General features: G+C 59.8%; 2 protein-coding genes across 3 annotated transcripts; one reads left to right on the top strand and one right to left on the bottom strand.

The window, feature by feature from the left end:
* Positions 1-1,683: 1,683 nt before the first annotated feature.
* Positions 1,684-9,022, top strand: SLC19A1 (solute carrier family 19 member 1). Its single transcript, XM_056119582.1, has 4 exons — positions 1,684-2,425; positions 2,540-2,729; positions 3,983-4,124; positions 7,364-9,022. Exons 1-4 carry the CDS (start codon positions 1,849-1,851, stop codon positions 7,736-7,738), a joined length of 1,284 nt encoding a protein of 427 aa, XP_055975557.1. The 5' UTR covers positions 1,684-1,848; the 3' UTR covers positions 7,739-9,022.
* Positions 9,017-50,215, bottom strand: COL18A1 (collagen type XVIII alpha 1 chain). Of its 2 annotated transcripts, XM_056119577.1 has the most exons (42): positions 50,112-50,215; positions 49,939-50,033; positions 28,455-28,999; positions 26,644-26,739; positions 25,369-25,428; positions 24,685-24,820; positions 24,284-24,372; positions 23,930-24,097; positions 23,645-23,671; positions 23,069-23,131; positions 22,913-22,999; positions 22,705-22,758; positions 22,452-22,610; positions 22,189-22,251; positions 21,603-21,629; positions 20,492-20,623; positions 20,194-20,256; positions 19,525-19,551; positions 19,266-19,301; positions 18,691-18,762; positions 18,493-18,528; positions 18,290-18,379; positions 17,955-17,984; positions 17,745-17,771; positions 17,579-17,641; positions 17,424-17,498; positions 17,214-17,240; positions 17,019-17,072; positions 16,793-16,867; positions 15,949-16,017; positions 15,619-15,661; positions 15,418-15,480; positions 13,649-13,692; positions 13,363-13,488; positions 12,971-13,124; positions 12,787-12,860; positions 12,005-12,133; positions 10,843-10,875; positions 10,151-10,387; positions 9,866-10,063; positions 9,673-9,788; positions 9,017-9,389 (listed from the first exon to the last, which is right to left on the bottom strand). In XM_056119577.1, the coding sequence occupies exons 1-42, from the start codon at positions 50,120-50,122 to the stop codon at positions 9,176-9,178; spliced, it is 3,987 nt and encodes a 1,328-aa protein (XP_055975552.1). In that variant the 5' UTR covers positions 50,123-50,215; the 3' UTR covers positions 9,017-9,175. The 2 variants fall into 2 exon arrangements, with proteins under 2 accessions (XP_055975552.1, XP_055975551.1); XM_056119576.1 differs by lacking the exons at positions 49,939-50,033; positions 50,112-50,215 and adding an exon at positions 34,864-35,353.
* Positions 50,216-59,861: the final 9,646 nt, after the last annotated feature.

The raw sequence follows: 59,861 nt of genomic DNA, 5'->3' as shown, positions 1-59,861 counted from the left end.
GCAGGGACCCCCATGGCCTACAGGGTCACGTTCTCCGGGCACTGTGACGTGGGCATCTCTGATGTGGCTCTTCCTTCCAGGCGCCGAGCCCCACCCGTCCTCCCTGCCCCCAGGCAGCCCGACCAACATGTCGACGTCCGAGGAGCAGAAGCAGGTGCCCACAGAGCCCGGGCCGGCCGGGGACCAGTGGGCGTGGCGCTGCCTGGTGGGCTACTTGTGCCTGTACGGCTTCATGGCACAGCTGCGGCCCGGAGAGAGCTTCATCACGCCCTACCTGCTGTCCCCAAACAAGAACTTCACCAAGAGACAGGCAAGTGGCGCGGGGGAGTTGGGACGAGGCTCTGCTGACCCCGGGCTGGATCCCCGAGGCAGTGTCCTGGGTTGGACCCCTGGGAGGCACCTGCAAGCAAGACCCAAGCCCGAGGCTGTGTCTGTTTCCTGCATGTGTGCTGTGTGTGCCTGCGTGTGTGCACCTGCAGAATGTGTGATGCTCTTGCTATGCATGTGCACATGGGTGTGCAATGCCTGTGTATGTGTACGTGTGCGTGCATGTGTGCATGTGTGTGCACATGTGCAGAATGTGTGGTGTTCTTCCTCTGCATGTGCACGCTGGTTTGCAATGCCCGGGTGGGTGTGCCCACATGCTGAGTGTATATGGTGCAGAGTGCACGTCTCAGAGCCTGGGAGTCTGTGTGCCTGCATGTGCATGTGTGCATGCATACATGTCTGGGGGCCGGGCCTGGCTGTCGCAGGGAGGTACTTTGAGGCTGGCTCCTGGCTCCGGGAACCTGGGCCCCTTCCCTGCAGCCGGCCAGCGGCTTCTTCCCACAGACAAGCCTGTGCTCCTGTTCAGTCCTGGCAACATGTTGGGAGACCTGCCTGCCGGGCATCCCTCGGCTCCTGCTGGCTGGCTCCCCCACACCACACAGCCCCTGGACACCTGCCCATCTGATAGCATGGCACGTGGCCAGAGTATCTCCTCCTTCCTGCCGCCTGGGGACTTGGGTGCCAGCACCTAGCACCTGCCAAGTGTGGCATCAGCCAAGCTGGGGCTGGAGCGGAGTGGAGGGGCAGCAGAAATGCAGAGGCCAGCCAGGCCTGAGGTGGGGGACAGAGGGGCCAGCCAGGCCTGTGGGCTAGTAGTGTGGACAGAAGGGCCAGCCATAGCCAGGCCTGGGGGGGAGGGGGGCAGAGGGACTGTCCAGGCTGGAAGGGGAGGGGGAGCCAGCCAGGCCTGGCTGGAGACAGAGGGGCCAGCTGACCCAGGCCCTGACAGGCTCCGCACCTGCTGCATGCAGGGCTGTTTGCCAAGTAGCCTGAAAACTGCTTTGATGTTTCCGGAATTTTCCATAAACAGGATCTGGACCCCTGTGGCTGGGCCCCCGTGGCTCTTGGTGACCAAATGCCGGTCATTCAGCTTCCCCACCAGGCCCGTGACCTACTCTGGAATGTCCCAAGTACCCTGGGACTCAGTGCTCACACTCAGGGTCCAGAGACCTGGGGGTTCAGTGGAAGGTCCTGGGGATCAGGTCAGGGCTGCGGTGTCCAGCTCTGCACAACCTCTCCGTGTCCACATGGGCTGGCAGCACCGCCCAGTCACAGACAGGGCCAGGGCTCGTCTGTGAAGCCAACCAGGGGTGGCCTCACAGGCTGGGTCCCCTGAGCTCACGGCGCCTTCCGCAGGTCACCAATGAGATCACGCCAGTGCTGTCCTACTCATACCTGGTGGTGCTGGTGCCCGTGTTCCTGGTGACGGACCTGGTGCGCTACACGCCGGTGCTGGTGCTGCAGGCGCTGAGCTTCGTGTGCGTGTGGCTGCTGCTGCTGTTCGGCCACTCGGTGCTGCACATGCAGCTCATGGAGTTCTTCTACGGCCTCACCATGGCCTCGCGCATCGCCTACTCCTCCTACATCTTCTCGCTGGTGCCACCCGCCCGCTACCAGCGCATGGCCGGCTACTCGCGGGCCGCCGTGCTGCTGGGTGTGTTCACCAGCTCCATGCTGGGCCAGGTGCTGGTCACGGCCGCCAAGCTGCCCTTCTCCACGCTCAACCAGCTCTCACTGGGCCTCCTGCTCTTCAGCCTGGTCCTCTCCCTCTTCCTCAGGCGGCCCAAGCGCAGTCTCTTCTTCCACCGCAGGGCGGCCCCAGCCGAGGGGGCCACACCTGCCGAGCTGTGCCGCATGAAACCAGGGCAGGGGCGGCCAGGAGGGCGGCGGGCGGCCTGGCGGGACTGGACGCTGGTATGCATGATGCGGGAGCTGGCGGTCAGCGCGCGGCGGCCGCAGCTGCGGCTCTGGTCCTTCTGGTGGGTGTTCAGCTCAGCTGGCTACTACCTGGTCGTCTACTACGTGCACATCCTCTGGAACGAGGTGGACGCCAATGTCAACTACAACGGCGGGGCCGATGCAGCCTCCACCCTGCTGGGTGAGCCGCCCATTCCACCTCCCCACACAGCGCAGCTGCACCCCTGCCCTGCACTGCTCCCCCCCCCCACTGCCCTCCCCACCTCTGCAGCCCCGGCCTGTCCTGCCCCTGCAGGTGCCATCACATCCTTTGCCGCGGGCTTCCTGAAGCTGCGCTGGGCGCTGTGGGGGAAGCTGGTCATCGCGTGTGTGACGGCCGCGCAAGCCGGGCTGGTCTTCCTCATGTACAACTCGACCATCTGGCCTTGCTACACGGCCTTCGTCCTCTTCCGCGGCGCCTACCAGTTCCTCGTGCCCATTGCCACGTGAGTCCACAAGAGTCCCCATCTGGAGCGTCCTGTGGGGGGCGTGGCCCCTTTGACACCTGTAGTTCCGGCCACAGCAGGGACCCTGAGCTTAGCCAAGCTCCTGCCTGATGTCCTCAGGGCTGCTGTCCTGCCTGTAGCCAGGCGCCCTCCCGGCCCTGACTGTGAGCGCAGAGATACAGGTCCCCTTTGCAAGGCCAGGTGTGGTGCTCAGCCAGCCCGGGCGACCTTTGGCGTCCAGTGGGACAGACGGACAGACACTGCCCTCCTGTGTCGTGACTCAGCCTCAGGCAGCATGTGGGTCACTGGGCCTCAGTCCTGGGCCTCTACAGCCTTGGCCTAACACATATGTCCTATGTCTTGTTCTGTTTCTGGGTGTATTTTTAGTATTTATTTTCCTCTGTGTCTGGGGCCACACCCAGCAGGGCTCAGGGCTCACTCCCGGCTCTGTGCTTGGGGCTGACTCCAGCTCTGGGATCACTCCCAGCTCTGTGCTTGGGGCTCACTCCCAGCTTTGTGCTCGGGGCTCACTCCCTGATCTGTGATCAGGGCTCACTCCCAGCTGTGCTCAGGGCTCACTCCCAGCTCTGTGCTCATGAGTCATTCCTGGCTCTGTGCTCAGGGCTCACTCCCTACTCTGTGATCATAGGTCACTCCCAGCTCTGTGCTCATGGGTCACTCTCAGCTCTGTGCTCGGGGCTCACTCACTGCTCTTTGCTATCATGGGTCATTCCTGGCTCTGTGCTCTGGGCTCACTCCCTGCTCTGTGCTCATGAGTCACTCCTGGCTCTGTGCTCCAGGCTCACTCCCTGCTCTGTGCTCATGGGTCACTCCCGGCTCTGTGCTCTGGACTCACTCCTGGTTCTGGGAACAGGGTGACTGAGGCACAGTCTTGCAGAAGGGGCCAGCTCAGTGAGGAGGATGTCTGGAGCACTCACCTGGGTGCTGCCCTATGCACGGTGGACAGGCTATTCAGTGCCCTGCCTGTCCACTCCTCTGCCCAGCTCAGTACCCATCCAGATGCTTGGGGTCAAGTTCAAGTTGGCACTGTGCGATCTCCAGCTCCCTACTCACACTGCATTCATCACTCTGAGCCAGGACAGACTCAGGTTCCAGAGCCTTTCTTCTGGTGTCCATCCTGGTCCCAGGGTCCCCAGGGTGTGTGCGGTGAGCCGGAGGCCCGTCTGTCCCCCATTCTGTCTTCAGGGCCCCAGGCCTCCATTCCTGCACAGTCTGACCCTGCTGTCCCCCAGGTTTCAGATTGCGTCCTCCCTCTCCAAGGAGCTCTGTGCCCTGGTCTTCGGTATCAACACCTTCCTGGCCACCATCCTCAAGACTGTCATCACCCTGATTGTGTCTGACAAGAGCAGCCTGGGGCTCCCCGTGAAGAAACAGGTGGGGGCCCGGCCAGCACAGACCCTGACCACAGAAGCCCGCTTGGCCCAATTCCCTGCCCTGGGGCTCCTGGGGTCAGTCTGGGTTAGAGGGTCAGGGCTCAAGATGTCCACACATGCCAAGCCCCTCCCCCACCCATCCCCCGAAGGCCGCACCAGGACTGTTTTCAGAGTGTGAGAGACCACCCTGGCTTGCAGGCAGGGGACCCCACCATCCTCCCCCAAGCCTTGGGGTGTGCGGTGCCCTGGACCTCCCGGTGCCCACGTCCTGACTGGTGAGGCTGCTCGTGCTCAGGCTTCCTGCGGGCAGCTGCATAACTCCCAGGAATGCCCAGTCCAGGGCCCCAGACCTCAGGGTGGGCACCCACCCTGCATGGCCTCGTGTTCCACAGTCTGGAGCCAAACTCAGAGGCTCCCGCACTCACCCCAGGCTCATGGGCGGGACCCAGGGCCGTGCTGTCTCCTGAGGCCATGAGGGTCATTCCGTATGGCTTCCCACCTGCGTGAGACCTGCTTGGTTCTCTGCTTTCTGCTGCGTGTGCATCTCTGAGTCTTGGGCCCAGTTCAGCACCGTCCCTCGAGTTAGCCAAGTGGGGTTTCCCAGCGCCTTCGCCCTGTTCTGGCCCTGGCTTTGATGATGAAGCGCTCACAGGTTTCCGTTGGTTTCTGATGTTTGGGGGCCCACACCTGAGGTGCTCAGGGATCACTCCTCATTCCTATGGAGTATCAGGGATCAAGCCCAGGCAGCTGAGTTTTGCCCACTGTTCTGTCCTCCGATCAGTTTCCACTGTTCTGTGCTGAGATCGGGAGATTCACCTCACCTGTGCCTTGGGCTGTCCCCACCCTGCAGGCCCCAGGCCTCTTGTGAAATTTGGGTGGACCCTCCTTCCAGTCCCAGGTAGTTGGTTTCCTTGTTTTGTTTTTTGATTTCCTTGTTTTGTACTTCGGCAGGGCTCTGAGACCCTTTTTGGGAGCCCAAGCACCCCTGTACCAAGGGTCTGGGGGAGATGGTGGGTGGGTGGGTCGGTGGAACCTGGGCTGGCAGCGTGTCAGCATCTCACTCCTGCACCAACTTCCCAGGCTAGAGTGTTTTCATATTTAAACTGTGTTCAGCCGAGGCTGTACCTGGTGGTGGGGACCCAGTCCTCTCCCCAGCCCCACCATCAACTTTATTTGTGCTTGTCTCTTCGACTTGCCCTGGGTCTGTCCCCGCAGACCTGGAGGGCTTCCTGCTGGAAGGGCTCCAGGCAGCAGGGGCGCCTTGCCGCCAGAATGAGGCCCTGGCTTCAGCCCCCGGCAGCGCAGAGCAAACAGTCTCACTGGACTTTGCTCTGTTCCAAAGGGCAAAGGCCTTGCAGGGAGCTGACCCTTCATGGTGTGGGTCCTGCCGCCTGCATGAGACCTGCCTGGTTCTCCGCTTTCTGCAGCCCCACGCCTGCCTTCGTTCTCCAAGCACCTACGTGCTCTATCCCATGTAGTCCAGAACAGCGCCAGCATCTCACGGGACAGCCCTCACGGAAGTTTAGTCTTAGTTCTGGTGGCCACGGGCTCAGGTGAGGTGCAGGGGCTGTTTGCCTTTAAGCCTCACTTCTCAGCGTACAGGTGCTGTCCACCCTTCTGCCCTGGTGCCCATATGCAGGGGGAACGTGCATGCACGCACATGCCCAAGTGTCTGGTGCCTCTGCCACGGCCCTATCGGTCCCGTTTAGCAGGGCTGCGGGCCCCCCGTGGGGCTGCATGTCTGAGCTGCTTTTCACCGCCCGCTGCAACAGCAGCAGTTCTGCGTGACCCTCATTATCGCCTGATCTGCCTCGTTCCTGCCGGCACACAGGCTCCTTCCTTCTGCACGGCCTTGAACTCATTTTGCTCTTGTACATTTAGGGTTTTGAGATGGGCACGCAGGTCCCTGATGCCGACTGCCCTGGTGGGGACCCCTAATGCCATCTGCTCAGGGCTGGGGGCCCTCCCAGTGCTCTGCAGCTCCATCATTAGCTCATCTCCCTATTCTTTACCTTTCGGGTTTTCATCAGGGGCTGCCTGTGGACCCGGCCGTGCTCTCAGGCTCCATGTTCACCTGTCCTGCTGCTGTCTATGCAGAACCTTCACGTGCGCCACAGGCCAGTCCGTGCCTGTTTCCCTCACCCCTGAGGGCCCCTTTCTCTGAGGACATTTCTCGACAGACTCCTGGGCCGGTGATCCTGTGACATGGGAAGCACCCCGCCCCTCCACTCCCCGTCCCGCATCTCTGGTCTCCAGTGAGAACCACAGTCATTGCTGATCTATCTCATCACTTTGCTGTGGAGCTCAGGCCCTTCTGTGGCTTTGAGAGACCACACCTACACCCATGCCTGTCCCTGTGGTCTTGTCTGAGTTCTCAGGGCTGATATGGACAGTGGCCTTCCTGGGTCTGCCTGTCTGTCACCCTCAGCCCACAGTCTAGTTCAGTTCTTGCCGCATCTGGAGGCTCCCAGTTCAGGACCAGCAGCTCTGTCAGCCTGCACCCCCCTTCCTGTGGGACCCCTGGTCTGGAAAACCCCCAAGTCTGCAGGGAGGGGGAGCACTGAGCTGGGCCATATATCTGCAGGTGAGTGGGAGTCTCACATGTGGTCTGTGCGTGTGGCTCTCGAATGTTGGTTTCTCTGGGTGTGGATCTCACATGTGGTCTGTATGTATGGATCTTGAGTGTGGCCTCTGGGTGTGGATCTCGTGTGTGGTCTCTGGATATGGATCTTGCGTGTGGTCTGTGAGGTGTGGATCTACATGTGGTCTCTGGGTGTGGATCTCGCGTGTGGTCTCTGGTGTGGATCTCACATATGGTGTCAGGTGTGGATCTCGTGTGCTGGTTTCCATGGGTGTTGGTCCCCCGTGACCGACACCCCGTCCTCCAGTCACTGCACCTGAGCTAGGAGAGCGGGTCTCTGATTCTCTGGTACTAGAGCTTCAGCAGAGAAAGTCCCAGGACATGTCCCCGCCTGGAGCCGAGTCACTGAGGTGTCCCTAGTGCATGGGCCTGCAGGGAATGCAGGGAGGACAGCAGAAACAGCAGGGACCGTGGAGACAGCAGTGGGGGTCAGGGGGAGGGTGGTGGAGCTGACTAGGGCAGCAGGGAGCACCACAGGAACCAGCGCCCAACCCTCAGCCATCTGTGCCCTGCGTCTGGAAGCCCTCAGGGTGGGCAGTGCCCCCAGATGTCTAGGGGAGAAGTCCCTGCCCACTCACCCCCCCCACCCTCTCTTCCAGTTCCAGGTCTACTTCGCCTACTTCCTGGTACTGTCGGCCACCTACCTCTTGGCGGCGCTGGTGGGGGGCCTGAGTCTGTGCACATGGAGACATCACCTGCCACTGCCCCAAGCCCAAGAGATGCAGAGCCCAGTTGAGAAGGCCGCCACAGGCACCTGGGGGTCCAGCAGCAGGACGGATTGTGGGAGCAGAGCCAGCCACCCCCCAGGGCCTGACCAGCCTCCTGACGTGTGCTGTACCACTGTTTCCTGTCCTGAGCCCAGGCTGGACACACAGCCAGGCCCGCAGTGCGGGAGGACCAGAGCACTGGCATGGCTCCGGCCCAGTCTAAATTCCCACGTGCAGACGAGGAGCGTGACGTGGCGGCCACAATGACCCTTACCCCACTGAGGGCAGGCGGATGCCAGCCTGGCGCTGATGAGGAGAGCCACTGCCCATACGGATGCCTGTTCTGGATCCACACGACCGGGCTGGTGGGCTCAGGAGCCCCAGGCCCCCTACCTCCCCTGCACATGTCCTGGCCCAAGGCTGGGTGGTGCCCAGGTGCTTTTGTTGCGGTACGGCCCACCTCTGCTAAACCCCGCGGTCTCCACAGCTGTTTCCAGGGCGTAGCAGGGCAATGCTCCACGACCGTCCTTGCTCGGCCCTCATGGCCCAGTGCCATGGGCAAAGCATGCCCTATCCTACCTGGAGTGAGGTCAGGCAGGAAGTCTGCCCCCCAGCCACGGGCTGAGCCCTTCTGGGACCCTCACAGTCCAGGGCTGCATGCTGAGCAGTACCCATAACCAGGCCCCAGTAGAGGCCCCAAGCTCAGCGGGGCTGTCCAGGTGGGCTGGACACAGTCCCCAACCCCTCGTAGAGCTGGCTCTTCCCACATGGTTGCAGGGAGACGGTTCCACTGGCAGAGAGTGGCCTGGAACCCCCCACCCCATAAGCATCAGGCCCCGCATGCCTCTGTGAGACCTCAGCTCCACTCCATCAGGCCTCCACGAGCCTCTTGGCCAGATACTTCCAAGAGGCGGCAGCTGGGCAGGAGTCAGGGGACACCGGCTGCCCCTGGAAGAAAGCTCCCGAGTATGGCCAGGTGCCAGAAGAGTGAGGCCTGCGCACCTGTCTCCACTGCCCACACATCTCCACCCCTCCACACCTGTGTGCACCTGTATCCACGTACACCTGTGGCCCCATCTGCCCATACCCACTTCTGTCTGCATACCTGTGTGTGCAGGCACACTTGTGTACCCCACACCTAGTACGCTGGCTACAACAGGAGTGCTGAGAGGAGCTCGTGGGGCTTTCACTGCAGCCTGTGTGGAAACATCCCGGATCAAGGATCTCCTCCCTTACAGCTGGGGCAAGTGGCTGGTTGCCCACTGCCTGACCAGCTCCAAGTATCCCCTTCAACATGGACAACGCCACAATGTGTCCTTCCTGGGCATGGAGCACAGTTGGGGCCCCACACTCATGCTCTGGGCCACCCCCCAGGCCTGTTGCCATTGCTGGGCTACCACCCAGGGGGTAGCGGGGTGTCCAGGGGGACCCGCTCTCCTGGGGTGGGCCTGGACAGGCCCATTCCCTGCTACTGGCCAGTGCAGGCCCACCGCTGTGGGGGGTGGAAGGGTGCCTTGGGAATGGGGGAGAAACTTTTAACATCAGGGTGTTTTAAACTTTTTGAAAAATACTCTTTGGCTTTTATTCTTGAGGGTATGTGAAGTGTGACCTCCAGGGAGGTGGGCCCAGCCAGGTCCCTGCCCTGCGGGTGCAGCCACACCACACCTGGCTCTGAGAGCTCTTGGGCTGTCTTGTCTGTCTGTCCTACTGGGAGGCAGCACTTGTGACACTGTTCTCGATGCAGAGGATGACCAGGGCGCTGTGGCAGCTCACTGCCTTCTGTCCCAGCAGCTTGCCTGCCTGTAGCGGGGATGCCTGGCCCACTGTGCCTGCTGCCTCCGTCCGCCATGTCTCACAGTAGCTCTCGGTCAGCCGGCGGCCGCTGGGGTCGGAGCCATGCCACACGCTCTTATGCGGCCTGCGGGACACACCGTGTCACGCGGTGGGAAAGGTGCCTGACCAAGCTGCGCTGAGTGTCCTTGACCGGGCCATGCTGTGCCCCACAGTGAGCCGGCCCGCACACAGCACGTGGGCTCATAGCAAAGTGGGGTCCCATCAGCCCCCCCACCCCCGCACTGTCAGGCCCCAGGGCATGCATCCCCGCGGCTGGATCACGCTAGCTTTGAACCCTGGCCGGTGGGAGCCCCAACATTCCAGGAGAGTACAGGCCGGCGGCCGGTCACGCGCGCGCGGGCACCTACCAGGCGGGGTGGCGCAGGACGTCTTTGCCGTCGAAGGAGAAGAGGCGCGCGCCAGGCTTCAGCTGGGCCTCGGAGCCGGAGAACAGGGCCTCCCAGCTGGAGAAGAGCATTTCGTCCTGTGGGGAGGAGCGCGCGGGGTCACGGGCTGCAACTCGGGCCACCCCACAGGCGCGCGCCCCGGTCCCGGGCGCACCTTAAGATTGACGATGGGCACGGCGTCACGATCGGCGCGCCGCACGATGCTGTGCAGGTCCTGCAGCCGCGACGACAGGAAGGCGCGGAAGGTGCCGCTCAGCCCCGCGGCGCGCGCCTGCTGGAAGCACTGGAAGTCCGCGCCGCGGATGCCGCGCAGGCCGCCCGACTGCGGGCTGTTGAGCGCCGCCAGGTGCAGCTAAGGGATGCACGGGTCAGCGCCAGGCCCCGCACCTCCGCGCCCCAGCCCGCAGCCCCGCCCGGGGGGCCGCCCGCGCCCACTCACCACGGGCCGGAAGTCCAGGTGCACGTGGGCAGGTGGACCGGTGGGGCGCGCGGGCCGCGGGTGCACGTACGCACCGTGGTGCGGGGCACCGGGGTAGGGCTGCGGGCGCGGCGGGCTGGCCAGGATGTCGTCGGCGCGCCAAGGTCGCACGGTGGAGGGCGCGGACTCACGCCGCGGGTAAGGGTTCCCCTCCTGCATCTGCACCAGCGGGGGCTGCAGCGCGGCCACCTCGTTGTCCTGCAGAACCCACAAGGTGGCACCGCGAGCACGCCCCCCACCCAGCTGACCTTGGCTCCCGCGGGTGCACCCCACGCCCAGTCAGGCACGGAAGCCCCCGGTAACCCGGGAAATGACTCGGGGGCAGGGACAGGAGCCCCCCCAGAGCAACAGCCGAGGTGAGGCCGAGGTCCCCGGCCCCATGCCAGGTGCTGGGAGGGCAGCATGGCCGTTGGGTACACAGGCCAGCACAAGTGGACACTGGGCAGCCCTGTCCAGGGAGACCACACCCCGCAGGTTCTTTCCCTCCTCGTGCATGCACCAGTCCCCAGCGGGGAGCAGGCCCAATGGCGAGGCACGCCCCAGGTCTTTGGAGTCTCCAGAGTATGGCAAGTACCACCAGGTGAGTCAAGGAAACGCGAAGGTAAGGCCCCAGCCTGCCCGGCCTGGAGGGGGCATCAGGAAAGGAAACTTACCGTCCCTCGGGGCAGTGGCGTTCGCGCCTCCAGCTGGAAAAGAAGCTAGAGTCACCCCAGAGTCACCCCAGGCACCTCAGACCTAAAGGCTCCGCTGCTGTCCCACCCCAGGGACCTGTGCACCACAACCCAAGCCCCACCCCTTCCCAGAGCCCCGCCCTATGCTGAAACCCACCCCTTCCAAGTCCTGACCAAACCACGCCCCCTCCTGAAGCCCCGCCCAATGCTAAAACTCGCCCCTTTAGCCCCACCCCAACCACGCTCCTTCCAAAACCCCGCCCACACTAAAACCCGCCCCTTCCTAGCTCCACCACCACAAACCACGCCCCTTCCAGGCCCTGGGCCCGCCCACACAAGACCCGCTCACCCAGTGCACGGGCTGAGCTAGCACCCCCCTTTATTTTTGTTCAGACAGAGCTGACTCCTGGTTCCGCACTTAGGGATCATCACTTCAGGCGGGGACCATATGAGATGCCCAGGGATGGAACCCAGGTCAGCCGCAAACAAGGTAAGCGCCCTCCCCACTGCGCTATGGCCCCAGCCAGCACCTCTCTTGACCTTCATCCGTTTACTTTAAACTGAGTGTCGCCATACCCTTAAACCTCTCAAGGCCCACAGGAATGCTGATGAATAGCACAGGGCTAGGCCTGTGCCCCTGTGCTCTCACACACCCACCCCTGCAACCACACACCCCAACCCTACACTCAAACCAACCTTATCCCCCACATTCCTGCACTCCACACCTCACCCCACACCAGCTCTACATCCTATATACCTCATCCCACATACACCCCTGCACCTCACCCTACACGTACCCCTGCACTCACACCAGCTCCACATCCTACACCTCACCCCACATGCATTCACCCCACATGCACCCCAGCACCCCACACTCACCCCACGCACCCCTGCACCCCACACCTGCACCCCACACCTCCACAGGTCCACATCCTATACTTCACCCCACATGCACCCGTCCCTTACCCAACAAGCACCCGTGTCCCGCATCTCCACACGCACCCCTGCATGAGTACATACATCAGCCTTACATCCTACACCACACCCCACATGCACACTCAGCCCTGCATCCTGCACCTCACCCCACATGCACTCACATCCCAGCCCCCTACCCCTTCCCCCACCAGCCCGGCAGGCAGCTCACCAGAACCTTCCGGAAGCCACGCCGCACACGCACATATAGCTCCTCCCGATCAGCCACATAGAGCAGCCAGCCCTCAGGCATTTCAGGCGCAGTGTCCAGCATGGCCTGGTACGTGGGCCAGATGCGCACCTGCAGGCAGACCCAGGGGCGGGCTGGGCTGGTGCTGACAGCGGGGCACGGCTTGCACTGGGGCCAGTGAGGTGCTGGGTATGGACAGTGAGTGCGGGCAGTTTCTGGGGTCTGCACATGTGGGAGGCACCCTGCTCACCCCCTGGACCCCCCACGTCTCTCTCTGGGATCCCCAACACTCCACTTGTTTTAAAAGTTGTTCACGATAATTTATTGCATTTAACATCCAGTTCTCCCATCATCACGCCTTCCCACCACCACTATTTCCCCACCCAAGCCTGCCCCAATAGGAGGCCCTAAATAATTTATTATATATTTGTTATGAATAATTTGCTAAAAATGATCAAAAAACATTTCCTTAGAAGTATGTGAAGATTGCTGTATCTCACCCTGTAGCAATAAACCCTTGCATAAAAGATTAATAACCTGCTATTACAGGTTAAGCCTTGTGTGTTAATATTTTCTTAATCGAGATTGGTTGTCTTCTATGTTACATCCCATACAATGTGGAGTGCTACTCCTGGTGTATCAGTCAACACCCCACTTTGGAAGCTGCCCTCCACTGGCTGTCTCCTCAGCAACGCTGGCTTGGGTGCTGGTTCAGTTGCCCCTCCACTAGCCCCCAAAGGGCAGAGTGATGAATCTTTGCTTACCCCCGAGGAGGTGCCCATGTTTCCAGGGGGCCCAGGGGGCCCGGGGGGTCCAGGGGGCCCTGGGACACTGATGGCTGTGGAGAGAGAAGGAGCAGATGGGCAACTGCCCCCACTCGAGACCCCTGCAGCGGGCACCCACTTACTGTGGATTGCCCCCAGGCCCCTGCAGCAAGCACCCACTTACTCTGTCTGTAGGGCCCAGGAAATGATGGTGGGCCGGGGGGCCCAGGAGGGCCAGGGGGGCCAGGTGGGCCCTGGCGTCCCTCATAGCCAATGCCAGGGGGGCCCTGAGGTCCAGGTGGGCCAGGCTGGCCCCGAATGCTTTCTCCCTTAGGACCCTAGAGATGAATAAGGAAGTCAGAGGTTGTCCCCTGGTGCCCTGGGGTAGGTGGGGGCTGGGGAAGGGGCCAGGGTCTGAACTGCAGGACTGGGTGCTGCGTCCACCTGTCAGAGGTGCCAGAAAAGCATGCCACGCAGGCGCCTCCAGAGCTGTGTGTGCCCCAGAGGGCACAACCTGGCCCTGTGGGGTCCAGGACCCCATGACAGGCTCTGACACAGGGCTGGGCCCAGACTCACCGGGATGCCAGGATAGCCCGGGGGCCCGGGAGGGCCTGGCACGCTGGAGCCGAAGAATCCGCCACCCACGCCGGGCTCGCCTCGCTCCCCCTTCTGCCCCACGTCCCCTCGGTCCCCCTTCTCGCCCTGTAGGTGGAGAGAGATGGGGGGCAGCAGTCACGGGCAGGGAGGGTGCTGGGAGTGTCCACAGCCCCGTAGGAGAGGGTTCAGCTCCCACCCTCCCTGTCTCCATCCCCCACAAAACCCAGTGGGGGGCAGAGGGCACTTGGGACCAGGGGCCACACACCTTCATCTCGGCCCCCAGCTGGAAAAAATCGAGCGGGAACTGGCCTGCGAGGAGAACCGGGGGTCAGCTTAGGAGCGGTCTCCTACCCTTTCCCCTGCACAGTCTCCAGGGTGGGCAGGTCGGGCTCTCGGGGACGTTTCCGGGCTTCAGGGGTCTGGGCAACCCGTGAAACTGCTTCCCAGCCCACACTGCACCTCGCCCTTCCCCTCCCAGCCCACCCGGCCCAGCCCAGCCCAGCCCAGCCTGAGCCCCACAGGGCAGCAAACACCGGGTGACCCCTCGGCCACACTGCAGCCATCTGCCTTCTAATGACACTGGCTGCCAGAAGCCCCTCCATCTGCCTCCCTCATGCCAGCGGGTCTCAGGGATCCTGGTGGGAGGGTGAGTATGAGATGCACCATGGTGGATGGCATTGAGTGAGCTGACCTAGGGGCTCTGGGTGACAGGCACTGGGGCCTTACAAGTTGGGACAACACTCTCTCCAGTGATGTCTGCCACAGCCTACCAACTCACGCAGGCACACAGTTACTCTGCACCAACCAACACGCATGCACACACTTGAACACATGTGCACACACCTAGATGCATGTACACATGAATTTATGCCACACAGACCCCACCCCTACACGTGTGCACATACAGATCCTGCTCACACACATGTACAGAGACCCCACTTCCGCTCATGCATGCACATATAGACCCTACGCCTGCACACATGTGCACATACAGATCCCACTCCTGTACATATGTACACACACAGACCCCATGTATACATGCACATACAGACCTCACTCCCACACAAGTGTGCTGACCCCACTCCTGCACACGTGTGTACATAGACCCCACTCCCACATACATGCACACACAGACCTTACTCCCGCACACGTGTGCACATAGGGACCCCAATCCTGCACATATATACACACGCAGCCCCCACTCTAGTATATGCATGCACATATAGACCCACTCCCACATGCGTGTCTACATATACCCCAGTCCTGAACATGTATACACGCACAACCCCAGTTTCACATATGCATGCACATATAGACCCACTCCCACACATGCATGCACATACAGACTGAACTCTCACACACGTGCACATACTGACCCCACTCCCACACGTGCACATACTGACTCCACTCCCGTACACGTGCACATATACACATACCCACTCTCTCATACATACACAGACCCACTCCCGCACATGCACACACATGCGCTCACACATGCACATGCATGCAGACATGCAGACTCACTTGCGCATTCGTGTGTGCGGGGCCTTGGTCGCCACCACCCTCCCGCGCTCTGCTCTCCTGTGCTGATGTGAGCAGCTCCGCCACTCCTGGTACAGTAGGCGCAGGCTGAGCCCGCCAAGCCATCCTCCAGGCAGCCCTGAGCAGCCTTTGCCATGCGCCCCTCCCCGGGTGCCCAGGGAAGCTGTGCTTCGAGGCGCTGGCTTCCCCGTTTCCTGCTCGCCGGGGCTTGCTCGCCTGGCTGGGCTGGTCCCTCCGAGGCCCCCGCTCACCTCCCCTCAGTCAGCCTATCTGCAAGCCGGGGGCACCAGCTCTGTTTCCGGCCCCCAGCACGCTGGGCCCTGTGCGACCGAAGGGCCTCTAAGGGCCTTTGAGGCAACCCCCGCAGACCCTACCAGCAACACTCTTGGAACTCTCCGAGCAGAGCCTGAGCTCAGCAGGGGTGGTGTCAGAGCTCAGTCCTGCCCAGCAGCTGGGCTGCCCACCCAGGGTCCCCCGCACCTGGGCTCTCACCTGGGGCTCCAGGTGGGCCCACCTCTCCTTTGTCGCCCTTCGGTCCTGAAGGGCCCCGGAAACCTGCAGGACAGAGACCTCAGTGGTCACAGGCGTGAGGGGATCAGGGCACAGGTCAGGTCAAGGAGGAAACCCAAGCCCTCAGCAGATGTGCTGGGCAGTGTCCCCCGCCCTCAGGCACAGCCTGTGCCCACTCCTCACCTGGCAATCCTGGAGGTCCTGGACGACTTGAGTCCACAAATGCCTGCAAATGGGGCACAGGTGGACGTGAGAGAATGCCCAGGGTCCCCCTTGGGGCTGGATAAGATCAGTGGGGAGACCTGCCCATCACGGGCTGTTTCAGGGTGATGACCCACAAAGCACCCAGGTAGAGGGTGACAGAGAGAGGGTCCGGATAAGAGCACCTTATAAGGACATACTCCCCTTCCCACCCAGGCCTCTCCTAACCACGCCTGGGGGTCTGCAGCCCACCTCAGTCTCCCCAGGGCACCCCGACCGGCGGGTTGGGGGAGGCAGAGCAGGGACACTCACGTTACTGTCGTACACAGGCTTCCCAGGGAGTCCTGGGGGCCCTGGAGGTCCTGGGGGGCCAGGGGGGCCCTGTGGGGGAAGAGTCCCGGGGAGTCTGCTCAGCCAGACTGGCACCACACACATGGTCTCGCACCTGCATTCCCAGTCAGGACCCATGCAGGAGACCCAAACTCGAGGTGCACACAGAGGTGTGTGAGGGTGCGTATATGTGAGGGTGCGTATATGTGTGGGTGGGGTATGAATATGTGAGTGCATGTAAATGAGTATACATGTGTGTATATGTGTCAGTATTGCACGGTTGGTGTGAATCTGAGTGCATGTGGATGTCTGTGCATGTACAGTTTATGTGAGTGCGTGTGGTGTAGGAGTATATATGTGTTATGAGATGTACAAGGGTGCAGGTCTGGGTGTATGTGTGGGTGTGTGTGGATGTATAAGAGCATGTGTGGGTGTGAATATGTGTGTGGTTGTATGAATGTGTGTTTGAGGTGTATGTGATGTGTGGGTGTGAGTACACATGTGGGTGTATGTGTGCGGTTTACGTGTATGTGAGGGGACATGTGTGTGGTCATGCATGTGTATGCGGTGTGGGGTATATGTGAGAGTATGAACACATGTGGGTGTGTTAGCACATGTGTCCTCATGCGTGCTGTGCATGGGTGTGCACACATTTATTTGTTGTGGAGGCACATAGGATTGCATGCGCACACTGTGTGCATATGCATGCGTACTGTCACATGTGTGAGCGCTGCTTTGCTGAGATGCTGCCTTGCACACAGGCTCTGGCTGTGGCCATGCAGCTCCCCACCAGGTGTCACCGCGTGGCAGCCTGGGGGATGCTCACCTGCACACCGAAGCCGATGCTGGCATCTCCAGGCTCCCCTTTCTCGCCCTTCAGTCCGTTAACCCCTGGGCGTCCCTGCGCAGAGCATAGTAGGAGGGGTACAGCCGCACTCCTGCCCACCCAGGCCTCGGAGACACCCCATGAGGACATGGGGTTCTCCTCGCTCTTCCCAGCTCCTCACCCCTGCACCCAAGCCCAAGACACCAGCCCGAGGTCCCTTCCTTACCGGCCGTCCTGGAAAGCCAATGTCCCCCTTGTACCCTGGTCGTCCATAGGGACCCTGTGGGGAACTCTGGGTAAGAGCAGCCCCTGCTGTGTCCCCTGGGCAGAGCCCCCCTGCTGGGTCACAGCCACCCCCCCCCCAAATCGGGCATGTCTGTCACCAAGATCTGTGATCTCGCTTTTCGGGAGGGTCACTCACCGGGGGTCCACGGAAGCCGGGCTCTCCCTAAACAGAGAAGCACATGTCAGCCCTCCCTGGGCCTGGGGTCTGCTCTGTCCTCACCCCAAACACCCCAGGCCAATCGGGGTCACCCACGGTGGAGAGATTCTGGGCTCACCTGCCTTCTGCACACCCCTCCTGCCTAAGAACCCCAGTTTGGCCTCAGAGGCGGGGCAACGGGACACTCACCTTGGCGCCTTTTTGGGCGGGGGCCACTGTTCTGCCATCAGGGCCGAAGACTGCACCCGGCTCCCCCTTCTCACCCTAGAAGCAGCAGCTGCCGGTCAGGGGGGCAACCAGGCCCCACCCGGTGCACCCACAGGTCTTTAAGGTGCTATGCTCACCTTGGGCCCTGGGGGGCCCTGCTGGCCTTTGGAGCCGAGGTCACCCTTTGGTCCCGCTGGGCCCTGTAGGGAAAAATAGCAGTGAGGTGAGTGACCTCAGCTCCCACCCACACCCAGAACAGCGAGACCCACTTCCCCCACCAGGACACAGTGTGAGTCTACTTACCGGGAAGCCAGCAAAGCCAGGCCTGCCCTGAGGATGAGAAAGGGTCAGACCACCCAAGGCCACACCCTGGCCCTGACCCCACCCCAGGGTGTCCAGGCCCCACCATACTCAGGGTCCCAGACTCCAAACCCTGGGTGCCCAGACCCCACCCCTTGGATGCCCAGACCCCACCTCAGGGTGCCCAGACCCCATCCCCAGTGCAGCAAGTACCTCAGGTCCCGGAACTGAGGCCACCGCTCTCTATAGTGCGCCCACAGGGAATCAGGAAAGGGAGAGGAAAAGGTTAACTCCCGTCCTCAGGCCAGGCCGCCCACTCTGCTCCACTCCCTGCGGGTTTTGTTCTAGGGGCCGCAGCTTGGCCTCCCTCCCTTACAGGGCGGGAGAGTGGACAAGAGGGACAGCACCCTGTCCACAGGGTTCCCAGACTCCCTTTTACTCCAGGCCCAGCCTCAGGGGGAGTCGCTGGCTCTGAGCAGAACCACTGGAAACTGGGGTGCCCCAGGAGGCCCCAATGGAGGAAGGGCCCAGTCTTGCAGGGTCCTTACGTCCTGTTCCGAGACATAGACGACCTGCCCTGGGGGTCCTGGGGGTCCAGGGAGGCCAGGTTGCCCCACTCCATCTCTGCCCGGGTCGCCCTGGAAGAGAAGGTTGGAGCAGGTGTCAGCGCCCGCTTACTCCTGCCCTGCTGGGGTAGGGACCTGCGTGCCCCCTGCACCGCCCCCCACCCCACTCTCCCGGCGCCTCTCACCTTCTCTCCTCTGCTGCCTTTGTCTCCTTTCAGACCCTGCCATTTCAGAAGGAGGAGGCTCAATTCGGGAGAACCCCACATGCACCCTCCTCCCACAACCCTGACGCGGATGGCTGAGCCCGAGGGCAGTGGCCAGTCTTCCTTCTTGGCCTCCGGGCTGAACACCCCCTCATGGTGCCCACTGGGGCCCCCACTCACCCGCGCGCCAGCAGCGCCCTCTCTGCCCGGAAGGCCTGGGAACCCGCGGACGCCCTCAGCGCCCACCTCTCCCTGTAAGTGGACAAGGAACACAGGGAATTCGAGAGCCAACAGGGCCCAGCCAATGGCTCACATTCTGCACAGAGGGTCCGGGGCGGGGCGGGGTGGGGCAGGGAGGCTGGACCTGTGTGGGCTGACCCTGAGTTGCGGGGGTGTGGCCTGGGGTGTGGGCGGGGCTCATCTGTGGGGTGGGGACTGAGTTGTGTGGGCAGGGCCTGAGCCGTGGGGTGGGGCCTGCACGTGTGGGCGGGGCCTGGGTTGTGTGGGCAGGGTCTCATCTGTGCAGCTGGGGCTGAGCTGCACAGGGAGGAAGGGGAGTGGTCGGGGTCCTCTGGAGCGACCTGGCTGGAATTCTAAGCCATTGCAAGCAGAAACGGAGGGGATGGACGTCCAGGGTATCCCCATCCCAGCCACCTTCCTCAGGCTTGAGGGAGCAGGGACGTAGCTGAGCTCTGGCCTTGGTCCCATCACTCATCAGGACCCTCCACCCCCCTGCACCCAGTGAAATTGCTTACCTTGGATCCGGGGGGCCCCACTGGGCCAGGGTCCCCCTAGAATAGACAAGGGGCTCAGTGAGTGCTGGAGGTCCCAGGTGGGGTCCCACGCACAGGGCCCCAGACATATGGGGTCTTCAGCCAGGGCTGGGCTTGCCCTTCCCGCACCCCACGGCCAGGAGGGGACAGAACTTGGCTGGAGGTTCTGGGAAGCTCCAGCATCCCACCAGGGGCCCAGCCAGGGAGCACCCCTACTCCCAAGGTAGGCTCCCTCACTGACCTTGGCTCCAGGCGGACCAGCCACTCCCTGTGGGCAGAGAGAGAGTCAGTGCTGTGGCCAACCCAATGCCCATCAGCAGGGCTCCCCCACATCCCAGACACCTCTGAGAACTGCAAAACAGAGGACGCTTCCTCACCAAGGTCAGCACCTTCAACCTACAGGGAAGCCACCCCCAGAAGGACGGAGCACAAGGCCAGCCCGTAAGATGCCCCCCCAGGGAAACAGCAGAGACTGCCCCCCCCAGTATGGTCCCCAGAAGGACATGAGACCAGCACTCAGACCCCACAGAGGTCAGGGGCACCAGGGCTGGTCATATGACTCAGCCCCAGTACTCCTGGGTCCAGGCCACTGGCAACACAGACAAGGGGTTTCAACAGGAAGGCCCAAAGTGAAGGGACACTGGCCCCTTCCCCTGCCAAGACCCTATCAGCCTGGTCACTGGACAAGGGTTTCCAGAATCCTTTGTGTGTTGCCCGGCCCAGGGGCACAGAGTGGCTCTTGGGCTGTGGCCACAGGGACCCCCAAGCTGTCACTTCTGGGAGTCCCTGAGGCTCGAGAGGCCCTGGACCATCTGGTAGCGTGGCTCCAGGAGAGGCGTCTTTGCTGCTCCACTCACCCATCGTTCCCCTGCAGCCTCCCTGCAGCTCCAGGCTCCCCGAGCATCCCTACCTGCCGATTGCCTGCACCTTGTGATGGTACCCAGAAGGGCACTCCGGAACCTTCCATGTCATCCTGAGGGGTACATGGAAGGCACTCTGTTACAGAGGAGCTCCCCTCCAGGTCAGCCTTGGGGAGGGGTGGGACCCAGCTGAGAACACAAGTGGACACCCAGCAGTGGCATGTTGCAAAAGTAGGGCCCCCCACCCGGGGGGCAATCAGGGACCGTCAGCTGTGCTCAGAAACGCCCAACACACAAAATGTCCATATGACCACCAGAGCCCTCCGTGAGGGAGCAGAAGGTACTTACAAAACCTGCAGCCAGTGCTGGGCCTGGAGGGCCAGGGGGGCCTGGGGGCCCTGGTGGTCCAGCTGGTCCTGGGGCTCCTGCCAAGCCATTTCTCCCGGGAGCTCCCATGGGGCCAGAATCCCCCTTGCTTCCCTACAGAGGTGAGGAGACCATTTCTTAAACCCCAAATCATCCCCAGAGCCCAACACACTTCTCACAAGCACCTGCAGAGCAGACTCCCGAGGAGACAAGAGTGAGCAAACATCCTGATGCTGACAGAAATAGGGTCAGGACATGCACACATGCATGTGCTAGTACACACATGCCAGTACACGCATACATGTGCCAGTACATACACAAATCCTATTGCTTCATGCACATATGTGCCAATACATACATTCAATACATTCACGCAAATGCTGAGACATGAACACACATGCCAATTACATGCACACACCCTGCTGCTTCACACACACATATGCTGATACATGTAAACATGTCATACAACCTGCTATGTGCACATGTGTCCATACATGCCAAAATATGGATACACATACACATGCAAGTGCCTAAACAGGGAGGTACATATGCAGACACTGCAGATACACACATCCACTTGATGCATGCATGTGCAGATACACACACACACACAAAAAAAAACATTCTGGTGATGCACACATGTGCCCAGATATATACAGAGTTGTCCAAACCTTCAGCCACACACACGAATAACACACATGAAGATGCCCACGTGTGTGGACACCCACACACATCTCCTAAACCCCAATGCCTCCCAGGGCACCTCCTGACCTCTGGCCCATGGTCCCCATCCTCACCGTCTGCCTACTTTCTCCACAGACCCAGGGCCTAAGCTGCCCCCTCAGCCAACATGCCTGAGGAGTTTCTGGTCAGCCTAAGGAGGGTGCAGGATGCCTCCGGGGAGTGCACCAGGCCCGGCTGCACCTCCCTCACTTGCAGTCACCCACCTGGTCCCCACATGTCTCCAAGGGGCAGAGGAGTTCCCACTTTTAGACCTGCCCAGAGACCTGCTCAGGATAGACAGGTCCCAACAGGGCCCTGGACTGGACGCTCCCTGGGGGTACCTTCTGGGAGAACAGGGGACTGGTCTTACCTTGGGTCCTGGGGTGCCTGCCTCACCCTGTGGAGAGAAATGGGCTGAAATGGGACTCATAGGAGGCCCTGTCACCACCAGGCCCCTGAAGCCACGCCCTCCTCCCACCACCACGTCCCTTCACCAAGTACCACGCCCCATCAATGGGCACGCCCACTAATATGTGGCCAGGCCCCTCCAGTTTATGGTCACACCCCTTCTACCTACGACCAAGCCCCCTTCTCCCATCCAGCACCCCTGCCTCTCGCTGTTCCTTCCTCTAGCCGCCATGCCTTTTGTGCTGGTTTCATCCTCTCGCAGACTGACCTAGGCCCCGTGTCCCCTTGGCTTGGCACATGGGTCTTCGCACCCCACCCCACCCAGGGGTCTACATTCTCCTGATCAGGGATCTTCCTGCCCTGCAGCGGGGGTGGGTCCCCCACCTCTCCCCTGCACCAGTGGGGGTGGGGTGCCCACCTGCCCTAGCTCCTTCCTTGGGAACGGGCTGGGCTCCCCATCCCATGCCAGGAAGTACCCAAAATAGACGTGAGGGGGAGCCACCCAGAGGGCATGTGGTCATGTCTCCCAAGCCACAATGGACACTCACCGGGCTGCCCTTCGCACCCATTGGGCCTGGACGCCCGCTTTTTCCTGGAGGACCTGAGGGTCCCTGGGGAGAGAAGGGGGCTGGGGGTCACTCATGGGAATGGTGCCCTGGGCCCACAGGCTCCAGAATGTTCCCTGGACCTACAGATGGCCCAGTTTCCAGGAGCCCGTGTGGCCGGCTGGTAGAGAGTGAGACAGACTGACAGGCCCGGGGGGGTGGGTCCCCCTTGCTGGCTCTGCATGGGATGGGGCATAGAGCTGTACCTGGGGGCCAGGGGGGCCAGGGAGTCCTTTCCTCCCAGGCACCCCAGGCAGGCCTGCAGGTCCAGGGACCACCGAGCTGTTCAGTCCAAAGCGGCCAGGCTCTCCGGGCAGGCCTGGGACTCCTGGGGGTCCTGGGGGGCCGGGGTAGCCTCTGGGGCCCTGGACATAGCAGAACAGAGATAGACGTGGTCACGGTCATGGCACGGGCTCAGCACCACCAGGCCCTGGTGAGCACCCACCCCCAGACACTCACCCGGAAGCTCTCCTGGTCCCCGCTGAAGCCAGAGCCCTCCATGTCGATGAAGGTCTGGGAACAGAGGGCAGAGGGGCAGCCTGCGGGTCACCCACTTTATCCTGCCCCCATGCCCCAGCAGGAGTCCACCGTCCAGGGAAAGGCAAACCCGGGGACGGCGGCACTGGGGGCAGCACGATGTGGGGGTGAGGGAGGCTGAGGGGCTCACCAGCCTGTCGGGCCTGAAGGGTGGTCCTGGGGGTCCCGGAGGTCCTTGCGGTCCTGGGGGTCCTCTTGCCCCAATTCCAGGGTCCCCCTGGAAACATGAGACCCCGTCTCATCATGCGCCCTGGGGGTGGGGGACCCTCCCCAACTAGAGACTCACCTTCTCCCCCTTGGGACCCACGTCGCCTGGAGTTCCTGGGAAGCCCTGCAGCCCCTTGTCACCCTGGAGACAGAGGTGGGAGCTGGTCACCCCAACTTCTCCCTGCTGAGCGGCAAGGAGCAGAGCCGAACCCTCCAGGGTCAGGGTGCAGCCCCAATCCACCCACCAGCTAGGTATGTGCACATGTGTGCTGGTGGGACTACATGTGGTGGCGGCCAGTGGCCCGTGTCTCAGTGCCATGTTGCTGGGACACAGTTGAGGTCCCACCAGCAGCAGAACAGGAAGTCTGTCAGGTAGGAGTACTGCCAGGCTGCGGGATCTGAACCTCACACTGCCTGGTGCCACTTCCTGGCCCGTGCTACCACATGGCTGGACACAGCATTCATGAGTTCCAGACACAAAGTGTGGAGCGGCCAAGACTGCATGCTATCCCCCACCCCAGGAATCCCGTTCTCCTGGCAGAGACCACTGTCTTTCCTAAAGGGGCTTCACGGGGACCTGGGGGGGCACTGGACAGAACGGTCTGGATCCCATGGGACAGCCCCCAACACTGCCCCGATGGAAATGATGACTTACGGGTCTTCCATCTTCACCAGGGCTTCCCTGGAATGAGGGAGAAACATCAGAACAGGCCCTGACTCTGTCCGTCCAAGAGATGCCCACCCCAGCCCCTGCCCTTCAGGGAGATGCCCGCCCTGGGCCCTGGCCCTCAGGGAGATGCCTGCCCTGGGCCCCAGGACACGGTGGTGTGCTGGGAACCCCACAGCTCCCACTCACGAATGCCCTGACTACCTTCCCTCCCCTCACCCCACCCACATGGTCTCTGCCCCCCATCCCCCCATCCCCCCATACTGTACTCACCCGCTCACCATCCTTTCCAGGGGTGCCATTCTCCCCCGGCGGCCCTGGGGGTCCAGGGGGGCCCTGTGGCCCTGGCACAGGCTGTATGCTGGGGGTCCGCAGTGTTGGGCCAGCTGGGCCTGGGGGGCCCTGAGGGCCTGGCTCCCCCTTCTGCCCCTTCAGACCTCCCTAGGGCAGAGAGAGGCGCCGCAGGAGTGGGTCTGGCCGCCTGGGGGCAGCAGAGCACAGGGCACAGGCCTGGAGGCACCGGCCAGCAGGACCAGCCAGGCTCTGCCCACACGGGGGCGCCACAGGCCCCCACACAGGTGGGGGCAGGTGTCGCCTGGGGGTCAGGGGGATCGGATGTGGCCTCACCTCTGCCCAGCGGCTCTCTGGGTTCGGGATACTACTGTTCCACATGGCGGCCTTAGCGCTGTCAGGCAAGGTCTGAGCTGGGGGCAGAGCTGCAGGCAGAGTCAGAGAAGAGAGCCCCAACTGCCCTGTGTCCCCAGTCCTGAGCACACGTGCACGCACACTCACACATGCACAACACTCATGCACACAGGGACACGTGCTTACACACCTGCACATGCAACACTCGTGCACACTCCCAGGCACACATACATACATGTGCACCCATAATGCACACATACACATGTACTCATACAAAAATGTGCACTCACGTGCTCACGCACATGCACACACATATGCACACTCACACGTGCACTCACATGCATGCTCACACCTCATCACACTGCACCCAGAAAAGCATTTACTTTCTACTGAAGGCAGGGCTGTCTCTTCCGTCTCTCCCGTTTCTTCCATTCTGGAGTCTTCCCTGTCATTGTCTCTGGCCAAGGGTGGAGACGTGACTGGGGGGGTCTCAGGGAGGCTGCTTTCTGGGGATGAGCCCTGGCGAGAGAGGGAAGGGTTTGGAACCCCACCCAGCACGTCCATGGCCTCACAGTCTGTGGTCAGGCTGGCCCATATGGGAGACCCAGCAGAGAGCAGCCACGGTGGGATGCAGGAGCCATGCATCCCTCCCGGAACCCACCCCACAGGTCCCAGCAGCATGAGGCCCAGAGGGCACTGAGGTGTGGGACCCAGGACTGGGTGGGTACGAGGGCGCCTGAGCCTTCCACCCTCAGGACAAACAGCTGGGATACCAGGCCTTGCTCCACAGCCAGGACCTATGCCCTGGCACGGTGGCTCTGGGCAAGGATTCGGGTGGCAGGAGCCCCACCGGTCACAAAGCTGCAGGTTCCTGCTGTGACCAAGACAGCCAGGAGCTCAGCGTGCACAGGAAGCCCACAGCCACCCCAGACAGGGAATCCCCTGGACTACATGGCCAGTGCCCAGGGTGTGTCCACCAGAGCAGGGCTGGGAGCCCGCAGAGTGAGGCACAGTCCTGCCCATCATGGACCCCCAGCCCTGGGGCTTTGCCACCAGGCAACACTCACCCTGTCTTCACTGCCAGGTGCCATCTGCTCCTCCGTGCCGCTGCCCACATCCCCCGACGCCTTGGGACAGGCCACAGGAAGACACGTGAGTAGGTTCCCCCGGGGAAGCAGTGACTCGCCAGCCCGGAACCACCCACAGAGACCAGCCAGCAATGGGCAGGGGGCCCTGCCTGTCCCAAACAAATCTCACAGCAGCCCCACCCAGGCGCGGCCAGAGACCCAAGTCCCTGGCAGTCTCGCCTCTTCCTTCCTTCCCAGCCCCCAACAGGCCTTCCCATGCTCTCATGTGCATCACGCATACTCCGTACAAAACATGTGCTCTCACATGCACAGCACACACGCTCCCACACATAAGTGCATACACCATACGCGTGATATCCCACACATATGGTACCACATGCCTCATGCATACAAGGGCATGTTTCTACATGCATGTGTACTTATACAATGCATATGACACACATGTGCATGCTCCCACACATATGCACACCCACAAGTATGCATACCCCCTCATGTGCACACATGTGCTCACATCACACATGCATGTGTTCACACACTTGTACTCAAACACTTGCAGTACACACACCACACAGCTGTTTGTGCTTATATTCATGTGCACACAGCACATATGTCCAGGACATTCCACCTGCCCGCACACACCACATACATGTGCCCAATACAGTACACGCAACACACATACATATCCATATTCTCATGCTAATGCCCACACACTTCATGCACACTTGCACTCACACTCACACCTGCTTTCACACACCTGCTCACACATCCACATACCCACTCATGCACACCTACTCACTCCCGCTCACACTCACCTACTCACACTCATATCTGCTCACACCCACTCACACATCCATGCCTGTTTATACCATCACTCACACCTTCTTATACAACCACACCTTGCTCACTCACACACCACTCACACCCACACATGCTCACACTCACCCCCACTGTTCACACCCATGCCTGCTCACTCATCCACTCACACCTGCTCACACTCACACAACCTGTTCACACCCACGCCTGTTCACACCTCACCTGCACCTGCTCACACCCACCCACTCACACCTGCTCAGCCCCATGTCCTCTGCTCACAGCGCCTCACTGGCAGGACCCCACCTGTCTGCTTTTTGTGTTTTTCTGTAGAATGTTCCGGGCTAGGGCCCCTTCTGGTGCCCAGGTTCCCAGGACCCAAGTGCCATCTTCCAAAGGAACTCGTGGTCCCATTGCATGGGTCCAGGCCTGGGCAGCACTCACCCCATCGTCATCATCTCTGTCATCTTCTTCATCCTCCAGGCAAAGCTGTGGGGTCACGTGGGGGTCCCTGCGTATCCTCAGCTCTGCAATTGCCCCCTAGGCAGGAGAGAGGTCACTGACTGCCGAGGTTATGATCCAGCGGAAGCCAGTCCTGGGACAGGCCCTCGCATCCAGCCCAGCTTCTCCAATAGGCCTTTGTGCTCTTCAGCCACGGCCACCTGAAAGCACGACTACCCCCAAGCCAGGCACAATACTGCTGGGCTGCGGTGGGCCTGTGTTCTGAAAGGTCTCCGACCCTCCCCAGCTGGCCTTCTCACTCCTGCCCCGGTGCCCGGCCAAGTCCAGCCTGAGCAGCTGCTCTCTCTACCCAGGGACACCACCGACTTCAGGAGGCACACGAGTATCCCCCAGGGGCCTGCCCAAGTCCAACCCCTCCACGCCCAGGGACAGTGAGGCCCATGGTGTGTGTGTGTTATGTAGTTATGCCGTCAGCAGCAAGTGTGTATCCTCACCTCCATGTGCACATGTATGAACACACATATGGGATCAGGTGTTTTTGCAAGTGCAAACAGGTATGTGCATGTGTAAGTGCATGACTGAGCACACGTGTACCAACAACTGTGTGAGGTGTGAGCTGTGCCTCTGAGATGCCTGCCCAGCTCCTGGCCGCCCACCACACTGAAGGAGGGCAAGACTGTTCCTCAGGGGATGGGACAGCCACAAGGGGGACCCAGGGTGGCAGGGTCGGTGACCACGTTCTAGGACGGAGGGGGAGAGGGGCATCCCCCAGGTCCCTTCCTACCAGTCTCTGGGACATCCACCATGTAGGCTTGTGGAGAGGTTAGGGATGAAAGGTCAAGGGACCCTGTGCCTGCCAGGTCCAAGCCCCCTTAAAATGCACACTGAGCCCCATGCCCTGATCTGGGGCTGTGCTGTCACCCAGGGGCCCAAGGTTCTCCGGGACAGCCCAGGGCCCCTCATGGTGCCACTCTGCCAGTGACAATCCCCAGGTCAGCTGCTGGCGCCCAGTCCAAGCCGTCCCTACTGTCATTGTCCTGCTACCTGTCCTTGTCCCATGCATGGGGGTCACAGCCTTGTCCCTCTGTCCCCCATACACTGCAGTTAGTGGCCTTGGGCTTTGCTGAGCGAGCAGCAGGCGAGCTCTTGGGATAGACAGCACCGTCACCAGACCCTGGGAACCACCCCCTGGACACACACAGCCACATCTATTCAATTCCAACTGGGGGGCAGTGCCGCCAACAGGGGCAGGGAAGCCCCAGGGGTCCCCCCCGACTTGCGCCTCCACCCAGCCGCTGGGGCACAAACGGAAATAACCCTCTGGCCAGCTGACTCCAAACCCCAAGGGTTCAAGCTCCTGGCCAGGGGAAAGGTCAGCGTTCAGAGATGCAGAGGGTGAAGGCAAAGCTGCCTTTGTCTGGGCAATAATTAACTCTGTGTCTGCCCCCCCTCCCGCCCCCGGCGCAGGGCTCTGACGGCCTGCTGGGGGGGGGGGAACCACAATGGGGCCATGGATGGGCTCAAGGCCAAGACACAGACTCCCCGCTGACCTCACAAGAAGGTCCGGGTGGGGGTCCCTGTCCCCACAGACCTGGGGACGCCTCTGCTCTGCGGCCACCCTCAGCTAATGGTACACACCCACCCTCACAGCCCTGAGGGTCTCCCAAGCAGTGGTGAAACTGGGCTGGGAGGTGTGTCCCTCATGTGGGGCATGGAAAGGGGGCACGCCAGGCTCCTCTGCTCGGGTGCTACCACCACTCCTGTGCCCAGGACCCCGCCCCCGCCCCAGGTACCTGGAACTTGTCGGGGTCAGCCGCTCCCGCCTGAGCCACGAAGAGGCCAGCGCCAGGCTCCAGCTGCAAGCCATGGGGTTCGCGTGCCAGCGGCAGCCACTGCACCTCCTTGCAGTCCACAAAGAGCGTGGCCGACTGCCCACGCACGCTTAGCGCCAGGCGCACCCAGTGGCCAGGGAAGGCGGGCAGGTGGAAGGCGGCCGCCACGCGGGTGGCCAAGGCGCCAGGCTCCGTGTAGAGCAGCTGCACTTCCTGGTGGCCCTCGGTGACGGCACCCAGCTTGACACCCACAGCCACCACGGCCTGCGCCGCGTCGGTGATGGCGAACAGCACGCCTGCCCGCTCTGAGTCAGGCCGCACCCGCAGCAACAGCGCGAAGTCGGGGAAGAAGCGGCTGGAGAAGTGCGTGCGCGCCGTCTGCCCGCTGTTGGAGTCAGGCCCGAAGAGGAAGGCAGGGCCCACGTCGGGGTCCTCCACGGCGGTCACCTGCGGTGGCGGGGGCTCCCCGAGAAGCTGCAGCAGCCCTACCTCGGCTCCCACCGTGTCTGCGGGCAGAAAAATGCTGTCAGCCAGGAGAAGGACCTGGTGCTGCCCGACCACCCACCAGTCTGCAGGGCAGTGGGGGCAGAGCCCAGCACCCCACTTGGGGCCCCAGACTCAGACCCCCCCCATACCCACTTCCAGGCACACTCAGATCCCCCAGTCTGGACCCCACCTGCCCATGCTTGCGCACCAACCCTCACATCCGCCTCCCCATCCTGATCGTGCCCCCATGTGAGGCCGTGGGAACCATGCACCGCCAGGAGTGCCTGGATGGGGAGGTGGAGGCCGCCACCCAGGGGACGGATGTGGGAACCCCAAATGCTGGGCTCCAGCAGCACCTCTTAGCCACAGCCTCCCAGGCTCCTCTGGGAAGGCCTGGGTCCACCTGGCCCTGGGGAATGAGACACAGCTGCCCTGGGCCTGGTGTGGTCTGCTCCGGGGAGGTGTGCTAGCTGGCAGGTGTGGGAAGCATCTGGGAGCACAGCGGGCGCAAGAGTGGGAGTGACCACGAGTGGATGCGCATGATTGTGGGCACAAAAGTGTGACTGTGGCTGTGTGACTGTGTGAGAGCCTGTGTCTGTTGGTGTATAAGACTGAGTGATGGAGTGGGTGTGGCAGTGTGGCTGTGTGGCTAAGTGTGATGGTGTGTAAGACTGAGTGATGGAGTGGGTATGGCTGTGTGGCTGTGTATGGTGGTGTGTGGTGTGTGCTAGTGAGTGTGTGACCATATTGCAATGGTGCAGCAGTAAATGTGAGTGTGCAGGTATGTGATGGTGTGACCGTGAGTGTGGGCGTTGTTGCGTATATGGGGACATATGACAGTGTCATAGTAAGTGTGGCTGTGTTTGCAGGTGACATGAGTGCTTGCATGTGGTGACACCAGGGGTCCCACTGGAGTGGGGAGAAGCAGCTGCCCCCAGGCAGACACTCAGAGCCTGTGCAGTAAAAGGCCGAGGAGCTGTTGCATATGCAGGCCGGTCAGTCTGCCTCTGTGGGCAGCCCTGTCAGCTTGGCAGTGCCCGCAACCACCCTGTCTCCAGTGACAACCCCTTTGTGGTGTGGCCATAGGGTCAGGTTCCTGGCCCTCACGGACAGCAGGGCAGGCAGACACAGCAGAGACGTGTGGGCACAAGGACAGCAGGCTGGGCAGAAAATCCACGTCCACGTTTCCTCTCGGGGTGCTGCCTCCCCAGCCACAGCACTAACTGTCCAGGAATCCTCCTGTGACAGGTGCCAATCCCCTCACTTCCCACAGCCCACCCCCACTGTACCCCCAAGCAGCTGCCAGGCGGAGCCAACATCCCCATGGAAGTGGATGCAGTGGCTGGCTCCAGAACTAGAGGGACGCTTCACTGGCCACAGGGTGTGGAGGGCCCCTGGGCAAGCTCTCAAGAAGTACCCTGTCCTCCTAACAGGGGACAGCACTGACCAGGGCCACACCAGCCAAGTCACAGTGCCTGACACATCTGGGCCAGTAAGGTTATCGGCCCGCTACAGGAAGAGAAGCTGGGCCAGGCACCCAGCACCTGCAGCCGCAGTCTGGCCCTCCCTGTGGAGACTGGCACCCACACAGAGGGAAAGGCCAGGTCAGCACCTGCAGCCCCAGCTTGGACATTACCTGCAGAGACTGGCACCCACGCAGAGGGGAAGGCCAGGTGCCTGAACACCTACAGCCCCAGCCTGGCCATCGCCCACCTAGACTGGCACCCACGCGGAAAGGAAGGCCAGGCCTGGACCTACAGCCCCAGCCTGGACGCTGCCCGTGGAGACCAGGTGAGCACACACCTGCCCCCACGGCATCAGTGCAGCCAGATGAGGATGAGGGTGCCAGAACAGAGCCACACCCCAGACACCTGGACCATCAGGGGAAGCCCAGAGGCCGAGGTTCAGTCTCCTGCATCCCAGCAGTGAAGAGGAGCCCCCATTCACACAAGTACCCCCAACAAAGGATGGTGGCAACACCGCGAGGAGAATCGGGTCTATGAGAAGGAAGCCAATGAGCAGAGTGAAAGCCAGTCACGTGGGCCACGCACCAACACCTGCACCCCCAGACCTCCAGAGGCTGAGGGATAAAGCTGAACCCCAACCTCCAATGTTGAGATCACCCTTTGCGTTGGGCACCAGGGTGGGAGATCCCATCCAGGCAGTCAGCTCAGGTCGTCATAGAGCCAGTGCCACATGGCGCCCAGACTCTCACCTTCCCAGCCACAGCCCGAGGCTAAAGGCAGTGCCACTCACAGGAACCCAACAGGAGCTTCAGATGCAGGAGCAGACATGGCAGCCCACCAGAGACACCAAGGAGCCAGGCCCAGGACACCAGTGAGACACCTCGAGGTGTGAGTCAAAGGGCCTGTGAACACCACCCCGTAAAAAAGAGTCACCCCAATACCACAGGCCAAGCCTTGCCTGCACAGAAACAGGTTCACTGGTCCAGGGCTGAGCTGAGTCCACCAGCCCCGAGATGCAGGGGACAGTGAGGGGGACAAGGCGCCCTGTACCAAGCCACACAGATGGAATGCAAGGACAGACGCCAGGCCCCTCCGCATCCTGGGAAAGGATGAGGGTATGAACGCGGCCCTGCCCAGAGTGAGAACAGGCCGTAGGGGCCCGGTGAGGGGCAGAGGCAGGCCCTGGGCTCAGGGTGGCCGTGTCAATGCACCATCGACCCAGCAAGGCCACATCCTAGAGTGCTGGCTGTGGGTGTGGGTGGGACTCTCTGTACCTTCCTCTCAGCTCCACAGTGACCCTCACCTGGGGCTGAAAATAAGCCTTTGAAGAACCCGTTGATGTTAGGAAACAGCAAACGTTGCGACACTCGGGTCAGACAAACAGATCTGAGTAGACTCCATGAAGTGGAACAAGGGGGGACACGGCAGTTGGGGAGCTACAGGCCTGGGCCAAGGACATGTCCAAAGTGTGGGCAGAACATTCTCAGCTCACGCATCAAAAAAGCAACACAAGGGCAATGGACCGCTGCTGCAGTGAGAGCAAACCCATCTCTCTCACATGGTGACAGTCACACCCAGTGAGGACCTGTACCCCACTCTCTCACACGGTGACAGTCACGCCCAGTGAGGGTCTGTATCCCCACTCTCACGGTGACAGTCACACTAGTGAAGCCTGTATCTTCACTCTCTCACATGGTGACAGTCACATCCATTGAGGGCCTGTACCCCCACTCTCTCACATGGTGACAGTCATACCCAGTGAGGGCCTGTACCCCACTCTCTCACACGGTGACAGTCACACCCAGTGAGGGCCTGCACCCAACTCTCATAGTGACAGTCACACCTGAGTGAGGGCTTATACCCTCACTCTCATGGCAACAGTCACACCTGAGTGAGGGACTGTACCCCACTCTCTCACATGGTGACTGTCACATCCATTGAGGGCCTGTACCCCCACTCTCTCACATGGTGACAGTCATACCCAGTGAGGGCCTGTACCCCACTCTCTCACACGGTGACAGTCACACCCAGTAAGGGCCTGCACCCAACTCTCATAGTGACAGTCACACCTGAGTGAGGGCTTATACCCTCACTCTCAAGGCAACAGTCACACCTGAGTGAGGGACTGTACCCCACTCTCTCACATGGTGACAATCACACCCAGTGAGGGCCTGTACCCCACTCTGTCACACAGTGACAGTTTACACCCAGTGAGGACCTGTACCCCACTCTCACATGGTGACAGTCACACCCAGTGAGGACCTGTACCCCACTCTCTCACATGGTGACAGTCACGCCCAGTGAGGCTCTGTACCCCCATTCTCACATGGTGACAGTCACACCCAGTCAGAGCCTGTAGCCCCACTCTCTTACATGGTAACAGTCACACCCAGCGAGGGCCTGCAACCCCACTCTCTCACATGGTTAAAATCACGCCCAGTGAGGGCCTGTACCCCCACTCTCTCACATGGTTAAAGTCACGCCCAGTGAGGGCCTGTACCCCCACTCTCTCACAGGGTGACAAGTCACACCCAGTGAGGGCCTGTACCCGACTCTCTCACACAGTGACAGTCACGCCCAGTGAGGGCCTCTACCCCCACTCTCACAGTGACAGTCACAACCAGTGAGGACCTGTACCCCACTCTCATGGTGACAGTCACACTCAGTGAGGGCCTGTACCCCCACTCTCTCACACAGTGATAGTCACACGTGAGTGAGGGACTGTACCCCACTCTCTCACATGGTGACAATCACACCCAGTGAAGGCCTGTACCCCCACTCTCTCACCCGGTGACAGTCACACCTGAGGGCCTGTACCCTGACTCTCTCACATGGTGACAGCCACACCCACTGAGGACCTGTACCCCAACTCTCTCACACGGTGACAGTCACACCTGAGTGAGAGCCTGTACCCTCCACTTTCTCTCATACAATAGGACTCACACCTGAGGGCTGAACCCACTTTCTCTCACATGATGACAATCACACCAGAGGGCCAAACTCCCACTTTCACACAATGACAGTCACATTTCAAGGCCATCCAGTGGCAGCCAGAGAAACACAGATGGAGACTGTGGGGACATGGGAACTGGTGCTGCTCCAAGAACAGAACTGTGGGCCTACAGGGCAGCTCACTGGCTATCAGGATGCATCCAGAAAGGGCACCAGGGCCCTGCGGATCCCTCTGAGCAAGTTCCTCGGAGGAGGGTCCCTTAGAGCAAGTCCCTCACAGTGGGGTCCCTGCAGGCCACCCTCTGCTGGTCACTCCCAGCTCCAGGCTGGGTCATCTATGTGGCTCAGGGGCCCAGCACCCCTCCTGGGGCACACGTGGACGCTGGTTCCTGAAACCCTGCAAACTCCCCCAGGCGGGCCCAGCTCCAGTGTCAGCAACCTCAAGGCCAATGAGCAGGGGAGGTCAAGGCTGCCCCAGGTCACTGGGGCAAAGGTGAAGGACACCCACAGTCCATGAGGGAGGGGGCCGGGTAAGCACAGACAGGAAACAGGCCCTGGGACCCTGGAGTGGGGAACCCCCACATGTGCTGACACTGACCCGCATGGGTAGGTCATAGTCAGGCCGAGCCACTGGGGCTCATGGGCGATCCGGCTCCCCTGAGCAAATCAGACAGCTATCCCATGCCTCGGTTTCTCCACCATGCCGGGGTGCAGAACCGAGGGGAGGCCCTCCTTCCCATTACCTGTGACTGGACCGAGGAACACACAGGCCCCATCCTCCTGTGCAGGCAGTGAGGTGCAGGGGACTGGCAGCCCGGTGAGGTCCAGGTGGCCCCAGCACGAGTCCCGCACGGCCTCACAGAACTGGCGACAGGGCGGGGGCCCAGGCTCCCGGGGGCCACACGGCGGGGCCAGCAGCAGGCAGACGAACCAGGTGAGAAAGCGGTGGCAGCGGGCATGCAGGAGACCATCCCAGGCCCGCGCCGCCGCCCGCACCTCCTGGTGACTGGTGTGGCCACAGTGGTTGGGCAGCCAGGAGCGCCGGAGGCCCAGGCGGCTGCAGGCGGGCAGGGAGGGCGGTCCCGGCAGGCAGCGGCCAGGGGTGGGGGGCACCAGCAGCCCAGCGGGGGTCAGCGGGCCAGTCACGAGCCCAGAGACAAGTGGAGGCGAAGCAGGGTCCCTAGGGGGCGCCCAAGCTGCGGGGTCCTGGGGCACAGCAGCCAGTGCCCTGGGAGGCAGCGAGGCAGGAGGGCCCAGGGTCTGGGGGTCCAAGAGTGTGGCTGGGGGACCCGCCACCAGGGTCCGCAGGGATGCTGGGTGCTGGCGGACATCAGGTTGCTGGAGTTGCTGGCCGGGCCGGGCTGCCACAGGCAAGGGTCCCCCGCCGTCCAGATCCTGCATACACCGGGGGGACGCTCGGCTACCCCAGGGAGGGACCCGCCCAGCCCCAAGGAGGGAACGGCTACCTGGAGACCACATGGACGGCCCCAAGGGCTCCCTGAACCAGGAGGGGGGCGGCCCGGTGGGCCTAGGCAGGACGCTGGGGGAGTCCCGGGAACTCGTCTCTCTAGGGCTCGGCTGCAGATCCGGCCCCATCTGGGGGCTTCCAGCAGGCCCAAGGGGGGCGAGGGTGCCTGCGGGGGTCACTGGGCCTGGCGTTTCCTCCATGGTGGGGCTCAGGGTGGGCAGGATGTCGCTCCACAGCTGGACGAAGCTCCGGATGCCCTCAGCCACATGCAGAATCTTGTCCCCCACCAGGGCGAGGTTGTCGTCCTTCCTGCCCGAACCCACTGTCTGGGCCCCCTCCTGCACCTCCAGGGGTGGGGGGCCCGTGTGGGCCTCAAGGGGTGGGCCAGCGGCCGGAATCCTCAACCAGTCCAGCATTTGGGGCTGGGCAGCCGCCAGGCAGCCCAGGAACAGGAGCAAGCGGCCAAGGCCGCGGGGGTCAGCGGCCATCCCGGCTCTGTGCAGGCTGGCTTGGCCGGCCAGGAGTCCCCATCCTGCGGGGGAGTGGCCAGGCCGCCCTCCCCTCCCCGCCCCGCCCCGCCCCGCCCCCACCTGCCCATGGGCCCCAGAGCAGGAGGCTGGGGCCCCTTTAAGGAACAGTCTGGAATTCCCGCCCCCTCCCTGCGCTGGGGGGCCTGGGCCCCCCGCCAGACACTGCAGACCCGTGGGGGTGGCGGCTGCTGGCCAGCGCGTGGGTGGGGGGTGGGGGGTGAGGGAGCAAGCCCCTGCAGGACAGAGGGCCCCCGCCAGGCTGGCTGAACTCAGCTGCACAGGGCTGGGGCCTCGGCAGGGGCAAACAGACCCCTCCGCAAGGCCAGGCAATGGGGCCAGGCCCAGCTATCCTCCCAGGGGCTCAGCTCTCCTCCCAGACCTGGAGGCAGCAAGTGCAGAGATGGGGGAGGGGCCGTGTGACCCCGCTGTGTGAGGTCAAATTTCACAGAAGGGCTTCCATGCCCTAGCACTGTGCCCATCCTCACCCCTCACCCCTGCATAGGAGCCATCCTCACTCACCCCTGCCCAAGGTCCGTCCTCATCTCTCATCTCACCCCTGCCCAGGGCCTGTGCTTATTCCTCACCCCTGCACAGGGCCCATCCTCACCCCTGCCGAGCCTGTCCTCACCCATGCAGACACCATCCACCCACACCTGCAGTGCCTGTCCTCACCCCTACACTGAGACTGTCTTTACCCCTGCACAGGACCCACCCACAGGGCTGATGCTGAGGAAAAGACCAAAGGACATGGCTGTATACATGAGCCCAGGAGAGGGGGAGCCACATGGATCCAAGCAGGTTCTAAGTGAATGCTCATGCAGACATGCTCAAACATGCACATGCATGCTCATGCTCACACACGCACTCAGTCACACGCTCACACACCTAGTCACATGTGCACATATGCTCATATTCACACATGCAATCACACATTCACACTTAGCCACACATACTCATACTCGCACACACATTCACACATGCTCAGTCACATGTGCACACACCCTCAGCACATGTGTACACAATAGTCAGTCACATGTGCAGTCGCGCAAGCACATGCACATACTTATGCAGTCACATGTATACACACAAGTTCATGGCCACACATGCATGCGCTCATGGAGAAGCATGCTCGTGCACATGCTTGGTTATTTGTGATGTTATTTATGTAGGTACACATGCATGCCCAGTCACATAATGCATACACTCCTAAATATGTTCACGCTGTGACATGGAGTCGCATGCTTGGTCACACAAACACACAGGTTCAGTCTACCACACACAATCACATGTGCATGTACATAGTCTCCTTCACATGCAAGTTCAGTCACATGCTTTTGCACCACTCACAGTGCTCACATGTTCACACACAACCACACACACTCACAGGTTGGCACACTTTCAACCACACATTCTGCACTAGGTCCTACAGGCTGAGCCCCAGCCATTCCATGTCCCCTCAGCACCCCTTCTTCAGGTTGTGGACTGGGGACAGTTCCGACCAGGAGCCAGGCTCAGATGTAGAATCTGAGGCCCTCTTGGAAGGCGGGATGCTCCACACCCAAACATCTGTGCCTCCGTGAGTCCACATTCCCAGAACTAATCCCCAGGAAGCAGCTCAGAATTCTTAGAAATACCCGGAGAAGAGCCCCTTTGCTGGAAAATTCCCTTTACTAATGTGATTTTATGCCAGAGTCTCTGGGAAAACTCAGGGTAGAAATTCCAAAGCCTCAGTCCCACCCTAGCACAAATTGCAGTGAACCCCTGTCTCATGGCAGGCAGAGTCAATACCCAAGTCCAGCCCTGAAACACCCCCTCAGTACAACCTCCAACAACTCCAAATGCATAGGGAGAACAGAGCCCTGGAGGTACCCAGACAGCAGAACCCTCTACCCCCACCATTCCCAGACACACCAGAGCTCCAGCCCAGAGGTCCTGAACCAACGTGACCCAATGAACATGCCCACAGAGAACAAGGAGTGGCACACAGGGCCTTGGGGGGTCCTTCATCCACCCATCCATTCACCATGCATGTACCCACTCATCCACCCACCCATCCACCATCCATCCACCATCTATTCATCCACCCACTCACCATCCATCCACCCACCCACCCAACATTCACCACCCATCCACCCATCCATCCACCAACCATCCATCCGCCCACCCATCCATCCACCATCCAACTACCATTCACCCACCCACCCATGTATACATACACCATCCATCTACCATCCATCCACTGACCCACACCATTTATTCATCCATCCATCCATCCATTCATCCACCCATCCATCCACCCACCCACCCACTTATCTATTCATCCCTGCACCATCCACCATCCATCCACTCACCCATCATCTATCCATTATACCACCCATCCATCCATCCATCCACCCACCTAACCACCCATCCATCCACCTACCCACCCATCCATCCATCTATCCAGCTATCCATTCGCCATTCACCCATCCAATAACCATGCACCCACCGTCACCCACTATATATCCACCCACCCATCATCCATTCACCACCCATCCAACATTCACTCATCCACATACTTTTGAGGACCAAAGAAGAGGCTGAGTGGATGGTGTTATGTGGTGCAGGCTAGGGAGGAGGGTAGGTCAACCTTCCAAACATGGTCCCTCAGAGGGAGATGTCTGCTCCATGGCCCAGTTTCCCATTCCCCCTCTGCCCACCACCTTTGCACAGACACAAGGTGGCAGGCCCAAGGATGTCCATCATTCCTGGGAGAGGGAAACACAGGGTTAGTTCTAAAGTCTATCGGGCCTTGAGATAACCATGTGGTGTCCTGTGTAAGCCAGGCTGCAGGCTGCAGGGTACTGAGCTCCAGGAAGAGGCTGGAGCATAGGGAGGTGCAGTTCTCACCCTCATCGACATGATCACTAGGGCCTACAAGTCAGAGCACCCACCTACTGGTGTGTCCTTCGGGGGTTCTGCCCACACAGCTCCTGCTAGCTAGGGTTGGCCCCTGGTTTCCCAGTAGACGCTCATGGGTTCACATAAGGAGCAAGCAACCCACCTATAGTGCCCACAGTGAGTGACCCCCTGAGCAAAAGAGGACTCACTTCATCTCAAGGACAATGATGCACCAAGGACATTACTGAACTCACCTCTGAGTTCATCTATGTGCTCTAAGTTCAACTGTGTGTCCTGAGCTCACTGTGTCAAGCTCACATTAAATGCGCTGAGCTCACCTTTGCACTGTGTACCCTGAGCTCACCTGTGCACACTGTGTACCCTGAGCTCACCTGTGCAAGCTGTGTATCCTGAGCTCACCTGTGCAAACTGTGTATCCTGAGCTTACCTGTACATTATGCTAACCTGTGTACCCTGAGCTCACCTGTGCCAAGCTCACCTGTGTACCCTGAGCTCACCTGTGCACTCTGCTCACCTGTGTATCCTGAGCTCATGTGTGCACACTGTGTACCCTTAGCTCACCTGTCCACACTGTGTACCAAGCTCACCTGTGTACCCTGAGCTCACCTGTAAACTCTGTTCATCTGTGTATCCTGAGCTCACCTGTGCAAGCTGTGTAAACTGAGCTCACCTGTGAAAGCTGTGTATCATGAGCTCACCTGTGCAAACTGTGTATCCTCAGCTCACCTTTATACTCTGCTCACCTGTATACCCTGAGCTCACTTGTGCACTCTGCTCACCTATGTATCCTGAGCTCATGTGTGCACACTGTGTACCCTGAGCTCATCTGTGCAAGCTGTGTAAACTGAGCTCACCTGTGCAAACTGTATCCTGAGCTCACCTGTACACTCTGATCACCTGTGTACCCTGAGCTCACCTGTGCACTCCGCTCACCTCTGTATCCTGAGCTCACGTGTGCACACTGTGTACCTTCAACCCATCTGTCCAAGCTGTGTATCCTGAGCTCACCTGTCCACACTGTATGTGAAAGCTGTGTAAACTGAGCTCACCTGTGCAAACTACAGATCCTGAGCTCACCTGTATACTTTGCTCACCTGTGTACCCTGAGCTCACCTGTGCACAGTGTACCGAGCTCAGCTGTGTACCCTGAGTTCACCTGCACACTCTGCTCACCTGTGTATCAGGAACTCACCTGTACACTGTGAACCCTGAGCTAACCTGTCCAAGCTGTGTATCCTGAGCTCACCTGTGCACTCTGCTCACCTGTGTACCCTGAGCTCACCTGTGCACTTTGCTCACCTGTGTATCCTGAGCTCATGTGTGCACACTGTGTACCCTGAGCTCACCTGTCCACACTGTGTACCAAGCTCACCTGTGTACCCTGAGCTCACCTGTGCTCTCTACTCACCTGTGTATCCTGAGCTCATGTCTGCACACTGTGTACCCTCAGCTCACCTGTCCAAGCTGTGTGCCCTGAATCCACCTGTGTGCCCCCAGTTTTCCTGTATGCTCTGAGCTCATCTGTGTGCCCTGAGCTCACCTGTGTGTACACAGCTCGCCTGTGTGCACTGAGCTCACCTGGGCCTGTTTGGAAGTTTCTAAACACACTCTCACTTCCCTGGGCACACACATCTGCCCAGGCAGAAGAGTTAATGTGGCTTTGGATGACCCCTCCTACAGGGCTCCTGAGGGGGCAGGACTCGCCACCCTCTGGGACTCAATGTTCCCCTTCCAGAAGGTTCTACCTCCTGCCTTGGCCTGAAGCAGCAGAGTGCTTCCCATCTGGTTGCCACCCCGCTGGATTCCTGAAGAATGCCGTCTTTCCTTTCCCATCTGCACACAGCACCCACACCCGCGTGTGCACAGAAACTTGCTCCCAAGAGGTGAGGGGGGCGGAAGCTTGGGAGGAGCCACTACTCTCCCTGTCAGAGTCACTCCTGTGAAGCCTGGGACTGACCCCCATGGTAGCCTGGGCCCCCACACCCTGACACACACCCTGCCTCTCCTGCTTCTCCCTCAAACATACATTGGGATGGGCCTGGGATGACCTGGGCAATCCCCACTCCTGCCTGCTGGCAGCCTACAAATCCCCACTTCTGCTTAGGGCCCACCCTCCAGAGCCTCCCTCTGCTTAGAGCTGACCCTCCAGGTTCCATCCCCTGCTTAGGCCTGGCCCATCCCTGCCTGCTGCTCAGCCACAAAATCCTGAGCTCCAAGGTGCAGAGCTGACATGCTCCTAGCACTCCTGGGCCAGGTAGGGCTGGGCCACGCCCCAAGGTGTTGGCACCTCCCCAGTCCTCACACTGGAAGGATCTGCCTTTATCCTTGGGGTTGTCCTGTCTGTTATCCTTTCCACCTGAGCACGGGTTCTTGGGAGGCTGCACTGAGGGTGCAGGACACTTCCACACTTCCTGCACCAGGTAAGGCAGTCGGGGACCCAGGTCAAGACCTAGAGACCTCTGTCCCGTGGACACTGACAATTACCTGGTAAGTGCCAACATGCAGCCGAACCCAGGTGGCCAGCACAGCTGCACCTGAGCTCCGTCCACAGCCCAGCTGCACCCTCAGCTCCATCTCCGGCCCAGCCGCACTCTCAGCTCCGTCCACGGTCCAGTCGTACTCTGAGCTCCATCCACGGCCCAGCTGCACCCTGAGCTACATCCACAGCAACTGCACCCTAGTTGTGTCCACAACCCAGATAACCCAGGTTAGACGTGAGGGAGGGGACAGCTGCAGAGACCATCCCGCTGGCCTGTGCCTGAAGCCCATGGCCATGGTGGCTCATTAACCATATTTTGAGGTCCCCAGAACTCTAAGGAACATGTGTGTTTGCTAGCCTGGGATCCCAGTGTCCCCTGTGACCATGACCCCTGTGCCCAGGCCATCACATGAGCTCTCCTGAGCAATGGCCCTCCAGCTATTGGGCTGAGGGGAGCTCCCTGCTGGCTGTCACAATTCTCAGCACAGAGTGTCAGGCTGCTGTCACTGACCCCGTACCCGCCATGCCTGTCCTGCCAGGGGGAGCCCCAGGTGCCCTTATTCTGCCCACCTCGAGCTGTGCTCAGCACACAGAGCCTAGCCAGCGGCTCCGAATCTCAGCTCTAGAACCCTGTCCCCTTCCCACCAATGGCCCACGCAGAAGTTGTGAGCTGGCCCCAGCCATGAAGATTTGTGTGGACAAGGAGGCACACAGCACCCTCCAACTCCAGGACGGGGCAGATGACACGGTCCCTGAACCCTGCCTCCCCAGCTCCAGAATCTGCCCCCCAAAGGAAGAGCTGGAGGACCCCAAAGCCCAAAGGACAGAGCCGTAATGAGGATGTCCCCAAGTGCATGAGGGACACGGAGGACACGTGCTGTCAGGACCAGGTAGGGGCAACCCCAGAACTGCCCCTTCCACTCTGTACCCCCCAACAGTCCCTGAGGTGCCCCAATTCCTCAATCAGACTGACCCACAGTGCCCCACGCCTGCGCCGGAACCACTCACAAGCTCAGCAGTTGGGGGCAGCTGAGCCTCAGTTGCTGCCCCTCCCCCTGCCACAAGGGCTCTGTTCTGTATCAGCCCCCACTGCCAGATAAGCTGCGCCAGAATGTGGCGCCCCTCCCCACTGCACATGGACACCTGCCAGCCAAGGCAGTCACAGGACAGTCACCCAGCACTCACAGGACCGTCCTACTTAGGGAGCCACCCAGGGAGTCACAGGACAGTTGGACAGTTACCTGGCAATCAGAAAACAGTTGGAAAGGCACCGGGCAATCACAGTCACCCAGGAGAGCCCCAGGACAGTCACCTGGAGGAGTTACCCGGGGGGAGTCAGGCACTTACAGGCACTATTCAGTCAATGAATAGTCAGATAGACTGGAAAAATCATAAAGAAGGAAAAAAAGTCATACCATCAATGGGAGAGTCACAAGAGTCAGGCACATAATCACATGGACAGACACACAGCTACACAGTCACACACCCACCATTGACAGTTTCATGGACAGTCACACAGACACAGTCACACTGACAGTCACAGTCACACTGAGAGTCACACGAGCAGCCACACTGACAGCCGCACAGACAGCCACACTGACAGTCACACGGACTGCCACACTGAGTCACATGGACTGCCACAATAACTGTCACAGGCAGTCACAGACAGTCACACAGACAGCCACACTGATAGTAACACAAACTGCCACACTGACAGTCACAAAGACAGTCATACCTATCTTAAACTAAGAAGCTGCTGCACCTCAGAAGAAACAGTCTACAAAGTACAAAGTCTACAAAATGGGAAAGGATATTCGCCAAATACACATCCGACAAGGGGTTGATATCAAGGATATACAAAGTATTGGTTGAACTCCACAAGAAGAAAATATCCAACCCCATCAAAAAATGGGGCGATGAAATGAACAGAAACTTTCTCAAAGAAGAAATTTGAATGGCTAAAAGACACATGAGAAAATGCTCTACATCATTAATCATCAGGGAGATGCAGATCAAAACAACAATGAGATATCATTTCACACCACAGAGACTGGCCCACATCCAAAAGAACAAAAGCAACCGGTGTTGGTGCGGATGTGGCGAGAAAGAGACCCTCCTTCACTGCTGGTGGGAATGCTGACTGGTTCAGCCCTTTTGGAAAACAGTATGGACGATTCTCAAAAAATTAGAAATTGAGTTCCCATTTGACCCAGCAATACCACTCCTGGGAATATACCCCAGAGAAGCAAAAAAGTATAGTCCAAGTGACATCTGCACTTGTTTGTTCATTGCAGCACTGTTTATAATAGCCAGAATATGGTAAAAACCTGAGTGCCTAAGAACAGATGACTGGTTAAAGAAACTCTGGTACATCTACACAATGGAGTACTATGTAAAGGTAAAGGTAAAGGCCCTCCCGTTGTTCGTCGATTTGCTCGAGCGGGCCCAGTAACGACTCCATTGGAGACTTTGCTGTTACTGTGTTTGGCATATCAAATACGTCACGGGGAGCTTGCCAGGCTCTGCCGTGCGGGCGATATACTCTCAGTAGCTTGCCGGGCTCTCCGAGAGGGGCGGAGGAATCGAACTCGGGTCGGCCATGTTGGCTGCGTGCAAGGCAAACGCCCTACCGCTGTGCTATCGGAGTACTATGTAGCTGTTAGAAAGGATGAAGTCATGAAATTTACATACAAGTGGTACTACATGGAAAGTATCATGCTAAGCAAAATGAGTCAGACAGACATAGAAAGATTGCATTCATAAAGTAACAAAATAGGAGACTAACACCCGAGAATAGGCGAGATAAGTACCAGGAGGTTTACTCCATGGCTTGGAGGCCAGCCACACACTCTAGGGGTAAAGGCAGCTCAGATAAGAGAAGGGAGCACCAAATAAAGGGTGTTGGGAAGATCTTCCCAGGATGGGAGATGCATGCTGAAAGTAGACTATAGACCGAACATGACTGCCATTCAATTCATCTTTTGCAAACCACAGCACCCAAAAGGAGAGAGAGAAGAAAACGGAATGCCCTGCCACAGAGGCAGGGTGGGATGGGGGAATGAGAGGTGGGAGGGATACTGGGATTAGTGGTGGTGGAGAATGGGCACTGGTAGCAGGATGGGTGCTCGATCATTGTATAACTGAAACCCAAGCACAAAAATTTGTAAGTCTACAACTGTACCTTATGGTGTTTCACTAATAAAAATTTTTTAAAAAGACAGTTATACTGACAGTCGCAGGACAGTTACATGGATAGTCACACAGCTGCACAGACAAAATGTCACAGACACCCAGTCACATAGACAGTTACATGGACAGCCACAAAGTCGCACAGTCACATGGACACACAGTCAAGGACAGTCAGATGGTCACAGAACAGTTGCACAGACAGTCACATGGACAATCAGGCTCACATGCAGTGAGGTGGACAGTCTTGTGCTGGGCTGAGGGGTTGGGGTACCTATGAGGTCTGCTGAGATAGTGGGCTAGTGAGAGGCTGGAGCCACCACAGGGCTCCCCGCAGCAACGCACTGCGGGAACCAAGAGACCAGGGCAGTAGCATCACCAGTACCTGACGTTCCTGAGCTCCCAGGACACAGTGGCCTCCTGCCCAATAACACCGGGCTGTCCTCTGGCCACCCTGGGTTGTAATGTCTGGCCCTCAATTTCAGATACTGGCAATTGTATCCAAATCCTGTCCACCCAGAAGAACCATAACGGTCAACCCCCATTATCAGGAGTGGGACTTGGGGACCCAACTTAGCCCTGAGTATCATACATTTGGGGCACATGCTCCCATTCCCAGACACTTGACGGCACCATGAGGTGCCCCACACAATGTGGTGGGACACTCCTGGCAGGGGCAGGAGGCAACCAGGTGGGCTGCATGGGGGAAGCAGCTGAGCAGTGCCGACAGGAAGTTAAGCAGCCATGGTGCTGGAGCATCAGCATGAGTCAGCTGCAAGGTCCAGGGGGGCTGCATACCAGCTTCAGCCCCCCGTGTCTGCAGCACAGCCAAGTCCCCAGAGCTTCCAGGCCCCTTTGCCACAGAGGGGCCACGGGGCAGCGGGTGGGGGCTTGCTGGAGGCTATGCAGGAGTTCTGCCTGGGCCTCCATGGAGACAACAGCCCATAGCCCGGCCAGCAGCTGGGGGGGCTGTGAGGTCAGAAGGGCCGGCCTGGTGAGGGGCACCCAGAGCTTGGGGGCACCTTGGGGCGGCTGAGCAGGGCCCCTGCCAAGGAGTAGCAAGGGTCCAGGAGTAGGAGGAGGGGAGGGAGGGTCCAGAGCAGGTGAGGGTGGGTCAACACACACCACGGGATCAGCCCAGAACCGCACAGCTAAGGACAAGCCCAGAACTGCACAGCTGATGGGTCCAGAACGGCACGGCTGACAACGGGCCCAGAACCACATGACTGACAACGGGCCAGTACAGAACCACACGGCTGATGAAGGGCCGGCCCAGAACCACACAGCTGACGACGGGCCCACCCAGCACTCCCAGGAGCCCATCCAAGGGCCTGCCTCAACATGGAGTCCCACCTGCAGTGGCTCCCACCCAGGACCCACCCACCCCTGCCAAGCCCCGCGAGGAGCCAGAGCCGAGACTAGTACGGGGCCTAGTGAGTGAAACCAGTCTCTGGCAGGACACTGCCGTCCAGCAGGATAGGCCGCACAGCTCCTGCAGCACACAGGGATCCATGGACATGGTACTGAGCAGCCACAGTCAGGCAGGAGCCCATGGGTGTGACAGTGGCTTAGGGCTGGCAGGAGGTGCCCAGGCGCCCTGACCCTATCTCAGTGCCATGTGACCCTGCCTGCCTGTGTCCATATGCCTGCACATCTATCCATCTGTGCCTGTCCGTCTGTGTGTTCATACGCTGCACATCCATCCATGTGCATCTGTCCATCCGCCCATCTGCGTGTCCATACATCTGTCTACCCATGTGGTCCATCTGACTGTCTTTCTGTCCAAACGTCTCCACATCCATCCATCCATGTGCATTCGTCTATCTGCCTATACATCTCCACATCCATCCATCCCTGTGCATCCATCTGACTGTCCATCTGTGTGTCCACACATTTGCGCGTCCATCCATCTGCGCTTCTGTCTGTCTGTACATCCAGCCGTGTGTGTCCGTCCATCCACCTATCTCAGGGACCTGCAGGGCAGACTAGCTATGGGCCAGCAGGGCCCTCACTCACGTCCCAGGCAGGAGGTGTCTGGGCAGAGAGCTGACTCCAGGAGAGGCAGCAGTCCCTGACAGCCGGGGGGCAGCTCGAGGCCGGGCTGCTCCAGTTTTCCCTGGGGCCACTCTCCAGCACCCGAGTTTGGCACCAGGGAGGAAATGCCCATGGACGGAGCAGGGCAGCAGCGGCCCACCCACCCACCTGCCCACCAGGGGTCTCTGTGCTCCCTCGCCCGACAACGGCCTAAACTTTCTGCCTCAGTGGGCAGAGAGTGTCCCAGGAACATAACTGTCCCTACTGTGGGCATCCATGGGAGGTAAGGGCACTGTCAGGGTCACGGGAGGGAAGGAGGGGCACTGGGGGGATCCACTGCGGGGCGGAAGGCACTGTGGGGGCCCATGGGGAGAGGAAAGGGAACTGGGGGGATGCAATGGGGGAGGAGAGTACTATGTGACTCCATGGGGTAGGGGTTGACACTGTAGGGGTCCAGTGGGGATGGGATGGGGGCTGTGGGGGCCCAAAGGGGAAGCGGTGGGCCCTGTGGGGGTCCATGTGCCCCCACGACTGACGAGCAGGTGGCCCACTGCCTCCACCTGGACCCTCCTCAGGAAGCAGCTCAGACCTGTCCTGACCACAGGCAGCCCAGCTCAGCCACCAGCCCCAGGTGCCCAAGGTGGCTTCAGTGACTGAGCCTGCCCAGACTCCGAAGTGTGTGCAGCTGAGGCCATGCCAGGCTTGCCCGAGCGGAGGAGCTGAGAGCAGGCTCCTGCAGGCGGCGGGCAGCCAGACACGCAGGCCCCGACTCGGCTCCGGAACCTCGCCCCACACCACCTCCCCGCAGCACTCAGGGCTGAGCCGAGCGGGTGCACATGGAACCCTGTACAGACAGCGGCCGCACGCTGGGGTCATAACTACCTGTCCCTGGCAGTCCAGCTCAGGCAGGAGCAGAGGCGAGGGGCCCACGGGGCGGACACCACTGCGGGGAGCGTCCAGCTCCGTCCCAGACAGTGCAGCAGGGGCATGGCCCAGCACCCCCACAGCCTGCCACACCCTCTCAGATCCTGGGTGCTGGCCAGGCGGGAGTCACCCTGGGGACCTGCCCTTCCTGAAAGCCTCAGGCCACAGAGGAGCTTCCGGGAGTGGCCAGAGCAAGGGCCGGTGCTCTCCCTGCAAGGGGCTGGAGCGGAGCCCAGAGTAGTCCCTGGAGACCACCCTCTCCAGCCCCAGCCCCGCAGCAGTAGCTCTCCAGGCTAGGCATCCCACACAGCTGCCCCTGACCCCAGAACCACACCTCTCAGTAATCCAAGTGGAGAGTTGCCGAAGAGAGAGGACATGCTAAGGCACTTCCCTGTGTGCAGCTGCCAGAGAGTGATCCCGGCACCCAGAGGGTCCCCAAGCACTTCCAGGAGTGATCCCTGAGCACAGAACCAAGAGTAAGCCCTGAGCACTGCCAGGTATAGTCCCTCACCAAAAAAAAAAAAAAAGAAAGAAAGAAATCCAGTGGAAAGAGAAACATGGGGCTGAGAAAGTGTGTATCTGTGCATGTGTGTGGGCACGTACTTGTGTGTTCCTATGCACAAGGTATTCCTATGTATCTACGGGTGTGAGTATATACTCATGCATGTGCCTGGCATTTATGTGTGCATGTACATAGTTGTGTGCATGTGTGAATTCACATACTGCATGCATTGTATAGATACATGTGTTTGTGCATGTGGACTCACAATGTGTGCATGTGTGTGGATGCACATTATGTGTGCGTGTATGTGGGTATACATTGATGTGTGTACATATGCAGGGGCACTTAGATGTACATATGTGTCAATTTACATTGATGTGTGAATGTGTGGATGTATACTAATGTGTGCGTATATACATCTGTGTGCAGATGCTTGCTTCTACATACAGATTACATCTTATGTGCATGCATACAGATGTACATATGTGTATACATCTGTGGGGGTATACCTTGATATGTGCACGTGTGTGGACATACATCTGTGTAGATGTACATCTGTGCATATGTGCAGATGTATGTGCATTGTGGATGTATACTGATGTGTATAGATGCACATCTGTTGTGCATGTACAACATGTGCGTATATGTAGATATACGTGTGCATTGTGTGCATGTACAAATGTGCATGGATGTACATCTATATGTGCATTATATAAGTATACAACTGTGTGTGCTTTTGTGCACATTTGTGCATATATATTTGTGAGTGTCCATTTACATGTCCCATATGTAAGACCACTCGTGTTCACATGCCTTTTATTGTGTGGGTGGACATTTCTGAGAGGGTTGTACATATCTATGTGCATATCTGTGAGACCCCATTTACGTGTGTGTGTACATTTCTATATGCAATGTGTCAGTGCATTTATGCTGCATGTGTTTGTACATTTACACATGTCTGTGCTGCATATTTAAGTGTGCCCAGCTATTGCATGTGTGCATATATTGTATGTGAACGTGTGCCTGTACGGTTACATGGTGTACAGAGATCCAAATGTGCATATGTGTTTTGTGGGGGCATGCTCACACTGTACGTATACCCAGCAAAATGCACATCAGTAAAACTACAGTGTGCATATTGGTGTGGATGTGTGTGGGTATCTCTATGAGGAGCTTTGTATTCAGTCAGATAGAATTAGGGGTACAGGGAGGGGCCCCTAGCCCCCAATGCTTTCAGCGTGGAAGTCAGTCACATGCCTTCTAGGTATCTGAGGGGGAAAGGCCCTCTCCTCCTTTTCAAGGAACACAGGAGTACCCTGAAAAACAAGTTTTGCTGAAATTCAAAACTATCTTCCAAGTGAACCCTGAAGACTGCCCAGGCGGCCTCCAGAAACCAGCACCTTCCACGAGGGCCACTCTGTAAGAGGGTCTTGGCTGGCTCTTGTTCTGACCAGTTCCTGGAGGCCCACAGCAGTGAGAATGGGGTGAGGGGTAGACCCCAGGTCAGGGAGGGCGGGAATGTGCAGAAGGGGGGGAGGGGTGATACGGGAAAGGGCTCGGTGGGCGTGGCCAGCAATGCTGCTCCTCAGCTGAGCCCCTCATCCCTCCAGGCCCCACACATACCGCACCCCCTGGAGTTGCTATCTATGCCCTCCCCTCCCCAGGTTCTGGAGAGACACACGCAGGACGATGGGGTCCAAGTACCAAGCGACAAACAAGCAGGGGAGGATGAGAGAGACAGGGCATGAGGGAAAAAGCGCCTGGGAGGACGGAATATGGGGTAGAAGGGACAGGGGGCAGGACATCAGGGGGACAGGGCATGAGGAGGGACAGAGCATCAGGGAAACAGGGCATCCGGGCACACAGGGCATCAGGGGAACAGGGCACACATCCTTTTGTGCCAACAGACGGGGTCTCGGGTCCTGTCCTGAGCCCACAGTGGGCCGCTGGCCTCTGCACCTGAGTGTCTCCAGGCCTGGCACGTAGGGTGGCCGCGCTCCCTGGCTGGGACTGGACAGGCCCCATTGCTGCCAGGTGTGACCGGTGGAGCCCTGAGGCAGGCGCAAACAGGACCCTTCCAGGGCGGGTGAGATAGGAGGGGTGAGTGAGTCTGAACTCGGCTGGACAGTGCCACTCCTGAGGCTGGGGCACCGCACTGCCGCAGACTGGCCACTGCGCCCCGAGCCCCTCCGCGGGGTGCCTGGCCGGTGGGCGGGCTGGGGCGGCGGTGGCCCGGGTGGGCAGACCCAGGTGGCTGTGGCTGCGCGGGCTGGACCTGCCTTCCCGGCTGCGGCCGCCGCATTGTTCCTGTGGCCGGGCGGGCGGGCGGGCGGGCGGACGGGCGCGGGCCGCGTGGTGGGCAGCGCGGGGAAGTGGACTGGGCGCCGGGAGCCGCGCGCTCGCGGCATTGTTTCCGGCGCCGCATCAAAGGGGCCGCGCGCAACCCGACACCGCGCGGCCGCCGACGGGCGCACAAAGGCGGCTCGAACCCCGCACCCCAAGCCCCTCGCGCCTTACCGGGCTCCGCGGACGCCGCGCCGACCCCCAGCAGCACCACCAGCGGGGCGAGCACATCCAGGAGGCGCCGCGGGCGCGGTCGCAGCCAGGGCCACCTGCGGGGACAGAGCCCGGTCAGCGCCTCGCACCCCCGCGCCCCCACCCGCCCCGTTCCGCGCACCACCGGCCCGCACCTCGGCGCCATGCTCCGCCGCCCACCGTCGCACGGATGCTGCTCCCGGGTCGCGGGGAACCAGCTGCCCGCAGCTCGGGCGCGCCGGGACGGGGGCGGGGCTGGCCGGGGCGGAGCCGGGGCGGGGTCTGGGCGGGGGCGAGGACTCGTGGGAGGCCCGAGGCTGTGAGGGAGAGGCGGGGCCTGAGCAGGAGGGGCGGGGCCTGAGCAGGAGGGGCGGGGCCTGAGCGGTAAAGGGCGGGCCCTTGGCTGGAGGGGCGGGGCCGGGCCCGCCGGGAGGGGCTGAGGACCCAGAAAAGGGTGTCTGGTCGTTTCCCCGGGTCCTAGCACCCCACACCCGCCCCGAGGTGCTGCCAGGGGCTCACGAGCGCTCTGGCAGAGCCTCTGTCCAGGCCCCGGTGTGACCGCGCCCCAGTGGCCTGGGGAGGTGTGTTGGTGGGTGGGGGGAATCCCCGGAGCGAGGGCCAAGAGTCTGGAGAACCAGCTCCTGTAAGCGGGGCACCGTGACTGTCTCAGCCAGAGCCAGCGCAGATGGGGGGACCCCAGAACAAGGAGAAGCCAGACCTGCTCTCCCCCACCTTGCAGACGGCGTCCAGCCTGGAGCGCCTGTGCATGGGCCCTCCTCGGACCCACAGACCCTCACACCCTCCCCAGGAGAAACCTAGGAAGCTTCATTCCAGCACCCCTGTCCACCTGCCGGGTTCCTGCCCAGGCCAGACCTATCCCCATCCTGGGGCCTCACAGGAACCTCACAACCCTCCTGTGCCTGACCCGGCCCTCGCTTCCCTGCTCTTCCCCTCGCAGGGCTGCCCAGCCTATGGGTCTCCCCGCCTGCCTCTCTGAAGGCCAACCCCCTTGCCTGGGATCCCAGGCCCTGCCAGGCCCCTCCACCCACCAGTACTGCCTGTTTCTTTCCTGGATCCTGCCATCAGGCTGCAGGGAGGACAGTGGTCAGAGTAGCAACTAAGCATGAGCGAGACGAATTTGCAGATGGAGTGCTCAGTACCCCCAACGCCCTGTTCCACATGCAGCTCTCTGTGCTGCATGTGTGCTCTGATGTGTGTACACATGTATCTGTGTGCCTGTGTGTGTGTATCTGGTGGCATGTGTGCACATCTATGGGATGTGTGCACATCTATCTGTGGCGTTTGTGCACGTGTATTTATGGTGTGTGTGCATTGATGTGTGTGTACATGTGTATCTGTGCGGTAAAGGGCGGGCCCTTGGCTGGAGGGGCGGGTGTGCATTGGTGTGTGTGCATTGATGTGTGTGTACATGTGTATCTGTGGTGTGTGAATGTGTCTGTGTTGTGTGTGTGCATATATCTGTGGTATGTGTCTTCATATCTGTGGTGTGTGCTCTAATGTGTATGCACGTGTTTCTGTGGTGTGTGCATATGTCTGAGGTGGCAAGTGTACATGTGTCTATGATGTGTGGGTACGTGTCTCTGATGGCATGTGTACCTATGTGTCTGGTAGTGTGTGTGCATGTGTGTCTGTGGTTACATGAGTACAAGTGTGTCTGGTGGCATGCTGCATGTATGTCTTGGTGATGTGTGTATACAAGTCTGTGGTGTATGTGGTGGTGTGTGGTGTGAACATGTATCTGTGGTGCATGTGTGTGCTGATATGCATTCATGTGTCTGTGGTGGCATGTGGGCTGGTGAGTATGCACTTGTCTGTATACTTGTCTGACATGAGTGCACATGTGTCTATGAGGAGTGTACACATATCTGTGACAACGTGTGCATGTGTGTCTGCGCATGTGTGCTTGTGGTATATGTACATATGTGTCCGATGTGTGTGGTATGTGCATGTATCTATACATGTGTTTCTGGGGTGTATGTACTTGTGTGTCTGTGGTGTATGCATATGTGCGCTACACGTATCTATGGTGTGTGTACATGTGTCTGTGCATTGTGTTCATGTGTGTTGATGTCTCTAGTGTGATTGTGTGTAGTCTGAGCGTGGATGCACTTTTAGGAGTGTGTGCATAGAGCGGTGTTGGGAGGGTGCGTGTGTCTGCTCAGAGCGGATCTGAGGTCCTTTCATCTGTGCTCCTCGCCCCCACCCTTCTGCTTCTCCAGGCTGACCTGGCCGACCCGCCATTCCTGGAATTGTTCCCAGCTGACTCGCAGGGGCTCCTACACTCCGGAGACAGAAGTCAGGGGCTATCTGCAGCAGAGGGCGTGACTGGCACCAGTGGGGGGTGGAGGGGCATGCTGTGGGGGAGGGGCACAGCTTCCCCATAGGCTGACAAGGAAAACCAGATGTGGCACTGATGTCTCTCTGTCCCAGATGTGACAGGTGCTGTCCCTCTGTCCCCAGAGGTGCCAGGTTCCTGTCATCCACTGGAGAATCAAGGGGGAAAAGGACTGCAGTGGGAGCAGGTTGAAACACAAATCACAGATGTGTCTGTTTCAGGGGCCCTGGACCAGGCAGGCCTGCCGGGTGCAATAAGTCAGGCAGCTTTGCCTGTGACCCACAGCTTCCAGCCCGTGGCTCTCCCTAGGGCTCAGGGTCCACAAAAACCCCCTCATACGTGGGTCTCTTCAGCCCTCCTTTGTCCTCTGTTTGCACCTTGTCATTGGGGTGCCCACCACGCCCAGCAGCTCAGGGAGTTCAGCTCCAGCTGGAACTCTGGACACCACGTGGTGCCCCCACAAACTGCCCCCCACAATCCGCTTGGGTGAGCAGGAGGGAGGGGTTGGGGAGGGAGAGGACAGATCCTGGGATAAAATGTGTCCCCAGAGTCACCTCCGGCAGAAAAAGACGCATGAACAAACTATGGTGGGGGTCAGGGTCATGCCAGGAGGCCCCCATTTCCGGCCGCAGAGGGACCATCCCTACAACACAGCCCCAGTCTGCATGTCTTAGCGCCTCCTCCTTTCCAGGCCAGAAGAGCGCTCAGCTCTGCTGAGTCATAGGAGGGGGGTCCCCAAGTCTCAGGGCGCTGTCTAAGTTCCAGGACATTCTTGCCCTGTCCCCAGAGAGCTCTTAACCCTTAGCAGAGTCCAGATGGCCTCCAGGGGCTCCAGTCCAGCGGCCCTGCTCCCAGGCTGGGTGGCCCACAGTGCTGAATAACCCTCACCCCAACTCCATTCCTCTCACAGCAGGGCTAGCCACACACAGGGCCTGTGACCAGGCCCTAAGCCTTATCTCCAGGATCCAGAACAGACGTCTACACCACGATCTCCCTCAACACCACAGATCAGCCTCAAAACAGCCAGTTTGCACCATAGCCACCTTCACAGCAGCCTGTCTGCACCACAGTAGTTTTCACAACAGCCTGTCTACACCACAGCACTTCCCCACACACACACAATGCCCCATCTTCACCACAGCATACCCTTACAACAGTCTGTCTATACCACAACCATCCTTACAACAGTGCATCTTCACCACCGTCTCACTTGCTGCAGCCTTGGGGTTTAATTTTCTGTAAGGACTAGGCACAGCTCCTAACCTTGTTCTTTATTCATTGGCTCATTTCTCAGCCCACTTCCATCACTGAACTGAGCCTGAGGAGCCAAAGGAAGGAGGGGAAGAGGGAGGGTGGAGTGTCCGCCCTGGGCATCTGAAGTCAGGCTGCAGATGAAGTCTGCCTGGGAGCAGATGACCTATGCAATGTTTCTGCACACGCCAGCTTGTTCTCCACTTTCCAAAGACATATTTCCCCAACACCACCCCAAGGCACGAGGCAGAGGGCTCAGCCCCTGGCTTAAAGGAAAACAGATGGAAATGGAGGCGCAGCACTGACAGGGGAGGGAGATGACGATGGTGCCAGGAGCCCAGGAGAGCTGGACAAAAGCATCCGTGCAGCACATAAGGACCTGAATCGCAGGGGCACCCCACAGCCCACACTGCAGCCCCCCAGACCCAGAGGAAGGCAGCAACTGTGAAGATCGGGAAGGACAGGGAGCACCCAGGGAGCCTAGCAAGGACCTGGAGGGAGAGAGTGGACAGGTCCTGGCCCTGCCCCTGGCCAAGGAAGGGCCTCTGTCACGGGCAGAGCCTTTCCAAGCAAGGCTCCCATCTGAAATGTTGGAGCAAAGCATAACGGGTTTGTCAGAGGGCCGGATATGCCAAAAACTATCCGCCAACCAGAGCAATCTGTCACAGTGATAGTTTGAATCCAGTCTTACCAGTAAACAGTCTGAGCGGGCTGCATGATTGACAGAAATGGTCCAGATTGAACTTTAATCACTTAATCACTTAACTTCCCGTTAGTCATCGATTTGCTTGAGTGGGCGCCAGTAACGTCTCCATTTGTCCCTGTCACGTGCTAGTGCAGCCCAATGGCATTTGTTCGCTCTGGGAACATGAAGAGCCTCAAACCGATCGTTCATGATCTTGATGAAGAAGTCTGACCACCTGGTAGGTGGGCGGCCACGCGGTCTTTTGACATCCCGTGGAATCCAGTCGGTAACAGCTCTAGTCCAGCGGTCGTCTTTAAATCTCATTATGTGACCGGCCCATCTGATTGAACTTTAAAAAAAAAAGCAGGGGGTTGGTACGATGGTACAGCAGGGCGGGTGCTTGCCTTGGAAGTGGTTTGATCTCCAGCACCACATATGGTCTCCCCGGCACCACCAGGAGTGATCCCTGAGCGCAGAGCGAGGAGAAAGCCCTGAGCAGTGTCAGGTGTGCTCACGATAAAAAGTAACACCCAACTTCATTATTTTTATCAGAGACCCAAGTTAGATATAGAACATAGATTTCAATTGTAAGAGGTAGGAGGGCCATCAGAAGTGAGGCAGGAGGGCACCAGAAGGACAAAACACTCCTGAGTGAACACATTTCCCAGGGCTGTCACTCCCAGGAAACAAGGCTGGTGGGACCAACAGACCCGCTATGAGTTCCAGAACGTTGCTCGGCACATGAGTCACAGAAGGCAACAGCACCCACCCAAGTGGGCTGATACCCACAAAAAACCCAGGTGGCCGTCTCCACAACAGTCAGTCTCCTGGGCCTGCTTAACTTAGCAAAAACAACATCCATGATGTGAAGTGCATACTCTGGGCAACAAGACCGCAGGCCACAAGTCTATCTCCGAGGTCTTCAAGTATCGGGAAATTCTAAGCAGCATCTTGCTAAATAAGTCAGATGTGGAAAGAGGCGCCTCGGCGAAATAGAAATACATCTATATTAATGAAAAGGAAAACACAGCCTATGAAAAACCGAGGGAAGGGCCGGAGTGATAGTACAGCAGGTAGGGTGTTTGCCTTGCACGCGGCCAACTTGGGTTCGATCCCCAGCATCCTATATGGTCCCCCCCCAGCACTGCCAGGAGTAATTCCTGAGTGCAGAGCCAGGAGTAACCCCTAGGCATCCCTGGGTGTGACCCAAAAAGAAAAAAAAGAAAAAGAAAAGCCATAGGAAGTCGATAGCCTATGAAAAGCCGTGGGAAGCCACTCACCAGCGCCTGCGCAGCAAGTTCTCCCGAGGAAGACTCGGACCCTCCTCCAGAGGCAGGGCAGGCTGGAGGCAGAGGCAGGGGAGAAGCACAGCCACTGGCCCGGCTGCTTCTGAGACACCTCCACAGACCCAGGAGGCAGGGAAGCAGCAACGGGACCGGGACCGTGTCCCGAGTTTCTGTCAGCTGAGGTCTGGGACCCGCGCCCCCGACCTGCACCGGGACCCGCGCCCCCGACCTGCACCGGGACCCGCGCCCCCCTACCCCACCACACACCGGGACCCGCGCCCCTTGACTGACGCACTGAGACCCCAAGTTTGTCAGCTGTCACACCGTGACCCCGCGCCCTTGTGACTGACACATCGCGACCCCGTGCTCCCCTGGCCGATGCACCGTGACCCGCGCCCACTGAATGACGCACCGTGACCTGCCCCCCTGACTGACGCACCGCACCGGGACTCATGCACCGGGACCCGCGCACCTGACGATGCACTGGGAACCACGCACCATGACCCGCACCTCGCGACCACGCACCGGACCCGCCCGGGACCTGCGGGGAGCAGCAGAGTGGAAGGCAGCTGAGCCTCTAGTGGGCAGCGCCCACGGGCAGCCGCGCTCTGTCCAGCGCACTTGAGGCGAGGGCGGAGGGGGCCAGACCCAACCCCGGCCGCCCCGCCCCACGCTCACGGGGGTTCGACCTTCCCTGCCCTCCCCCCCCCAGGCAGCAGGACCCCGGCCAGACTCAGTGTGGTCCTGAGGAGGCAGGAGAGGCGGGCAGCACCCAGCAGGCAGGACCCCTGGGCCAGGCCAGGGCAGGGCAGGGCAGGCCCCGGGCTGGCTCCCGAGATATGGGATGACTCCCGCGTCGCTAAACCCACGTCCGTCCCTAAATCCTGCCCAGAGTAAGGGGAAGCTGTGGGGCCGCAGGTGGGAGCCCTGCTCCCGTCCCCGCACCCCTTCCCTCTGAGCCCAGGCCCCCGCACATCTGCTTCCCGTTTTCCTGTTTTCTGGCCTGGGCCCCTTCTCTCCACCCAGCCTGCCTCTGGGGGCTTCTGTGCAGAAGGAAAAGGAAAGGGAGGTTCAGGGCTGGGCAGGAGGGCAGGAGGTGGCCGGGCCTTGGCCCACAGCCCATCAGCCATCTGCTGGGCAGTGGGGGGCGTGTGTCCCCAAAGGAGCCTTGGTGTTAAGGGTGTTAAGAGTCCCGGCATCCCACATGGTCTCCCAAGCCCACCTCGAGTGACTCCTGAGGGCAGAGCCAGCAGGAAACCCTGAGAACCACCCGGGAGTAGCCCAACACCCCCAAAAAAAGACACTTGTGGAGGGCTTCTAAGACTGCGTTGCAATCAGCGGGCAGCCAGCGGGTGTGGTGACAGGAGGAAGTCGGCCAGTGCCCCAGCTCACCTCTGCAGCTGGACGGCCACATGCCCTAGTAGCTCTGGCTGTGGGGTGGGTCTAGTCACTGCCCCCAGCCTCTTCACTCCAGCTTTGTCCCTCACTGTGAGCCAGCAACATGGCCCTCGGGGGTGCATGGCCGCCCCAGAAAGGACCAACTGCTACCCTGTCAGCACACACACTGTAATGCAGGGCAGGAGACATCACCTCGGTGTGGGCATTTGGTGTGGGCACTTGGCATGGGCACTCAGCACAAGCACTTGCTGTGGACACTCAGTATGAGCACTAAGTGTGGACACTCTGCGTGGGCACTCAGTGCAAGCACTTAGTGTGGACAATCAGTGTGGGCACTAGGTGTGGACATAGTGTGGACACTTGGCATGGACACTTGATGTGGGCACTTGGTGTGGGCACTCAACATGAACACTCAGCACGGACAGTTGGCATGGGTCCTCGGCATGGACTCTTGACCCCTGAAACTCAGAAGCCACCCCTGTCCTTTGCCATGGCTCTGCCTCACAAGGCCACCAGCTGTCCTGACACCATGAGGTCCAGAAAGAGGCGAGTGTGCGGCTCTGTGACTACAGGGGACTCCAAGGCCTGAAGGGTCCCCTGAAGAGACAGCTTGGGGAGCGTTCAGGAGTCTATTCCCCCCATTTCCAACAGGGGGAGTCTCAGGTTGAGGCCTCCAGAGTGAGGGCCCCCCTGCTGGGAGCCCCTGGGAGAGGGGATGCCAAGCCCTCTACTGGCGGCAGCCCTTGCCCCTGTATAAAGCCCATCCTAGATAGGTGGGAGCACTGAGTCCAGTCCATCATCCAGAATGGAACTCAGGAAGGCGTACAGGAGCCAGGGCAGGGGGCATAGCTCAGCGCTGAGTCACGGCAGCTGGGACGGGGCACTCAGAAATAGCCGGGACTTTCTCAAGGTCACAGCGACTCGAAGCTATTTTCAGGCGGTCGGAGCCGACTCCTGCTCTCTCCAGGACTCTCGGGACAGCGGGCGCCAGATGTCGGGGCCCTGGGCAGTCGACCCTGGCACACTGGAGTACGATCCTCCGGTCGCCGGACTTACTCCCTATAGGAGAGGGCGTGGGCAGGAGAGAAGCCTCTGCCCTGGCCCTCCACTCACCGCAGACTCCAGCCATCTCAGAGAACCACACAGAGGGGGGAAAGCTGGTGGTCAATCAGCAATCTGTTTATTAGCTCTCACACAGGGATTTTTATACATTCATTTCAGAACGATACTCCAAGAGCTATGCTTGGAATATCACGTTTCACTCAAATAAGAGAAAGAATCTGGAGTTTTGACCTCCATCGACCTCCAAGAATCAGGGACGCTATCTTGTTTGCCAAGGCGTCAAAAATCAGATGGGCTGGTCGTGTAATGAGATTTAGAGACAACCGCTGGACTAGAGCTGTTACCGACTGGATTCCACGGGATGTCAAAAGACCGCGTGGCCACCCACCTACCAGGTGGTCAGACTTCTTCATCAAGATCATGAACGATCGGTTTGAGGCTCTTTGTGTTCCTAGAACGAACAGACGCCATTAGGCTACACTAGCACGCGACGGGGACAAATGGAGACATTACTGGCACCCGCTCGAGCAAATTGACGATTAACAGGAAGTCAAGTGATCAAGTGATCATTTCAGGGGGTAATCCACATATATCACATTCACCTCAACGGGCTCAGTACAGATGTGAGTTAATGATTTACATCTCCCACTCTCAGGGCCAGGTGCATCAGCTCAGGCAAATGGTAACCATTACGTCCCTCATCCTCAACCAGAATGCCTATGTGTGTGGAATGCTGGAGCAAGCCCCTGGGCCCCTGTAAATGGGGCTGGCTCTTGCTTTCAGGGGCAGGGGATTTGGTCAAAGTCTCAGGCTGGCTGCTGAGACCCCAACAGGCACTCCGGTCCCTTCTGGCAGCATCCTGCAGGATCGGGCTGGGCCAGAGCCCAGGCTCCATCCCAGCCAGACACGGGGCAGTGGCCGAGCCGGGCCCCTGCAGCTGTGTGTCTGCAAGCCAGGCCAGTTTGGAGGCTGTGGCAGAGGGAGCACAGGCTGGGCCCCTGGGGACGCTGGCTAAGGGACAGACCCCACCTCTCCTCCAGCCCCTGGCGGCTCCTCCTCAAGCTCCACGTCAATGCAGGGATCAGAACAGGCTGTGCCGGCCTTACTCGGAGCCCCCCTCCGGAGTTGAGAAATCTGCATCACCAAGCCTGGTTCTTGGGGAGCACAAATGTCTGTCTGAGAAGCTCAGCCACGTGCATTCCCTGACTCCATAGAACCTTCTGGAACCTCTCCCCAGCAACCATCCTGGGGCTCTCACTTCACCTCTAGAGCCCCATGGCTTCCTTACAGAGGGTCCATCTCTGTAGCAAAGCTGACCACGGCCTCCAAGAGCTTGGGCGAGGGTCCTACGTTCTCATGGGGCTTGAGAGAACCTTCCAGAACATGAGGATCAGTCTTTCCCTCGTACACAAGCATCACCACCGCCTCCCTCACCCCTCAGCACTGGGATGCCCTGCCCAGGAGGCAGGGGGACAGACCATGCCCTGCCCTTGCAGGGGGCTTGGCTGGACCCTTCCCATGGGTGCTCCTATGCCACCTCCACCCACCGCTCTTGGCCCGCCTCCCGTACACACCTAAGGGCGCCTCCGTTTCTCCCGTTTCTGCTTCCCATCCCTGTCTCTACCCCTTCTGTACCACCCTCCAGCTCCCCCATCTCATGCCTCTCACCGTGTTTCGACCCTGACTTCATCTCTACTCTCTGTGGCCCGGCCTTGAGCTCTGTGTCTGCTCTGCTCTCGTGACCTTACCCAGCATCAGGTGGTCTGTGAGTTGGCACAGACCCTGGGAACAGCCTGAGACGTCCAGCCGCACTGCACCTGACAGCACAGAAGTCCTTCCACCATCACTTGGCCAAAGCACCAAAATC

Source organism: Sorex fumeus, unplaced genomic scaffold, assembly GCF_029834395.1.
Source record: "Sorex fumeus unplaced genomic scaffold, SorFum_2.1 ptg000041l, whole genome shotgun sequence".
Classification (NCBI taxonomy): domain Eukaryota; kingdom Metazoa; phylum Chordata; class Mammalia; order Eulipotyphla; family Soricidae; genus Sorex; species Sorex fumeus.
Note: the sequence above shows the minus strand (reverse complement) of the source record. Positions and strands in the feature narration are given on the sequence as shown.

What these genes read in the sequence shown, in the direction of transcription:
- SLC19A1 (XM_056119582.1), top strand. Translation starts at nt 1,849, where the DNA reads ATGCAGCTCATGGAGTTCTTCTACGGCCTCACCATGGCCTCGCGCATC. An exon ending in TGCAGCCTCCACCCTGCTGG is followed by an intron (nt 2,426 to 2,539) that starts GTGAGCCGCCCA and finishes CTGCCCCTGCAG; the next exon opens with GTGCCATCACATCCTTTGCC. An exon ending in TTCCTCGTGCCCATTGCCAC is followed by an intron (nt 2,730 to 3,982) that starts GTGAGTCCACAA and finishes GCTGTCCCCCAG; the next exon opens with GTTTCAGATTGCGTCCTCCC.
- COL18A1 (XM_056119576.1), bottom strand. Translation starts at nt 35,353, where the DNA reads ATGGCCGCTGACCCCCGCGGCCTTGGCCGCTTGCTCCTGTTCCTGGGC. An exon ending in CAGCACTGGCTGCAGGTTTT is followed by an intron (nt 20,257 to 20,491) that starts GTAAGTACCTTC and finishes TGTACCCCTCAG; the next exon opens with GATGACATGGAAGGTTCCGG. An exon ending in AGGACCTCCAGGATTGCCAG is followed by an intron (nt 15,481 to 15,618) that starts GTGAGGAGTGGG and finishes TCTGTCCTGCAG; the next exon opens with GTTTCCGGGGCCCTTCAGGA.